This window comes from Ammodytes marinus (assembly GCF_949987685.1).
Source record: "Ammodytes marinus genome assembly, chromosome: 10".
Lineage (NCBI taxonomy): Eukaryota > Metazoa > Chordata > Actinopteri > Uranoscopiformes > Ammodytidae > Ammodytes > Ammodytes marinus.
In genome coordinates, this window is record NC_137214.1 from 9637533 (window position 1) to 9709621 (window position 72089).

General features: G+C 41.2%; 3 protein-coding genes across 5 annotated transcripts; 1 reads left to right on the forward strand and 2 right to left on the reverse strand.

Moving 5' to 3' along the window:
* Positions 1–16453: 16453 nt before the first annotated feature.
* cnot6a (CCR4-NOT transcription complex, subunit 6a) lies at positions 16454–32563 on the reverse strand. Its single transcript, XM_080035434.1, has 12 exons — positions 32498–32563; positions 31314–31435; positions 30523–30709; positions 30116–30201; positions 29914–30018; positions 29659–29727; positions 28702–28859; positions 27812–27966; positions 24524–24678; positions 24058–24291; positions 23015–23217; positions 16454–21293 (listed from the first exon to the last, which is right to left on the reverse strand). Exons 2-12 carry the CDS (start codon positions 31423–31425, stop codon positions 21078–21080), a joined length of 1680 nt encoding a protein of 559 aa, XP_079891560.1. The 5' UTR covers positions 31426–31435; positions 32498–32563; the 3' UTR covers positions 16454–21077.
* A 355-nt stretch (positions 32564–32918) lies between these two features.
* On the reverse strand, positions 32919–41323 carry simc1 (SUMO interacting motifs containing 1). 3 transcript variants are annotated; one of them, XM_080035190.1, is made up of 12 exons: positions 41144–41323; positions 40784–41039; positions 37792–39183; positions 37258–37505; positions 37100–37169; positions 36505–36653; positions 35834–35926; positions 35535–35666; positions 34755–34911; positions 34411–34495; positions 33526–33540; positions 32919–33384 (listed from the first exon to the last, which is right to left on the reverse strand). In XM_080035190.1, the coding sequence occupies exons 2-12, from the start codon at positions 40946–40948 to the stop codon at positions 33173–33175; spliced, it is 2718 nt and encodes a 905-aa protein (XP_079891316.1). In that variant the 5' UTR covers positions 40949–41039; positions 41144–41323; the 3' UTR covers positions 32919–33172. The 3 variants fall into 3 exon arrangements, with proteins under 3 accessions (XP_079891316.1, XP_079891318.1, XP_079891317.1); XM_080035192.1 differs by lacking the exon at positions 33526–33540; XM_080035191.1 differs by lacking the exon at positions 41144–41323 and having other exon boundaries at positions 40784–41051.
* A 15161-nt stretch (positions 41324–56484) lies between these two features.
* adra2db (adrenergic, alpha-2D-, receptor b) lies at positions 56485–57917 on the forward strand (the record flags this gene model as incomplete). The annotated part of the gene is made up of 1 exon (XM_080034965.1): positions 56485–57917. Exon 1 carries the CDS (start codon positions 56634–56636, stop codon positions 57915–57917), a length of 1284 nt encoding a protein of 427 aa, XP_079891091.1. The 5' UTR covers positions 56485–56633.
* Between the last annotated feature and the right edge of the window lie 14172 nt (positions 57918–72089).

Genomic DNA, 72089 nt, shown 5'->3' on the forward strand with positions numbered 1-72089 from the left:
GGTTCTGAGTCCCCAGACCCCCAATAAAGCAAAAAAAATGCACATTTCAGAGTGGCCTTTTATTGTGGACAGTCTAAGGCACACCTGTGCACTAATCATGATGTCAGATCAGCATCTTGATGTGGCACACCTGTGAGGTGGGATGGATTATCTCAGCAAAGCAGAAGTGCTCACTATCACACATTTAGACAGATTTGTGAACAATGTTTGAGAGAAATGGTAATATTGTGTATCTGGAATTAATTTTAGATCTTTAAGTCCATCTCATGAAAAATGGGAGCAAAAACAAAAGTGTTGCGTTTATATTTTTGTTGAGTGTACTTTACTTGGGAATTCAATCCACTACGGTTAAAGACAAAACATGTACTTTTGACTTAGCAAAGCTTTAAAGTCAGCTGTTGATTTTTTATTTTTGCTAAAATGCAATTTGGCTAGAGACGCTCTGTTCATCACATGAGGAAACCAATCAGGTGAATACCAAAATACATCACCCAGACACTCCTTCATTCAGATCAAACTCTGTTAATGGCGACAGCAGGAGATGAACCTGATGCTATAGAGATGGAGAACAATACGCCACCAAAACAGAGCGCCCATGGCCATATCTCTAGTCAATGTTCCAGATGTCAGACATGAGAAATGTTATTCCTTTGCCTATATTTAGCCAAAATGTACACCCTGCAATTTTGAATACTGTAGTGTATTTCGTTATGACACATTTTAAGATTACTGTAGTGTATTATGATACTATACATTTTATATTAAGGCCTATACTGTTACAGAGCAGGACAAAGACAATGCCTCATCTGGCAGGGGGCAAAGTCAGGGATGTCAGCTGCCTGAGTGAGGAAACCCTCAAGGCTGACCTGTAGATCATTCAAATTTCACACAAAGGTGACTGTCTTGTGAGTTAATCAAAGACAGTCTGGCTAAGAGTTAACAGTAGTTTATTGACCCTGATCATCATCATCATCATCAGCATTGTCTTAAAAGTTGCTGAATCAGACTTCTTGGCCAACGTGACATATCAACTCTAGGTGATGACTAAATTCAGGATGTCCTCTGGGGGCCAGAGGTTGCCCTCTGACCATTAGGGTGGAGCTAGTTAGGGTACACCAATTAGGTGTTAGGAGGAGCAGGGCGTACTGTCCTGAAGAACCAATCAGATCACTTAGAGTGGCGGTTAAAACCGGCCACAATTCTGGAAAAAGTCGGGTCTCAAACTAAGGAACTTTTCATAGCTTTTGGTTTTGTGTAGGTACCTATATTAGTTGTTTGGCTACAAACACTTTAAATTCTTATTGGCTTCGTTTTGACTGCAGGATGAGTTTTGTTGTAAATAAAAGAATTGTTCCTGTGACCTCCTCATCTGCATTCAACTGTGTCTTCTTCCATCAACTAACTACCAACGCCGGCTTTCTGAGTAAAGGACCAAGAAAATATACTGCAATACTTAAGTATCTTTAAAAGCCAATATTCTGGTTACTTTAACTTGAGTAAACAATGGACTTATATTTTCACTTGTAGTTTAGTAATATTTGTCCAGGAGTATCTATATGTTGACATAAGCACTGGAGGTGAATATATTTTCGACCACTGTTTTTGTCTCATCTTGTTCTCCCTCCCCTCTTCTGAGTCTCTCCATCAGTCGGGCGTGCTATACTGTATGTCCACACTGGCTCTCTCTCTCTTTCTTTTCTCTTTTTTTCCTGCATCGACAGTACAAGCCACATGAGAGAACCTGGAACACCGTATATGATGGGAGCAAAAAGGCCACACACATCATTCAGCCCTGGCTGGCATATATTTGTTCTCTTTGCCGTAGAGGAGGGCAACACTATTAGACTTGCTTAGAGCCATCCATCATCCTAACCCCGCACATCGCTACAGGCGTCTCTCTTTCAACTTTTTGGAGGTCAGAGCGAGCCATCTCAATGTTCCCTGGCATTTTCTGCTTCGCAACCGGAAGGGAAAAAAAAAGGGGTTGCCATTTCTTCGAGGAATAGGCACCGGGGGTCAAACTAATAGATGATGCTGCTTTCTGACAACAAACGCTCAGGAGTCACCGTGCGCGGGTTAAAGAGATAGTGGGTTTGATGAGTACAGGTAACCCCCCCCCTCCCCGATTGGTTTCATAACAGGAGGAGGTAGTTCAAAGGCCCCCACTGGCTTACACAACAGACATTTACCAACCCCTCCTGATGTCTGTCACTGTGTTATACAAGACTTGGCGCAGCACAGTGAGGAAAGTGTGAATTCTCTGAAGACCCTTGTTGCTTTCCACCAGCCAGCCAGGCTCTGCTGGGGCTCATTTGCAGGTGCGCTATCCCTCTTCTTTGCCATCTGCAAAATGGTCGGACATTCACACGGAAAGCTATGTTTAAGCTAAAAGAAGGTATTCAAAAAAGAGAGCAAAACACTGAACCACTCCAAACTGTTCATTACCAGATGGAAGCAAACATCTGACACATGGTGGGATTATAGTGGAAAAATTAAGAGGAACTTGAATCAGTTTTCCAAGGAAGTCAATACAGCCATAAAGTGTCCATGTGTTTGTCTCTGTGTGTGTGTCTGTGCTGGCTTTCAAAGAATGCCAAACATGCGCGTGCCGTCACACAGATGTTTCCAGCTGCGGCGGTACATTAGCCATGAACGCAACAAACATATGAAAGACAAAACCGGTTGATGGATGGGCTGACACTGTTGGATGATAAACAGAAGAAGGGGGAAGTCATAGTATACGGGTAGCGTTGTTCTGCCGCTCAAAACACAATGAGCCCCATGTCATGTGATCCCGGCCACGGGACACAGAGGCGCTTCTCCCAGAATTCTCAGAGGCTCAGCTGCATCATTATCTCTTCTCACCTCAGCTCTTCTCTTCCTTGCTTCTCTCACAATAGCTCCCACTCTCAGCAAATTGCTTGTAACTCCCTTCTTGACAAATTTGGTCTATTATGCCCAATCTGTTGCTTACCTTTCCCGCTACACCTACACCTAGAGCCTGGAGTGGAAGGGGGCAAAAAATAGCATTGTCATTTTTGACTGCCACGTCGGGATTCTTGTGGGCTCATACCTTTCATGCTAGATCTCCAGAGTGGAGCTTGGCTGTGTTTAAATGTACCAACACAGCATCATTGTAATTGGCATTGGCCAGGGGGTAGGAATGTGAGAAACGTATTTGGCAGCGTCTCTTGCCATCATTCCACACACACGCCTCATCACTTACACTACCGACAGTGGTATCCAGGTCAAATGCTCAGGGCTCGTCAACTCGCCCTGAAGCAGAAGTTGATGCCAGGCCGAAGACTCAATGAAGCATGATGGACAGAATGACAAGTGCTTTCATATGTTGATCATCTGGTTCTGTTTTTAGCAGTGCAGTATGTGAAGGGAGTTGGACAAACGCAACAGCCTAACACGTCTTTATATAGTGGGTGTCCGCTGGAAATGCACCTGTAGGATGACGAAGAAGTAATATAGAATAAGAAACTAACTACATTTTCACCTCATCACTTTTGTGGAAACATTTGAGGAAGTGGTGGATGATGCCATCTTTACTAACTAGAATTTAGTTGTAGTCGACTACATAAACTAATCATAAGCTGCATTCCACTATCAGGGATAAACATTTGGTCAGAACGCGGGCCCTGATTGGCCCGGTAATTTTTTGACCGGACTCCTCCCCACTAAGTTTGGAAAAAGGCCAGACTGATCTGCGGGAGAGAAATGATTGGGAAGCAAACAAAATCAGGCTGGTCTCACCAGGCAAATATTTATCAACTTTAAGTTGCTCGTTGCTGGGTGTGTTACTGTCTGCTAGCAGGGTGAGTATAATAAGTAATAGCACAAGTGATGTCATACGCAAATAGGCAGGCACTCGCATTTGGGATTTTACATAACGAGCCGAGTGACATGAGAAGTACTACATGATAAAGCAACAAAGCCTGCATAATGAAATCAAGAAAGGGAGGCAGCGAGCGGCCACAGAGGCAGCTGTCAGTGCCCTCCGCTCTCAGATGTTACTCTGGTCAATAGCGATCGATATTCAGAGACAAATGCCTTCCCACTACACAAACGCACAAACGCACGCACGCACACACACACACACACACACACACACACACACACACACACACACACACACACACACACACACACACACACACACACACACACACACACACACACACACACACACACACACACACACACACACACACACACACACACAGGCACTGAAATTCCCTGTGAAACTCGCCCAACTCATTTGTCTCTGTACTCCTGATTCATTGTCAAAGCTGTCATCAAACCATAGTCCCTATAGCTGCCTTACTAAGCAGCAGCATCAACAATTTCAGCCAGATTGTCAGATAAATCCGGAGACAATGATGTGTGTGAGTGTGTGTTTTTGCTGCAATAACAATCTGCTAATTGCAGTACAGAAATGCCAAAAGAATTCAGGCTAAATTATTGATAAGTGATTCTGAATGCAAAGAGATGAATTACTTATTGGTGAAAGGCTATGCTAAAATTAATTGAATGTACATAATACAGATTTCCCCACAGAGTACTTTTATTAATGTTTATTGAAGGTCGGCATATACAGTAGTTTAGTGCTTTTTTATTAGCTTTAATAGGCTGTATTCTATATATTTGTTTTGAAACGTCTTTTACTGGTAACACTTTACAATAAGGTACACAAAAAAGAGTAATTATTACCCTTCAAAAAAGAGTAGTTATATAGTAGTTCATACTGTAGAACTTGCTCAGACGTTTGCTTAACTAAAACTGAACTTCCGTCAAATAGTGCCGGTAGGTGGGAAACCCTTGTGTCTGTTTATTGGATGGTCCGTGCATCAGATTTGTACGGTGAGATGACACCCAAGCAAGTTCTGCCTACTGGTGAAGGTATTGGGACGCGATTGATGCTTGTAATTGAAAGTAGGACTATTTTATCAGAAATAAGTGCTCCTAAAGGCCAGGACACACTGGTCCGACTACCCGAAAATGGAGTCTGCCGTTTCAGGCAGCTCCAGTCTGCCCGTCGCGGCCAAAAAAGTGCCAAGAACACACCAAGCCGACTACTGACTTTCCGTACGCTCTGCGCTTGCGCGGGACGTTATGTCTCCATAACAGCAGCGGCGCTAATCTGTATTGTGGCCCAAAGAAATACGGAAGCTGGAAATGATGGCACAGCTCTCTAGACCATCAACATAGATAGAAATACGCATTTATATTTATGGACCATAAAGAGCACCATTATTAGTAGAGAGTGTCGAGTATGGTGTCAAGCAGTCAACAAGGGTTGATGCATGTGAGTACTCGCTGAACGAAACAAACAAACACATTAAAACGATGGCTATCTGTTGTAAGCTGTTTGTGCTACCCGCCTCACTTCCAGGCTTCACTGATTCGCTAGCCCTCCACCAATCAAATTGCTCCAACTGAAAGACTGCCCGCCGCCGATTGAACATGTTTAATCCCATGGTTTAATCGGCTCAAAAGAAGCCCGACGACATCTACGACGACCGACGTCACGGCACACACCAAACAGATTTGTGTCCCCGCCCCTTCCAGACTCTCCGAAGGTGATTATCGGGCCGGTGTGTCCTGGCCTTAAGTCAAGAATGAATCTGTGTCTCTCATATTGTTGTTGTATTTGTGATTAAATGTGTCATTGACATTTGATTGACGTTTACTTGTAAACTTGTGACCCAAAATAATTCCTACTGTGACCCTCCATCACAGATTATCCACATTAACAATTATTTTCTTTAGGCTGCACAATTATACAGCTCAACCCATTTAAAGCTGAAATGGAAATATTGCCTACCAACAGTGGCAGCTCATTTTCATATTTTCACATATTCTGCTGTCCTTCGCTTCGTTTGAATAAACAGTTGCAAACCAATGTGTTGAGTGTTGTGAGTTTGTGGACGTTCAGTCGAGATGAGATGTATGTCCTCAGCTCACACTAGACTGTTTTTCTCCTGTCAGTCCTGCCTGACCCATCCAGCACACTCTCAACCCAGCACGGAGTGTTTTGAAAACGTGTCAGCTGTGCTTCCAAAACTATTCCTATAACATCCGTACTCCACGTGTGGATGTGGATGTGGCCGTGAGTGTGAGTGTGTGTGTGACTGGATCTGGGCTCAATTATCTCTAATGTTTTAACTGGATGAGCTCTGCATATTCCTCTTTTACCAGAAATCTTAGTTGTTTACGCGTGTGTGACAGACAGGCGCAGACAGCAGTAGCTCTTTGAAATCTGTAATTTCAATATATGTACCTGTCAGTGGCTGCATTCTTTAAACCTTCTACACCACAAAAACATACCACTAAATGCCAGAAATACTCAGAATTGTTATTCGTTGAACCAAGACACTCAGACACAGAAGAAGAAAAAAATACAGAGAAAGGGCACTTCAAAGTTCAACATTGTTCATGATTAACAACAGCCAGCTAGCGAGGCATTGATATGTGGGTGCGCAGATAAGGACCTTGTGATGAATGTAGGTTTGCATCGGTGCTTAAGTTGGTTAGTATTTGGCAAGAGGTGTTCAGAGTCTGAACAAACGACACTCTGAACTTTTGAACCAGAAGCTTGGATTAACAACTGACCTGGGAGCAGCGGAATCTGGGAAACTATAATTAAGGTTGATTAAAGAACATTCCTGGGGTTTGTTTCTGCATGTTAAGTGAGCAGCAGTGTAGGTTGCAGGAGACGTGGGCCCCAATCAAATGGGCAATTTCATAGCTGGGAATGAAGTAAGTTCCTTCTTCATGAAAAAAGGCCACAATGTGCACCGCCAAAGGGACCACAAACACGAGAACGCTCGAGGGCACATTACACATGAAGACGTAGACACGTAAACAAAAAAATCCCTTATGGTGTCCCATAGCAAACTGTAAAAAGAGAGGAAAAGAGCTTTTACTGCCTTGGAAATCCAACCAGTCATTACTGCAATCATCCCTATGGCATCAACATTATAATTAGCTGTAACAGGCAACATTGTACCTATAAATACCAGAGACTAAACACAGTAAACAAAGGGACAACCGCAGCCAGCAACCTCTCACATTAGACTTCTTTTCCACAAGCTCTGACAGCAGCAGCATCAACAATAACTGTTGCAGCAACAGCATAACTCAAAGGATTATCACACTTTAACCTCACTCAAGGTATTTATAAGAGAAGCAGCTATGTCACTATGTTGAGGTCATCAGGATGCACCTATAAAGCACAGGTGTTACAGCCGGTGTTATATTCACAATTTACGGGCATACAGCAATGTCCTGCCTTTTCTGGTTCTTATTGTCCTCAGATCAATAGGGAGATATGAACAGTCTTTTTCTGACAAAGCTAAAATTTCATTTTTTAGGCTGTTTATGCCCACCTAATAGTTATTAGCATGGCTTTAATATGAAATATCTGGAAAATAGAAACTCAATAAGTCCACCTTCATCTTTGATTGCAGTGTGACCTTCAGCCATTGGCTGCACTTACAAAGGTCAGTACACCTTGTTAAAAGTTTAACAAATCCAAACTTTCTATAAACGAGACAAAAGCACAGGACTGTGTTTGGACATCACATAGATTACACAAGAACGGAAAAGTTGTTGCCTGGCAACCTCATGCTGATGACAAGACTCAAGGAGGCCATTGCGGCAGGCTAAGAAAGTGTCCGGAATATAACGTATGAGGTGACATTTAAAACCCTTACCCTCAACAAGAAAGCAATGTTTTCTAAATAAACTAAAACTATTCATTTTCAAAAGCAAAGAAAGACTGCTGTCATTTGGGATAGGCCAGAGCAGGTGCCGAAGAAGGATTGGGAGATAATCGATCGCAATGTGAAATTTTGGGTTGAACAATGATCTGAAAGTCAAATCAAACACCCAAAGAAAAACTGATTCCTGAAGAAGATAACAATCCTAAGAGACAATCTGCAGAGGCATGAAGGAGAATGATAAACCAGCACTCACCGAAATCTAACAATCTGAGGGGCATTAAGATTGCACCAAACAGAGTATCAATGCAGGGACAGGAAGCGATGGATGAAGGAAAGGGTGGACCTCACCAATAATAATTTTAAAAAATCCGTAAGCTTCAAGGCATCCATGAGACAACTTGCCATAACAACGGTGGGGCGACAAAAACACAACATGTGAAGTTAACTTATTTATCTGACACTCAAATAATCTCTTAAAATGATCAAAGAGAGAAGCGTCGACCTGGTGATGAACTCACAACACTATCATAGAGTTAAGTGGTGGACAGCAGAGGTGGTACCAGGTTCTACCGTCAATTGACAAAATATCAAGAAAGGGGGGTTGCCCATTTGAAAACCTGCAGAAGCCACACATTCACGGCCAGTTTGGAGGGAGGTGCCTTAAAGGAGGATGAGAAGGAGAGAGTGATGGCGCGGTGGCGAGTACCTGTAAAGGTAAGCCGGTTGCAATACACCTATTGTATTTTGCATATACTTTACTCAACTACAATCAATGCATCACAATTGTTGGAATAGGTCATTGTTCCGCCATTCAGGTGAAAGTACATATTTGCAAGACATAATGATACTGCTGCTGACGACTACCTATTGAATGCATCCTTAAAGCCACTACGAGTAAGATGGCACGTTGGCGTCCCCTTTGGACAAAAGCGGTAGTATTTTTACGACGCCCGCTGTCGCAAAGCTGTTTTCTAGCGCGTGCCAGGCGTGCGAGTGTGAACTGAGAAGGGCGCAATATAGTGCATGTCTGTGTGTTGAAAGTGTGAGGACTCTTTTCGGCTCCGTGAGAGTGGTTTTGACACTGCATCAACTAATGCCAGTCACTGCCACACACACCTGATTGCAATGAGTTGATGCAGCAGTGTCACCTAACTACTCTCTCTCTGAGCTGAAAGATGTGTCCTCACAGAAAGCGAATGAACGAGAGACGGCAGTTAGTATGGATCACGATGAGGTAATGTGTTTGTGTTGTTGATGTAAATAATGACTATTTCAGATAATGGTTATCTGATTATGGTGAACCAAAGCAAACTTTGTGTTAGTACCAACCGCTCATTCATTTAGGAGTAAACACTGCAGGCTAGTTTCGCTCTCGTGAAATTGTATACACGTTGCTTGGCAACGCCCTCGTCCCGCCCGTAGCCTATATCACTCTCCCTTTTAGCTTTTCTTCATTGCATTTTAATTTTGTTCTTTGATGGTTCAGCCCCGTTATCAGTCATTATGACGACAAATAACTGTCTCAAACAAGGCTCCCGCTCCCCTTCCCTCACCTGGAGGGATAGGCTTCTCAAATCACGTTGCTGCGCCACACTGAAATCTGCGACCAATATGGATATGTGACCATAGAGCATGCACGCGTGAACTGAAAATCGGACTGGGTGTGTGACCAGACCAAATGCAGTAATAAAAACTATATAAAAACGTCTTTCTTTGCACTGATGGTCTCGTTTGCTGTTAAAGGTAATTTATGATTATCAGAGGAAACATGAGGCTGTTTTTAAAGATAGTTAAATGTTACTCGTAGCCGCTTTAACTGATTTGAATTTGCTTTTGCTTTTTTCTTGCAACGCACATTTGCCTGAACCACACACACACACACACACACACACACACACACACACACACACACACACACACACACACACACACACACACACACACACACACACACACACACACACACACACACACACACACACACACACACACACACACACACACACACACGAGCTGTCATACTCTACACCAGTCTTTGCAGGAGCCTGTGACCCACAGATGCAAGTGTACAGGCCTCGAGTGACAGACGAATGCTCCCCAGCCTTGAGAACAATTAGCACTGCCAGCTCTGGAGATAGAGAGGGGGAGAGAGAAAGAAAGAGTGTTCTATGGAGGCAGCTCAGTGGAGAGAGACGAGGGGTCGCCACCCTGCTCCAACGCACTGTGTTCAGTCGCCAGATGCTCCACGCTATGAGACCATTTGACAAAGACATGGAGGGAAAGAGACAGTGACAAAGACTTGAGCTGAGTCCAATTCTCACCTCCAATTTCAGGATATCCGTGGAGAAGGCTTGGGCGTCTGTTCACCCCAGACAACAGGTATAGTCTGATCCTAATCTAAAAAGAGTCGGGGAAGCCACGGCACACCCCCCAGCTGAATAGAATTGTCTCTGATCAGCAGACATACACACATAGAGCCTCTCGCCAGCCTCAAACTGTATATTCACAAAAAATACCCATAATATCGTACAAAGTTGCCAAAACAATTTGAAGAATTTTCCATGACCAATTTTATAATTATGTATATAAACATATGATTTTATAAACAATCCATCAAAGCAAATAAAAGCAAGCAGATCATTGTATGTTTGACCTCTCACACTTCAAATAAACTGAGGAAGTACGGCACATTACATTGTTTGGAGAAAAATCAGGGCAAGTTTTTTTTTTTTTTCTTTTTTTTTTTTAAACATGCTGTGAATTCCTGGCATGACTTCACAAGCACGCAGACTTGTTTTTTTCTGTGCCCTTTGTGGATAATATATGTTGGTTGTGGTATGGGTGCTGCTGGGGGAAATTACTGTTCATGTGTGCATTTGCAGGCAGGTGTGTATCCTGCCTCTCAATTAGGTCTGTTATACCCCATCTGTCATCAAGCCAGCCTAGTTAGATTTGTATGACCTTTCAAGAAGATTTGCCGTAACATGTATTCTTCCATAGTTCTTACAACTACTGCTAATAAAAGCAGTAAGAGCCGTTTTATCTCGCAATTGAATCAAACAGGTCTCAGATGTGAGCACAGGTGGGTCCATCTGCCAGACATTATCTCTTTGACGCACCTCCAACAATTAGCACTGTAGCATTGTGCAGGCGGCAGGGTCTTTGGCTGGAAGCTGCCCTACACTGATGGTTGGCTCCTTTAATACTGGAACATCTCAAGATGGCATAGACATCACCTTGCTGCCTAAATGGACCCAACTTAAATAGCGCTTTTCCCTGTTTTTTCACAGACCCAAAGCATTTTACATTATTTTGTACACATGCACCCAATAACATTCATACACGGATAGCAGCAGCTACCACAAAGGGTGCAAGTTAACCATCGGAAGCTATTGAGGGTTCACTGTCTTGCCCAGGGACACTTCGACATGTGGCGGGGAGACGGGGGATCGAACCACCGACCCTGCAACCTAGTGGATGACCAACCTAACCACATCGCCACAGCTACCTAGGATTCTTTCCTTCACTAAGCCTTCCCCTTTCTTCAGAGCCAAGCCAGAAAAGCCCTTCTTCTACCTCTTTTGCCAGGTCTTTTTTGAGAGCCTTTCTAACCTAAAAGCCTGTGATCACCAGATACTTCAGGAACCACTGGCTTGGCTAACCAGCCTACTGCATATCCCCTTCACCCTGATTGTGAGCACACTGCTGCTGGCTCTATCTACTCTTTCTTCTTCTCTCTCCATTCCCTGTTGACATGGAACAGCCAATTCTTCCATAATGACTGTCTTAGTAGAGGTGGACCACAGCACGATATCTGCCCGTAAGCAGGCTGTGGTGATCTTCTTGTGGGAAACTTCAAATGGCATTCGAGGTCAGGAGGGACAGTTCCCCTGTGCAGCAGCTCTGAGCCTCACCCAATGTACCGTACCAGCGCTGAGTCAATGTTGCCTTGTTGCACCCAGCAAAGATTTGCTGCATGCTGGAGGTCTGTGTATTGCAACGTCCGGCAGGTTTCCTCTGAGCAGTACCAGGTGTAGGTACCAGGGACTGGGAGAGGTATCGTATGTGGCCCTGATTAAAAAAAAAAAAAAAATGTGTTGCCATGCTTGGGGCATTCTCCACATAGCCCCGCTGTTACGGCCATGTTGATCAGGTTGCCCATCACCCTTGAGTTGGCTCTCAGCTCCCCAAGAGATCAGATGAGACTTTCCTATTCTTCTGTGTGGCTTTGGACCACAGCTTGGGTTGTGTTCTACATCCCAAACCGGCCCTGGCTAGCTGCAGTAATACAGCAATCTCCTGGTGTTTTCAGATGATCGATGGCCCTGTCTACCGTCTGAATCACATTCCACCGGGTCCAAACTTGGGCGTTGGTATATGGATAGACAGGTCAGGTGAGTCTCAGCCTCAGCTCAAACACAATCACAAGATCAAACACAGAAATCATCATTAGTTGTAAACACTTTTTTGTTATTAAATTCATTGCACTGATTGCATTGGTTTTGTAGCATTGGGGAGCAAAATTATTCCCTTCAGGTAATAACTTCAATCTTTTGAACTACTTTTGAAAACCCATATATACTGACAAGTCTTTTCATATATCCATCCTTTGCCTTATTGCTTTTATTTAGTGTAGTCTATTTTTTCCTGTTTTCATTTTTTTTTAATACAAATGACATTGTTTTTACTTTTCTGTGTTTCTTTTTTCACTGATAGTTTATCTGTGGAGCCCCTTGTTAGTGTATGTTTTAAAACGTGCTATATAAATAAAGCCTTATTTACTTACTTGAATCAGTAACGGATTAGCAATGTAATGTACACCAAAGCCAGTCTGCAGGAAACATGTTGAAGTTTAGAGTCCGTCTGCCTCGTGCAGACATTTTATGGTGTTTCTTTATGACCTATGACATAAACAGCACACGAGATCTTAAAATATGGCGCTCGCTCCAAATCATAACAGTAAAACTCAGATATGGGAAACAGCCACCGTATGAGTCAAAATATAAGAACTGGAAAAGGGAACTGGACCGAACATTAAAGGAAATAAATCCAGTCAGGTTCACTTCTTCAGAACAGTGAGTGAGTTTAACTTCTTTGCATTCCTGAAAACAGGTGACTTCAGTTAATACATCACATCTGGCCAGGATGTCACCTGGCCACCCTGCTCTTTAGGGAAAAAGCTTGAACACACACACACACACACACACACACACACACACACACACACACACACACACACACACACACACACACACACACACACACACACACACACACACACACACACACACACACACACACACACACACACAAACATCAGACAGGAAAGTAGTGAAACTTTCAGTGGAATCCACTAATGTTTTATCATAAGTCCGGTCTCGTCTGCAGTCTGGCCTCTACAGGAAGATGAGTTGAGTCAGGTTGAGTTGAGCCCGTGTCCAGTCCAGTTCATTTCAGGTTTGTATTAATGAATGTCCTCAGTTCATTCTTACAGCTAAGGTATTACCCAGAGAGAAACACATGTACAAATGTATCACTCTGTCACACATTTAACTCACTATCCTAAGGTTGATGTTCTTATTGAATTCCAGCCCAGTGAAGGAGAATACTTTGAACTAATGATTTGAGCTGAGTTTAGTTAACTCACATTTTTAAGGCAGCAGGAAAAGCTAGGTTTGTTTAAAGTTGAACTAGTTTACAATATTTTGCAGTGCACATTTTCTAGCCAAAGCTGCTGCCGGCCAATACACATAACTCTCTGGTGTCACCTTACTGTCTAATAGGAAGAAACTACACCCCTTGGTTTAACTAGAGTAATAAAACACACACACACACACACACACACACACACACACACACACACACACACAATGTGGTTGGTTTAGGCATGCGGTGATTTACAGACCAGAACATTCTCAGGTGTCATTCACCTCACAGTAAAAGCTATTGCCACTCATTTGGGTTAAATCCGCTGTAAATTGTTCCACTCTCCTCCCTCACTGTTTGGGTTCACAGTTAAGGTCAGGATCGTTCTGATGTCCTCAGAAAATTCTCAGGAAATTTTAGGTTTGGCAGCTGGCCAGGCCTGCTGTGCTGGCTGTGTCTGGGCTGGCTGGTCTAGCCTCGGTCAGACACACACACACACGCACGCACGCACGCACGCACGCACGCACGCACGCACGCACGCACGCACGCACGCACACACGCACACACGCACACACACACACACACACACACACACACACACACACACACACACACACACACAGCTATATTTCATGTGCTCATTTTGGGAGCTTAACAACTTCCAATCCACAACCATGGAACCCAAAAGAAGTATTTTGAGAGCGCATTTGGAGGAGTTGGCTGAACATCACACAGGCAACTGGCATAGTAGTCATGCAAACACACACACACTCTTAGACACACTCGTGGGAATTCTGAGGGAAAAACATATTTTTTTAAAGGATGATTGAGTGAGGGAAGAATACAGTAGGATATGCGGAAGGAAGAAAACAAGCAGGAACAAGAGAGAAGAGATAGAGAGAATCAACATCTGCAAATGACTTTACAGGGTTAGCAATCATGCTGCCACGTAAACACAAGACAGATAGCCTGCACACATGGGTGAAGTCAAGAGGAATCTACTTCTTCTTTGACACCTTTTCTCTCTCTATGCGAACAACAAACTCCCCTTGTTCTCTGTAATATGTGCTTGCACACTTAAACGCACATTTTGCACAGCTGTTCTTGCGAGAAAATTCCATTTTAAACAAAAAATGGTTCATGGCCTTAAGAGAGGGGAGGGGGGGGGGGGGTGGAATTGCCTTTTGGATAGCCTCTTATATTCTCTTCCAACTTCCTAACTTCGGTTTTAGAGAGATAAGATGAATTACGGCAGCATGTGTAGATAGCCCCAGGTTTCCATATGAGCACAATCAGGGTAAAATCTAATTTACTGTCACGGCACATTTGAGGGTAATAACAGGAAGTGTTGTGGCTCTTTGCACGTAACTCCTTTTTCAATAATAGGCTTTATTGACTATACATGTGTGTGTGTGCGGAAAAAACTGAATGCAGGTCTATGATCAGTATTGTTTTGCTTTTTTGCAGAAATTTGCATTATTTTATAATCATTTGTTCTCGTCTTTCCCGTGGGCATCTGTTAAAGGTTTGCCTCCACTTCCCTCAGGTTTCTTCTACAACCACTTTTCCATGTGTTGCTCACATCCGAGAAGGCTGCTAAAAACCCCAGCAAGTCTTTAAACTGGTAGTCATTTCAGGGACACAGCTGCAGCACTTTAAGTGTGGAAGTAGGCCTTACACTGTTTTCGGCAAAGAAATCATTTCACAAGTCAACGCAGTCAAAAACAACCAATAGACTTCAGTGCTTGCCATATTGATTACAGGCTAGAAGTGTAGCATTCCTACCGGCACTATGTATCATTTCATGGCAGGGTGAGCATGATGAAGAGAGGCGAGCTGACACAGTGTTGAACCCTCAGTCAAGGCAGGCTTCACTGACTGTCTATCTACAACACAACTTCTAACTAATCTAATTCTGATCAGATCATCCATAGGCACTACAAAAAATAGTAATAACTATATAGCCAGTTTCCACACTGCATATGCATACACCAACTCCCCTGTAAGCATATGCATCTGTAATAGGTATATTAACAATAAAATACATCATGTATTATTGACAAAGTGTTACACAATGTTTTATCCTCTATCTTCAGTTGGCAAGTATAATTATACTCGCACCTTGTTCTAAATAGAGTTTCACGCTCAGTTTTCCTGATTTCACACTTTTCCTTTCCTCTCCAAATTCACTCCAGCTGATGTTATGCGGCATCCTTGATTTCCTTCAGACCTGGCATCGCAACTTTCAATAGAAGGCTACATTTTTTTTGTATTTCCAGAAGTGATCCTCTGGCTCCACCTTGTGTCCACAAATCATAACACACATCAAACTAAAAAAATAACTGTCAACCTCCCTCAGCTACTGTAGGCTTTAAATGTTAATGTAAAGCTTTATTGATCCCCAATGGGAAATTCTCTTTTCATTTGCTATCCTGAAGGAAAAATCAAAAGGTCAGACACGGCTACAAAACATCGCCCCTGGTTCTGATAATGGTTACCAGGGAGAGTGAGTAGCTTATACTTGCTGACACCAAGGCTTCAACCCCTCTAACCCACTACGCTGTGTCACACACACGCAGTTCTGGGGAACCAACCGTCCACTGTATATTCAAATTGTCTAGTTAAGCTGCTGCAGAATCAAGTTGGGACTGCAAGCTTGTTAACTCCAGGGTCTCGCGATCCAGCCTCCACCAGCTGTGGCACAGTCGCATCTGCAACATCAACCACAAGACAATGCTCTATAGTTTTAGTTTGGAAAGCACTAGTGTAAAATGTGTCAAATCAGTCTGCTTGCTTTCTTTCACTGCATCGAGAATTGCTGACTCCACCTTTAAAACACTGAAACAGCACCAGCTATGCTGTTGTAAATGAAATCAAAGAAAGCCTGTAAAGAGTGTCACAAAGGCAAGAAAAAAAAACAAGGAAGTAGAAGGAGACAATGCAAAGAGAACAGATATAGAAGGTATTTTCAATATCCATTGCAAAGTAATAAGAAGGTGACACAGCTTGAAACAGATAATATAGAATTTATTTTCAACCAGAAGTAGGAAAATACATAGTAAGGTGTAAAGGAAACAAGCAGAACCTGTAGTCAAACTGAAAAAAAAAGAAAGATAGAAACTAGTCCACAGCAAATCGAGGGGACGGCTATAAGGGGTACGACAGAAAGCATTGTTTACCATTCAGTTTTTTTTTAAAGTTATGTGTGGATTTGAAAACAGCTGCCTTGATTTTCTCATCTGTGTTATATGGACATTCTACAACATTGTGCAAGTGTTTTGTCATTTACTTATTTTTATTTTTTTGCTGGTATTCCATGAATGGTAAACAATAGTTGGTCCAGTGCATAAACACAGTGACACAGATCAATATATGTACTCGGCTGACTACAGAAAAGACAATCCTGATCATTGAACAACTACCACTAGGATCGGCAGGGAGAAGGACATGAGCAAATATACAAGATGGATGATAAAAAGGAGGAGGGAAGGGGGGTGGGGGGAGGCGTTCAGCAAAATAAACAGTATCCACTCTTTAGACTAAGAGTTCAATAGCAAAAAGGAAAACGACCACAGTTTGAAAGACGCAATAGCTACATGTTTAAAATGTATATATTAAAAACCCATTCTAAATGTGTCTGAATGTTTCTGAATATTATTGCCAAGTTTTTTGGAAAATTAGGATAGATTTCAAATGTGTTGAGAAAACCAAACGAGAACAACAACTATGAGCGTGTTCATGTGATTCAAGGAAAAGGACAAAAGTACCAATTGCTTTCCTTACAGCCCTAACACTTCATGAAGACTAGGATTCGGATAAGAAAAGAAATTTAAAAAAAACAATTGTGACTGGTTGCTGAAAAAAACTTGCTTTAAAGCTTAACTAACTACAAGCAGCTTTGGTGTGCACCATTATAAAAAGAGATGCAGCCTGGGGGGGGAAAAAAATCACTCTACTCCTAACAATCTTAATATGAAACACAATGTAACAGTGGAAAGCACAAAGCCAACAATGTGATCACTCGCCGAAGCTTCCACAGCGACATAACTCAGCTCTGTGATTTGTTAGATTTTCAATCAGAAGCCAGTTTGTGGTTTAACAAGAGAGTGATTAAGAGGACAGGGGAGATTCAAATCAGTGAATATCAATAGTAATTAATAGCTAGTATGACATCGTTACCACTGTGATGCACAAGAACAGAGTGAGATGGACTAGTAAATAGACTCAAAATCATCATCACAGGACCAGTCTAGCGACCAGCGGCAGGTCAATAGCTTAGTCACAAACACATTTTACACCAGTCAGAACAGTGTTCTCTAGTACTGATCTGCATCCACTAATAAGACAGCTCTGCTGCCCTAACCTATGGGCACTAGCACTCTCCAGCTAGTGCCATGCAACACCCAATATAAAGCTGAAATGTAAAAAAAGAAAAAAAAAATAGGAAAGGAAGGGGGAAAAACAGAATTTCCCTGATTCTGAATTTGCTGAAAAGTTTTACGGATACCAAGGATGCAGGTACTTTTCCTCTGTTATGCGCTCTGGGTCCTTCATTCTAACAGGCATTGCCACTATTCAACCCATCATGACAATGTCTCAGCGTGATCCCTACAGAGGATTTGGTTTGTGATTGGAATAAAGAGTATATGGGGGGAAAATATATATTGAGTAAAATTAGAAACAATGCAGCAAACATAACGCCGTCGTAGAATTTCATGATTTACACAACAACACAATTCAATATCTTTTTAGAAAGGAAACATGAGATACATCTTTTATTCACACTTTACAAAAAAAAGCTAGCCTTTAAATCTACTACAATACTAATGCCATTCAGGAAAAAATAAATCAAACTGGACACATTGGTTTCCAATGGAAAACAAAAGTTTAAAAAATAACAAACATGTAGGGTGAAATATATGGGACAAGAGATCTTGATCTGAGGATTTTAACTTATACTTCCTATTTACTTGCTTCCCTCTTGCTTTAAAAATGTCATTTCAACATATACATTACATTAAAGTGATGAGATCTGTATGCGCTAATATGATGGACACAGGGAGTGAGGGGGAAACTGCATCTGAATCATCCGTTGTGACTGTGGAAAAGCGCTGTTGAAGTAATCCCTCCACAGATTTCACTTGTTTGGTATTTGACTAATTTGATTCATAGTTTAGAGAAATAGCTGAGCTCACCGCACCGTGCACCCCCTTACCCATTTCCTCCAAATCAGAGCGGGCAGAGTGGGACTTCCGCCTTTTCCAATACAGAGGTAAGGGGGTCCACATGTGGTACAACAGCTGCAGTGACTAGGGTAGGTGAACTTTACAAAGTGGTTGAGGAAAGGGAGTTTATAAGACACAGCTAGAGTAATATTAGTTGGATCGGGGAATTGTGAGGTTGGGCGGTTGAGGGCAGTGGGGTATAGGGGTGATGGGACAGGCTTAAGGAGATTTAAAATTCATGGCCAGGGAATAGGCTTAGGGTTAAATATTTTTTGGGGAAGACTGGGGCATGGAGCTGTGCTAAAGGTACAAAGAGGGAGCAATACAATCCATGGGTTTCATCAAGATAAGACATCCTACTCGTGTTCCTTACAAAGAGGACAGAGGGGTCGGTGGAGAAAGCATACCTGATTACTATAGCGCTCGATGAATAGGAAGGATATACACATCATCATAACATTGTCACAGCTCGTAAAAAAAAGAAAATCAACATTAACAAAAACAATAAAAGGACATAAAATCTTCACACATGTCTCAACAGTATTTAAAAATAAAAGGAGAAAAGGTTGTTCGGGCGTTCGTTCAAAATATGCAAATAGTGCAAGACAGTGACAACTGCTACAGTGAGGCACGATGTTTTTGTTGTACGTGTGGGATTAAGATGGGTTGTATCAGTCACGCGCCACTAGTGGGAGAGCGTGTGTGTGTGTGGGGGGGAGGTGGGGCAGGGCTGCGACTACTTTTTGTCTGAACTGATTGCAGCAGTGTGGTTCAATGGCTTTGTTAATGGGCGAGAAGCAACATGCAGTTTACTCGGTGTGTCTATTTACAATTGCAGCAATATGCCGACAAATCAAATCAACAGCAGAGAAGGGGGGTGGGGGGGATAAAACAATACTGATACATTAATGACAGTCAATATAGGGAGTGCAAAGTAGTGACAGCGAACGCCCCGAACAACCTCTTCTTACGTCTTTTGTACAAGCTGGTAATATCAATTCATCTTAACATTAACTGGATAAAAATTTAGCCATAGTTTACAATACAATCTTTTTTTTTTCAAATCTGATCATAATTTACCCTTAGTACAAAAAACGCCAGAAAACAGGTCTTTTGTGGTTCATATACAATCATGTAAAGACTGAGTCTAGATTTATATTCTGTACAAACACTTGAGAAAAAACCCACTGCTTTTTGTGTATGGAATTTATGGCTGGGGAAAGTCACTACTGGCCTCATAGACAGTGCTACAGATCTGCCTGCAAATCACCTGTGTTGTGTGTGTGTGTGTGTGTGTGTGTGTGTGTGTGTGTGTGTGTGTGTGTGTGTGTGTAAGCTTGCATGTGTGGAGTTGGATGGCAACTCCAGATAGTGAGAGGAATGCTGGTTTTTACGCCTGTGTATCAGCCATTACTCGCTCTCTCTGATTAAAAGCAATCGAGACAGAGAAAAAGATTTTTGAAAAGCCCCCTCATCGCTTTGCCCATCAGCCTAAATCCCTCGACCATTGACCAAAAAAAAAAAAAAAAAACAGTGGAACATTGAGCTCCTAAGCACAAGACTAGCCTAACAAATATACAAGCTGGGGGGTGAAACAGTCTGCAAACAGGATGGTAGCTGCTCCGAGTTTCTCAACATAGCCTTCCTTTGCAAACTAACTCTACATGTTCGGCAAAGTGGAGCTCTTGGACGTCTGGTTCAGGAGGCATCTGTGGGTTTGGTAGCTAATGCAGCGGGCCGGGGGGTCAGAGGTGTAGACTATCTTGTAGCACCATGAGAGGCCATGAGCACACAATAGGCCTCAGCACCACCGGGTGACAGCAACTCTTATGAGCTGCACTACACCCTGCTCTAACCCAGATGACATTGCCCTAGACAAACCAAAATTCTAGAAAGACTGAAGAAGCAGGCTGCCCAGAGTTACATAGGGGAAAACAAGCACGAGCCGATGGAGGTCTGAGATTGACACGTCTGCTGTCTTTGCTGGTTTTCAGATTTATACAGGACAGACAGACAGGCAGACCCATTAGCTATGGAGCTTCTCAGGTGAATGTCGCCTCCCCCCTTGGCCACTTGTAAGTTTCCCCTAGGTCTCAAACCAAACCTGTGCCCCATGTGTCAAATCTGGATGAGCTACCATCCCCTCTAGTTTCAACGACAGAAGCAAAAGTGTGCGGGTGGGTGGGTTGAGGAAAGGGAGTCCAAAACACAAAATATGATACACAAACAGGGCTGAATCGAGCAGTTAAAAAAAGAACAAAAAAGAAAAACCGAGAAAGAAAAAAAGAAAAATATAGAATATCTATAACATTTTTTACGAAATCCCTGTCGGCCAGACCTCACTGTACGATTATTTTACAGGTTGTGGTTTGTTTGTTTTTTTGTCTTCCTCCTTGGAGGGAAGAGCTGGTAGTGGGAGGAGGGGTTGGTAAAGGGAGAGGCCCCCTGGTGGTGGCGGTGTGGCAGGGACTCACTACCTGCGTGCAGGCAGGTGGAGCCCGTTGACCTGGGGGGGAGAGTTGGGCAGGAGCAGCTCCAGCTGGGCGAACAGGGAGAAGTGGTCGGAGGGGATATGGGGGTGTGGGCAGCCGCTGACATTGTTCTCTACCAGCCAGTGGTGGTCCAGGGGGCCCAAGATACCCAACACGTTCAGGTTAGGCTTGGAGTAGAAAATGTAGTCGATGACACCCTGAGGAGAGAAGGAGAGGGGAGTCAGCTCAATGGAAATAATGGCAGCAACAGATTAAAACATACTTGGGAGGGTTTCTCCCAGTGTATTCACTGCAATGCCAAGATTCTTTGATTTCTTTTTTCTATTCTGGACGCCCATGGCTGCGAAAAGCATAAAGTATGTTTGGGTCCAACTTAACGCGGACTTGTCCGGTCATGCCCACTGGGCATAGGTCTTGCATAGGTCTAGGCAAGTTTGTTTTTGAACGTGCTGAAGGCTGTACAACACAGGGTTTTTCCTGCATTCAAAACATTTTGGCGCCCGCCAAAGGAATTTTAGCGCCCCCCAAAGGAAAATCCTCAGCGCCAAAGTGTTTTTTTTTTTTTTATATATAGATAAATAAATAAAAATCTACTTAAAACGGCTCCAAATGTGTTTCCATTTCCGCGCCATTCCAGTCATATTACTTGCAATCTCAGTTGTAAAAAAAGAAATCAGGTCGGGGACAATCGTTATTAAACTATCATTGTTCCGCTCGCCGGGGCATGCAGGCTTATAAATGCAGCAAACCCTTTCAGCCGTGACCTCCGCTCGGCCCCTCCCTCACCTGATAGTTTCGCTAACGGCTAGTCCAGAGAGTAGCTACGAGGGAGATGTTGCGCATTGCTGGGTGTTTTGAAAAACTTCTAGATGACGAGAATAAAAGGTAAAACTAATTGTGTTGTCTGAAAACACTTCAGACTCACAACAAACTAAAATAATGTGCAAGATTTGTCACGCGCGGACACGCGAGTAACATGACATACGCGACCGAGAGACAGAGAGAGAGAGAAAGAAGTGATATACGACCTGATCTGCACCTTTAAACATCCCGACCAATTTGTTTATTCACTTTAAGTCGAGTCATAGTGGTCTATGACCAAGCAATCAATGAATAAAAACACAGGAAGTTTAAAGCTCCTTAACTCCTGCCACCACAACTGTCAACACTACAATGCAACTGCCTATCCAGCCAGCTCCATGACATAAATAAATCATGCCCTTACATTTAATGCTAGCAAAAGACGTGCCCTATCAACACCATTTACAACTGGTTATTTTTATTTTGACATATTTTTATTAAATTATTAAAAATATGTTTCACTTATTTAGCCTATTTCTATTCTCCCTGTTTTCAGTTCAATTAGGCCTTTGTTTAAAGTCCAAAGTCATGGTGTTTTTAGAAAAAAACCTTGTTAAAAGTAAAATAAATGCATAATGTTCTTAAATCAATGATTAACTGTCTTTAATAATCGTGATAACACAATGTGATTACTCAAAATAATCATGATTATGATTTTTTCATAATTGAGCAGCCCTACCTTCTTCCATGGTTTAGATCAATTAGAAACAATTAAAGTATTAAACAGTTAGGCCTAGTGATTATTAGTATTTTGACTTCATATCTACAGGTTGTTTATTGTGATTTCATAAGTGTCAGTGAGCTCCATGGTAACGCAGTGATTGACAGGCTGACTGAAATGCTCTTGAGCTGGACAGAAACTCCCCTCTCCCAACCCAACACCCCTCTTAAAATACACAAACCGTTTGCCTTTACTGTCGCGACCCCAAAAAAAGTCGGTCGCGTACTGACCCCCCAAAGGCCCATTCTGAGCCAGCTGATAATTGTTCCTCTGTGTACAAGTACAAGCAAGAGAATGAACTACAAACACAAGTACAAGTGCAGTCAGTGAGGTCACCTTGAAGTCGAAGGTGTAGTTGGTGTAAGGCATCATGCCGTTCTCGTAGGTGCTCTTGAGCTTGAAGCCGTGGGTGATCCTGCCATTTCCAGGGCTGGTCTTGCCGTTGCAGTTGAATTTGGTCAGACTGTCGCTGTAACGAAGCTCCTTGAAGTCCTTGTGGGTGCAGTCAACTCCCCCAGAATTCAGGTACTCCACTACGCCTGAACACAGCACAGAGAGGACAAGTTGGCTTTATCAGAATCAAGACAAGTGGCACTTCAAAGTCCTAGCACAACAAAGTCTGTGCCCACTATTACCATAGGTACACCTAAAAGGCATTCTTAAAAAAAGGGAGAAATGTTGCGCAGTATAGGAAATTTTTTGTGTTTGGTTTATCAAATCAGACACCTAGAACCTAGTACAACGACACGTAAAAGGGAACCAGGGTCTCAGAAATAAAACTCAGGATAATAGATTGAATATTCAGTTCAAGCCAATCAACCCGTAGATGGATAGAAAGATATACGCACATACCTTGCATGAATCTAATCATACTGTGGAATATACAATAACAAGATTTTGGGATTAAATTATATGCCCAGGAAAGTTTAGTAAAATAAGATGGCTTATTCAAATGCTATCAAACCTGCATGAATATTACTCCTGCAACTAATGATTAGTTACATTGTCCAGTAATCTGCAGATTATTTACTCCACAAACTCATTGTTTGGGCTTTAAACTGTGAGAAGTCTCCAAAGCCCAAGGGAACAGCAATATACCAATTTCATCATAAAACGTGTCTTTCATTTTCAAATGCGACAAGTTGGATACAGTGTGTTTTGGGAATTTAGAACAATTTCCAATTTATTATCGACAGCACATGTATACATACTAAAGGAGTAATATATACAAGCAGAAAAGATTATGGTTCGGTATCTGCTGAAGTGCACCTCCGCACAATGTTAGGAGATACTGGGAAGCAACAACCTTAACAGCAATTGAAGTATCTTCAATACGTGTACAATTATTTGATACAAACTGTCTAGCCTTGTTGGCTTACCAGAGTCGGGCAGGGAGTTGAGGTCAGCGCAGAGTACCAGTGGAATGGCGTTGGTCTCCCCAGAGACAGAGGACAACTTGAGGCTGCGCGTGGCCTTGTCCACTATGTTCTTCACCTCCGACAGGAACATCATAGTCTGCACCAGCTTGACGTCAGAATACTCCGGGTCCCAGTGCATGTGGGCGTTGGCTATCAGGAGCAGCTGCTTCTCCATGCCATGGAGGGACTTCCCAGCTGGTTAGCAGGGACAAGTGACACAGAGAGGAATCGAGACTCATTCAACACATGGCAATAGAACAGATATTTATGCACAATGGAAATCTGTCACGCTACAAAATCTCTTGTGGCTTTAGCTTATCAGTGAGTTTCAGACAGGCATGCACACAGTATTAGCAGGACTGGCCAATATTTTAAATATGACACAGAAGATTTAGAGATTGAAATCCCAATGATTTTGTATACTCACAGGATGCCTCCATCATCTCTTTGCGGACCTCTAGCAGTACAGCTACCCCGATGTTGTCCTTGGTCATCACCCTGTTCAGCATGGCCTCAGAGCCCTCCGAGTTAGCCATGGCCAGCTGGTTGAACTCCACTGTGTGCTTCTGCACTGCACTGAACCTGGAGACAGTCACACAGAGAACAGAGGGCTCAACAAAAGTGATGGACTTGCGGTAGTGGGAGAAAAAAAATTAACAAGGAAACCAATTATGAATATTCATGTAAATAAATATATTCCCCCACTTAATAGTTATACAACCAGAAATATTCTTCCAAAACAGTGAGATAGCTCCCCAGTTTTGGTCACATTGATTAACAGATTTATGTTGTTAAAACCTTTCAATATCAGAGTCAATAAGACATTCTGCAATGCAATAAATCAAAGGCCAACACAGGGAGTAAGTAGAGGTTTATCCTACTTGCCCCCTAAACTTGGCATCACTTTCTTCACCACTATAACATTAATGACATTGCGTTGTACAATAAAATGCTATACAAATAAATATTATCAGAAAAGATTTGAAAAAAGAAAAGAAAAGAAAAAAGCTAGAATTGAATGAGTGAACCTGGCTTTTTAATGCATCAGCAAAAGTCATGCGAGCTGCTGCGTCAGGCTTTAGTTGTTTAATGTTATATAAAAAAAAGTTACATTACTCTAATTTCATCAACACTTAAAACTCTCTGCCTCAGACCAATACTATGTTAAGCCACTTGAAACATTTATCATAATTCAATATCACTTATCAAAAGAATAGAAAACTGAACTCCTCTGTTTTAAAATAAAACAAAGAATTAAAATGAATGCAGCAGAACAGGAGACAGCAGCTTATTTGATTCTACACATCCTTCCTTCGGTGTCTACATAACACAAATTGACACAACTGCAGACATTTCAGCAAGACATTTGGGTGCATTATCCTAGAAGCAGCCGGTGTAGCCTCCAGCCATTGGCATCAAGAAAAGATGAGGCCCGTTAAGCCCACTCATTTCTAACTCACCACCCCCAGTTCTTATTTTTTTACTCCCTTTCCCTCAAACCTGTAGTTTTAGACTCAAACTAAAGTGACACCTCTAGAGAGGAAATTCATGTTGCCGTCACACGGTTCCGACATTTATTTTTAAAGATAAAACAAAAGCCACCTTTTTACCTTCCAGTCCAATCTGTGATTTCTACAAATTTCTGTTGAAAACATCCAAATGTTTTACTGTGGTCTGATGAGTGCAGGATTTGGAAAGGAACCATGTAAAATGATAAAAGCACAAAACCCCACGACCCCCATCATATTCTACAAAAAACATGAGGTTTCTTAAATTGACTTTCAAACCGTAAAAAGATTGAACAAATTGATTTAAATCAATAGGGATGCAACAATTCAGTTAGCTCACGGTTCAAAATAAATAAATAAATAAATATGTATTTAAAAAAAAACCACAAAAGACACTGCATTTATCAATTCCTCTGCAGTGGGCGCTTGTATTTCTTCAGTACAGGGGATACGTTTGGAGAACTGCGCTCTTCATCTCCCAATCCAACATCAGACTATTACAGTGACGTAACTCAGGAATTACTTTAGTGCTGAGAAATCTGAGAGATGGAACAGTGCAACACAGATTAAGCCTTTTCATTAGGTGACAAAAGCCGGCATCTCTAACTACAGAAAAAGCTACACACGGGCTAACAGAACTTGTTATTTTGTGGTTGCTTGATGAAAGGAACCAGCAAGACAAAACTGTTTAACCAACGCAGTGCTCTCATATTGATAGTGTTACCTATGTGTAGGCTACATGTGTGCAGCACTGCTTGCAGACATTTTTTTGTTAATTGTTTTCATTTACTCGTCATTGTATTCAACACAAACACTATTTTTATTCTTACGATGTTGAAGTATAAAATCTGACTCCAGTGTTGTAGTTACCCCAACTTGCGTATAGTGATTAGATATTTGCTGTTGTGTTCAAGTGTTCCTCTGAAGCTCAGATAAAGATAGAAATACAATGAATCGAAACCAAGCCCCAACCACAGCGAGTTCTACCAGCATCCAATGCAGAAGTGACAAATTGCAGTTCACCGAGTGGCCACTAAGGGCAGTTTCAAAACAGAGCATTTACTCATAGACTCCCATGTAAAATATGCTGTTTTATACAGCATTATTAAACCAATTTATGGCCTGGTAGAAAAATATATTTGAGTCTGTATGTTTAAGTCATATCTCTACGACAACACTAAGAGGGGTGATTTTTTTCTCTCTAGCAGGCTAGTTCTTATTCTATTGGAAGTTAAAAAGGTATGAATAATTGCTACATCCACTTTATATACAATCTATGAACGAAACTAGTTACACAAAATGTCCTTGCAAAAAAACATAAATTCCACAATTCACAGGTGCTTATTCAACCATGGATGGCGAACAGAACAAGTTCATGTAAATATCTGGTGCATCCCTATAAATGAAATATATTCGCTATGTCTTCACCAAGCCTAATCGAAAGGTCCGCAATAACCATTAATATTCTGTCTAAAAATTAACCTCTTGTCCTGTTTTTTGTATTCAAAAAGGTTAAAAGTACAGATAATAGGGGGCTTCACACAAACACTTAACCAAGATGAGTACAATAAATGGCATCACTTTCTGAAGGCTACTATAAAAACCTCATACACCATCTCATTTGCGAGGTAATCAAACTGGTAAGAAAGTTCAGCCGTTGTAGCTTCACACAGCTGACACACCTAACAACAAAAACAAAATACCATCATCAAACCACAAAACAAAAGCTAGAGTCTCCCAGTATTACAGGTTGGACCTGGAGTGAAAGGATAACAATATAATACGTCATTTCTTTGTCAGAATTATTGCATCTGTTTAAAAGGAGGGCAAATGTCACAAGCTTAGCCTTCAAGTATAATTGCACACCAACCAAGCTGTATTAATCGCTCATATTAATAGCAATCCATTTGGGAAAGGTTACCTCATGTGATAACTATATTGGATATAATAATGAGTTATTATTTGGATACCCAGTAGAATGTAAACTGCTCTCTCCTTTGCATCGTTCTGTTTTAATAATTAGAATTGTTCATTAATTGAAAAAGGTAAAGGGATCGGACCGCAGTCATTTCAAAACTTTTGTTGTGGTTATGACTGTCCTAAAGCTACAAGCCATGGATTGATGCAAAATAAATCTCAAAATGTAGGTCATGAGGCTGTTCAACAAGATATTCAGACCAAATGACATTAAAATAGAAGGTACATACTTTTCCGTCTTGAAGAAAACTGCACACCCGTCCACGTGTTTTCGGTCCGACTCCGACATAGTCCTGGCTCGTGACTTTGCACTAAAGAACCCGTCGTATCCGTGCTCTTTCAGCTCAGGCAAGAAGAAATTGTAGTACTGCTCTGTCTCAACTTCCTGTAATCAACAAAATACACACGTCAGCATGGGTAGCAGGAAAGAATGACAGCCATTTAAGTACAACAAACATACCCTTCCCACTAGAATAAAGCTGGAAATAAACATGGGGGTGGGGGGTATATATATATATATATATAAAATTAATGAAAAGGTGGTGATAAAGTACCAACAAGAAAATACCAGCAAACAAGGCAAATGCTGGGGAATATTTCTGTATTGCTGAATACAAAGAAGCACCTGTCTGCTTAAAAATAAAATAAAAAAAACTTTATAGCTTTTTAAAGAGCAAAACATTAACCATAACTGTTGTGATATGAACACGGCTGCCTATTTACTTTGACATTTTTTTTAACTATATTTGAACTGAATTACTCAAATATTGTAAATGCCTTGTTGTAAAGAGCAACAAAAACATGTGAACATGTCCTTTGTTTTTAGATAAACAAAGTAATCAAATTATGAAATAGTATAACGATCATTAATAAACAAAACATTCTGACCTATTCCAGGAAAATGAGAAAAAGACCACAAATCAGTGGTTCGCTGAACATAGTCCTTCACAAAGGGATCATTTATTGCTCAACGTTTTTATGAGTGTTGCTTTTATTGTGTCGACTATGTGTGCCACTTAAAAAAAACGCCACCACCATCTTGTTGGCTCAGTATTGACATAGAAAATAACGGTAACCTCCAGTGAAACCCTAAACGCATGCTTTGACGTCCTTCTCTCACCTGCAAACTGATGACGTCTGCATTGCAGCCCAGTATCTCCTGAATGATGAATTTCTTCCTGTACTCCCAGTTAAGAGCCCAAGAGGGGCAGTAGCCATATAGCTGCCGCGTGGCATATTTATCACACAGCACGTTGTAGCACATCACAGAGAACAGTGCTGGGGGGAGAAACAGACAAAAGGGCATATCTTAGCTTTGTTTGACTGATACTTTTAAAAAGGTGGCATAAGAACATTGCCCAACGTGTTTAACAACTATCCTTTAGATAACCAAAATAATCTGTATGTGTGATGTATTAGTTTTCCTGTCTTTTTATCATCACCATTTATATAATAAAAGCAGACAGTGTAAATGTATACTACTGGCAACAAATCCAAATACATCTGCCACATTCGAAAGAATTGTGTTTTTATTGTTTCCAACCAAATTACCTAAAAAAAAGGCACAATTTGATGTAAAGAGCAATCGTGGAATCATCTAAAGTATTAAAGAACATTGGACATAAAAGTCAGTCAGAACACAGTTACATTCACAACAACAGTTGCAATCAATAAGTAAAATGTTAACTCATGTGAAAACCCTGGAATGCTGTGTATATTTGCTGGAGATCTGTTTGTTTGGCAATAATGTTGAATTTGTTGGTTTTGCTCAGGTTCAACCACAGGAAGTGTGCATATGCTACATAGCAAGTGCATATTGTGTTTTTGGGTTAAACTTAATTTAAGTTCTTTCCGCACAAAATCAAGTTCTTTCCACACAAAATCAAATGTGTATCCTATCTTGAATCGTATCATTTTGTTTGTCATTTCAGCATGTTCATATTTCCCAACAAAAACAGATCAATGTGTGGCTGACAGTCAATTTATATAAATACATTGCAGATCAATATTTACCAAACAGATGTGCGTTCCAAAGAATATTGCGTAGTGTGTGCATCTTTTTTATATATGTTCTTACCTGAGGGCCGTGTCCGGTCCGGTTCTTGCAATGAGATCCATGACCGAGCAGGTGGTTGCTCTGTTGGCACTGAACAGAGAGAAATAAAAAGCTTGCATGACTTTAACTGTGTTATGCGCACATAAGCTTTTGGGTTTGCTACGTTCCCATGTAAACATAAACTGGTGAACCTAGCTTTTGAGTTAATAAAAAACAACTGAAACTCCTGTTTGAGTCTGAAAACTGCCATATAGGACTTAGGGGGGGGAGACTCACTGCGCTTGATAGCCCCGGCCAGATTGTCTAACAAGTAGTTGAGGAGTCTCCGCGTGCCATCAGGTTCCTGGTAGAGGCTCATAATTTCTTGTGCAAGTGGGTTTCCTGATGAAGGAAAAGCAACGCGAGCTGAATCATCGCTAACAGAATAATGGGATTTCAAGGCTGGAATGGCTACAAAAACCATTGATAAGCCACTCACCTTTCAACCCCAGTGTTTGTAACTGAAACAGTTTCCCCAATTCAAATGGCAGAACCCGCAACTGGTTGTTATTTAAAAGCAGTTCCCTGTGGAGGATATGGGGGAATTTGATCATTAGAAATGAGCCTTACTGATAAACAACCATCTTGATTACCTTTCAAAAACATTATTTACTAAATTACTGTCATCAAAAATGTGTACAGCATCTTTGCCAACTTTAAACTGATTGTAAATGTGGACTTGAAAAATACAAGAAACCAAAAAAATGGTAGATATCCAATACAGCACCAATGTGTAGCATGTGTAAGTGACAAAAAAAAAATCAAGACCACTAACACTGTGACAGCTACTCCTTTACACTGTACCAAAATAAGGGGTAATTAATTATACAGCCTGAAATCACTCACCTGAGAGACACCATGTTACCAAGCTCTGACGGCAGGCTCCTGATCTTATTGGATGACAGATCAAGGTACACCAGGTTGTGTAGTTTGGCAATGTCTGGCGGGATGCGTGACAATACGTTGTCACTGAGGTGCAGGGCAGTGAGATGGGTGAGACCCCACAGGGCTGTGCTGAGACTCCTTACGCGGCCTGCAGTGACAGTAATACCAAAGGAAATACACACTGAAGATTTACATTCCAGTATCCTGCTTCATTGTGGGTTAACTGATATCACAATCAGACCATCTTGCAGTCACCCATCTTAAAACTGTGTTGCATTTTTGGTGAATTAACAGTTTAGTCAATTAACAGAAATCTAACTGGAAAGGGGTTTGATAATGGATAAAACTGCAATTCATTTTTGAAGGAGAAATGCCCAACACTCACTGGTTCCAGCTTTTTTTCCGGTTAAAAATGTAGATGTACATGTTAAAATGAAACAAGAAATTAAATTTTCCCTGTGGGTTCTGGATTATTTAACAGAATGTTCTGACATTGTAAAGCGTCAGGTGGTCCAACTAAGAAAATAATTAACGGATTAATTGATAATAAAAATATCCATTAGCTGCAGCCTTATATGGGACCATCATGTACAGAGCTACAGTGGTGGATTCAGTGAAGATTCAATAATCACCTGTGCCCAAACAAATGTGACATGAAAGGAAGACAGTTCTCTAAGCTTCATCAAAGCATCACAACGTGTGTGAACAGTAGAAATCGATATAACTACTGGATGACCTCCATCAATACTCACCGCTGATTTCTAGCTCAGCCCAGTATGACTTCTTCCCGTTTGTTGCTTCCTCGGTCGACATTATTGTATACATCCGCCTGGGATCCGGCGGATCATATTTTTCCTTGGGCATTCCTATAAAACTAGAGAGATACATTTATAATTAAATGTCAATCATGAAAAGAATAAACGCCTCCCTATTGCCTCAAATGTTAATCAATTTGATGAATTAGGTGAACTAGGAATCTGAATTAGGGTGAGATTATGCATATTTTCTTCAATGGATAAGATACCTCATGTACACGTGTTGGCAACATATACCAAATGTAATAAGTATTAGTCATAAAGAGCGAGTATTGATCAATATATGGGCAAATTAATACGTTTATATCGATCGGTCATAGTGCAATACAATTATCATTTAAACGGATTCATGTGATTTAATTTAAGTAACAACATTTAACATTAATATCAGCAACGTGGTGAAATACTTTTCATGCTTAACTTGGCAAAATAGGCTGTTTACAACTGTGTGAAGCTTCAATTGGTAAAAGGGTTGGGAATTAAATGTTTAAAATTGGTAAAAGATAGCTAAGGTTGGCCGATTTTTCCTTCTCAACGACGCTAGCTGATTAGCCTAGCTTAACCTAAATAGGTAGCTATGAAACAATACATAACAAACGCAAAAAAGGCTAACGCTAGCACGCGTGCTAACTATCAAGAAGGAAAACGGACATACAATTATAGACACAAAGAAACTGACTGACTATAATGCCCTGCTCAAAGGGGTTAGCAACAAATATGTGAATTAGTATTAAAATGAACAGTACAATTGTTGTTTACATAATAGCAAAGCACTGACTTACGCATTAACACTAGGCCAAGAAACAGTGAATTAGTTAGCTGCTACTAGGAAGCCTCCAGTAACAGGAAACACTTTGGTTTATATAAACAGTGAGGAAACGAGCTCACAAAGCTACATTATGCTGGGTTTGCAGTTTGCAGGCAAATGCGAGCTATTTAGCTTAGCGTGAATTAGCCTGCTAGCTAAAGGCTAACATATCCCAATTATTCGAAGCTGACCGACTTCCTATTCAAATAAGTCCTTTGTCGGAAGATGACCGCTGTGTGTTTAACACCCTAACACAATTGCGTAGAAACGAGTGAAAATAGTTCAGGTCCGAAAGAAAGCATTCCATTTTTACCTGCAAGAGCATACCAAATCTCGAGGACGAGTGCGTGTTCTCTTTTGTTTTCTAGCTACTTCTCGCCCGTTTCCGCTGCTGTATCATGGCGACTGTGAGGATTTTTTTCTCTGCCGATAAGGGCGCTTGATCCTATTGGTCAGCGCGTAGACGGTCCAACCAGCTGTTGAGCCACCGTTAATAGTGATAATGGACAATGCTATGGATGTACAGGAATACTTTGGTAGATTTGCTTATTTACAAATAATGCGTAGTTAACAAAATTACAAATTGAATAGTTTACCAAAGTAATGATGTATTGGTTGTTTCTACTGTGTGGAGATAAAAGGAAGATTATGACAAATTGATAGGCTACTGTCTTTGCTGGCTAAAAGACAAATATCATTAGGCCATATGTTCAATTCATAACTAGAACCCAACACCAAGGTAACAACCTTTATTTAAAAAAATACAGCACTTACAAGTACAAGTCAACTCAAACAAAATTATAAATATTAAATTATAAAACGGGTGGCTTAAATCCAGAGGAGGACAACTCTAAATAAAACCAAACGTAAAATAATGCATGTGTACAGACAATGTGTATAAACGGGCTATCCAACCATCTCAAAAGAGCTTTTTAACTAACTTAGCTTAACGTCCGGCAAAAGCTATTGCTTAATTAACACATTGCGGTCAACACTGACAGACATCTAGCAGGTAATCCTGTAGATAAGTGAGGGACTCTTCCACATGAAGAGGTAAGGCTTGGCCCATGTCAGCGTGGGATCTGGAAAGGAAGGCCTCCACAGCTTCACGAACGGCAGGCTTAGATACCATATCGTCCTGCCTGTAGACCAAGGCACCAACTCCACATTTTTGTTCAGTCACTGTGCTGCACAGATAGCCTGGGTAAATCAGATGAAAGAAGTTAGGAGTAAACCAAAGAGGGCTTGGTAGAGTCAAGTTACGTCAATTAACGTACAAATTAAGGGATATATCTTCAGTTTTTATGATTTATCATGTATCAAAGCATTAATAACACCTACCCTTTACAGGATTGCCTAGGAGAGAAAATATCAATTTAAATCAGTGTTTAAATGCAAACAACTATCACAAATATATTTTCAGTTTAATTACATGAATACAAAAACTGAATAGGCCTATAAGTAATATGAGAAACAAAAAACAGAAATATGAAAGAAATATTTTAGTTCACAACTATTATGTTTTGTATTTAACAAATAAAATTAGAACAGAAGTAAAATACATTCACAATAGTCACTAGAGAAGGACCCAAGACAACTTTTTGCAGGCTGGAAGACATATTGGTGAATAGAAAGGGAAAGGAAAATAAATTGAAACAGGTTATCAGTATAGTCAAGTGCACGGTTTTATTGGCATCTTTTTGTATGGTGTATGCTGAAGTTTTTTACTCTGGTTTAAAGCAGAGTAAAAACCTTCAGCTGCACCATCTTTTTTCATTTTCTGCTGTACAAAAAGATGCCAATAAAACAGTTCAGTACAATCCACACATAGTATCGCACCACATATTGCACATTCACTGAGTCCGAGGTTTCCCACAGGCTCCAGGCACTGTCTGCTTCCTGGCAGCAGAAGAAGGCCGATCATGTTGTTTAAAAATATGTTTTTATTTAATAAAACATTTAAATGGTAATATGTCTATGACTTTCATTTCGCCATACTTAAACCGTTTTATAAAAGCAATAGCTCACGACAGGAGCGTGGAATGTGCTCATTTTAAATGAGAATATGTGGGGGTTTTTTTGCATTCAGAGACCAACTCCTATCATCACTACCGAAGATCATGTTTTCTTTAGTTTTAAAGAATTTATATTTTGAGCCATTTCATGACTATTGATGTAAAGATAACTATAGATAAATATATCACTGATTATTTATGAACATTTCACCTTTCATAGCTTTGTTGTAGCTGAGCAACAACATCCAGAGGAGATGGACCAACTCCTCCCACCTATGCCACCTTTCAGTACCATCCTGGAAAATACAGTCATGAGTCAGTCAATTTACTGTGGCTTTAAAAAAATTCATCAAAGATATGTCCTTGGAAAGCCATCCTAAGTTATTATCATTTCTTGACTAGGAAATGCACACAAACAAAACGCAGTCTTTAACTTTTAATGATCAATATTGTTCCTATAAATGTATCAATACATTACATATTATATTATGTTTACACTGCTACCTCTGTGAAGTGCAAAGGTTGGTCGGTAAGGTAATAATCTAAACAAAATACCGTAGGATCTGGTGCCAGAGTGCAGTTCTTCAGAAAGTGGAGCAGAAGACTGAGGGACATGGGCAGAGAGATTTTCAGCGGACATGCATAGTCCAACAGATGTTCTAACAGCTTACATCGCAGCAGCTCACTCTGCAGGCTCCCCAGCAGCAACATCCTGGAGTGTCAGAAACACATAAGTCAATGACAGCTTAAACACTGTGGAAAAGATGAAGATGGTCCCGCTGGAATAGTTATGAGATTTTTTTCGTGTAATTCTGAATTACTTAAAATACATTAAAAAAAAAATTATACCGTTTGCATTTAAACAATATAATTCAAATGAGCACAATAGGAAAGGATTATTACATGAAAAAAAATCTATTTCAATAGCCTTTGTTTAAAAGATACATTACCTAAATTCCTCTCTCTAATATAAAAGCATTAACTCATCTAAAATGTAAATATGGCAATTTACATTTTTTTGTTCCAATATGATGAGAAACTAAGGTGAATTTATTTTTCTAAAGCTAGGTTTCCCAGGACTCCATTTAAAAATGTATTGATCTTTTTGAGAATTTATGATATTATATTTTTACAGAATATAGCAATTAAATAATCAATTATAAAACCAACTTCAAAAGTTCTATGATTACTTGTGTGGCAAAACTTCCTCTGGGGAAAGAAGGGTTGTATATAAAAGAAAATAGGTTCTCCCTTTTACACATCTACTTTTCTTTAACGGTGAACACAAAGCCTGCTTCTCTAGCCTCCTTCATTGGTCTCATCTCTCCTCCTCACCTGTGTGCTCGCAGGGGGGTGTTGCCGATGAGCATATGGAAGAGCTCCTGGGACAGTTTGGCAGAGTTTAAAGCTGGAGAACGATCCACCTCCAGAGCCAAAAACAGCATTCTCTGGAAGATGGACACCATTCTGAAAAGGTACAAAAGAAATGTGGGTGAAAGACAGGCAAAGACACCAACATAAGAATACATTCATGCATGTCAACCTGAGCAACGAGTTACATTCCTTGGTTGGTAACTTCGGCTCATTAAAAACGTTGTTTTCTAAATGTCCCAATGTTTTTCTTTGTAATTCACCTTATCTGTTCATCTCTCTCTCGGGCTGCCCTCGTGCTATCTCCTTGCTCTGTTGATTTCATAATGGCAGAAAACAGCCACTTGATAATATCCCTGGAAAACAAAGATCAAAAATGTACCTTTCACAAATGAAAAATATAAATTGAAAATATATTATTATTTGTGATGTATAATTGTATATTTCATAATGTGGTCTTTTTTTCAGAAAACGTGTGTACATTGGTGAGGGGTGAGGGTTGTTTTAATCATCCAGTTTCAGTACATCTAATCCTCGTTATCTGAAATAACTGGTCGCATTACTCTGACTATGCTGGGTTTACTCTTGATTTCTCAATGTAGCCATGCATTTTGTTTTACCTGAAAAAGGGTTTGGCCAAAAACAGGTGGAGTTTTTGGCAAACATCCAATAACACGTTAGATCAACATAACAGGGCAGTGTATTAATGGAAAATATGTCATTGCTAAAACACATGGGGAACTTGTCAGTGCAGAGGCAAAAAAGCAAAGTAATTACATTACTGTACAAAGTCAGTGCTGGGATACCTTGAACTAAACATGCTCTGAAGCAGGTCAGGTGTGCAGTAAAAGGCATACAGGTATTTATTATTTTGTCTCTCCCATTTTAGACCAAACATTGCTTTACGATATGGACCCCCGTTAACCGAACTCACCTTACGCAAGGGAACTGCTGATCACATGACAGCGTTGCCTTGGCGATGGAGTGGTGGACGGCCGAGGTAGAACGTTTGGCCTTGAAGTCATCCTCCAAAGTCTGCACCACGTACTCCAGGAGCATGCGCAAAACCTCACACCGATGTCTCTTTGTAGGGTCCCACGGAGGTGATATGGACACAGAAAGAGACATGTAAGTTTACTTAAATCACAGAAAAAATATGTTCGAATGGAACGTCTGCATAGCAAAAACAAAAATCTAATTATTTATCAATAATGCAGCAATACTTTTGGAGATGACCTCTCGTGCTTTCAGATGAAAATGAAAAGTTTTTAAGAAGTGCAATGTGAATATAAAACAAGATTTGGCAGTTACCTCCCTCAGCCACAGCAGATCAATGAGCAAAAATTGCATCACATACTCCAACTGTACTTTAGCCCCTGATACAAGACCAGAACATTTAACAACATTTGATCTATTTCACAATATAAAAACCAAAATCCCTTTCGATATGGCCTTGTTCAACCACGCTGATATTGATATAACACCCTGCTTTACTGTGTATTCACTCGTTATGCTGCCTGAAGTAGTACCTGATTGGCCATGACTGAGGTCAGCAACTCCCAGTCCCACGCAACTGTTGTGTTATCGGCCATTTGGTGTCTGTAAAGGAAAAGATTGGGATACATTGAAAAAAGGAAAGGCTACAAATAATATACTTCACTATTAACTGCTAAATGGTTCCCCTCACCTCTGCGTTCTCATCAGCAGATTGTAGGCCTGCACACACAGGTGATAAGGACACTTTAGGTCGAGCAGAATGCCTTGCAGAAGGTGGAAGGTGATATCTCTGGGAGGATAGTAACCAGGCTGTAGCAGGTCAGACAAGAGCTGCAGAGTGCCTTCTGGGTAGTTCTCATCTATGGTACTGTAAACCAGGCTCAGGCTCTGACGACACAGCACCTCTGGATCTCCAAACTCGTCATCTTCTTCGTTGATCTAAAAAACATTCACCATACAAAGAAATGATGTACATGCAACCTACCATATACTCTCTTGTAATGGGCTTATCAGAGAGACAGACATACACAGCCAGTGAAGTCAGCAATTCTGGAGAACGCTTGTTGTCAAATCACTTTTTGTCAAACAACCAGCATCTAAAACAGACAGTTTTGGATTGTGAAGAGATATTCACTCATTTTGACAAAGAAAAAGTGATTTTGAAATCAAGCACTGTCCAGAAACGCTGACTCCACCTTTAAGCCTTTGGATAAGTGTCTCTCACCAGGACTTGAGGTGGTCCAGACATTAGTTTCCCGAGTTGAACTGGGCACACATACATGTCCTCTCTACTGGCCTCCCTGAAGTCCATATCAAATCTGTTGTCCGCGTTCACTGTCTCGCCGTCACTCCCCTCTTGCCAAACAAAAGACATCGGACTGTCAATTCCCTGATCACCTGCATATGTCCCCGTCCCACATCTGTCCCCCGGGTCATCCGTTTTAGACAATGACAAAGCAGGTTCAGGGCTGCTTGAGGCCTCATCAGCCCCTACCTCCTCCGATTGCCGATTGGAAGTATTTTCAACTAGTGTGTGTTCAGAGGTCTGGGTTGGGTCTGGTTGGTTATTAGATGTGGGACTTGTATGGGGCCGAGTGTCGAGGTCTGACGGCTCAGAAGGGTTCAGTCCGGCAGAGGGAGAGTGGGATGAGGACGAGTGATCAGAGGGAATGCCTTCTCTAGAGTCCGCTGTGTCTAATTTCAGTTGTTCCAGGTCGGAGCAGAGGACTTTTCCTTGTGAGGAATCCAGTGCCTTATCTTGAGATGAAGAAGGTGGTGTCGGACAAGGGGTGAGCACGGATATGGGAGAGTCATCATCCGCCTTTTCCTCACATGCGGTGTCCTCCTTTGGCATTGCAACAGTGCTACCTGTCCCTGAAAAGGGGGAGTCAGCTGGGGTCTCCGTGTGAAGACCATTTGACCTCAAATTCCTAATGCGTTTTGGTGCTTCACTCTTGCGCTCTGGTTTCCTGAAGTGCAGAGACATTTGCGTACAGTCTTTGGTCACGTGGACGGAACAATTAGACGTCTTCAGTTTTGTGGCATGCGTTTCGAGGAAAGGCAGCCGTCTTAATTCTACAATTGATGTGCAATGATGTGCTTTATCGGTTGGCTTTTGGTGTTGTGTCTCAGAATCCAAACGTCTGTGCTTTGACTTTTGGTTACCACAGTCCTGCTGGGGTTCCGAAACAGTTTGGTCAGTGGAAGGGCGTTTCTGAATGGTATCGTCTAGTTTGGTTGCAGTTTGATTTTTATTTACACTTTCGTCTTTTATCAGACTGTCATCTTGTGGCAAATTCTCTGTTCCATTTATCGAACAGTTGTCTAATGGCAAATTATCTGTTCCATTTATCGAACAGTCGTCTAATGGCAAATTCTCTGTTTCGTTAATCAGACAGTCGTTTAGTGGCAAACTATCTGTTTTGTTAATCAGACAGTTGTTTAGTGGCAAACTATCTGTTCCATTTATCAGACAGTCTTCTAGTGGCAAACTATCTGTTCCATTTTCTACGTTGATTTCAGTCAAGTCTACCACTTCAAAGGTATTGGAGTTTTTTCTATTGCCCAACTTCAGGTCTGGAAGGGACCATTTTTGATCTGTGAGGTCAATATAACGCTGGAAATAGGAAAAAATAAAGAGGAAAAAAAGTCAATAAATGCTGTGGTTTCATACATAGTTACAGAGAAATGGCAAACATGAAAGCCATGTATTTGATGCAGGTTAAATTAGTGACATCTAGGCTATAGCTCCCTCATGATAGCATACTTTATGAGAGTGCTGTAGTCACAATAACTAAAAATCCTATTTACAGTAGCCTACATAAGGTAGATTATGTAGGCCTATGTTTGTAAGCCTATCCCTGATCAACTTTAAGCTGAAACACCACAAGTTTGGTTTTAGGGTAGAGCCAAGTGAAACATTTTAGGCCTATAATAGCCTATGTCAGTGCTTCTCAAATGGTGGGGCGCCGTGAGTTGTCAGGGGGGGGCGCGGGCTACCTTGATTTCCAACTGACAAAAAAAATATATATATATATTTTTTTTTAAGTGCTAGCAAGCGCATGTGTGCTTGTGTATGGTCATATCCGCGCGAAAGGCCGCGATTTGCAGTAAATAAATGTCCACATGTGTCTCCAAGTGTCTCATAGGCTATTTAAAAAGAAATCAAGCAAGTAGACTATGATAACATTAATGAATTATAGGTTATCGCATCACATAAGGCATATTGGCCTATAATAATAAAAAAAAAAAACACCATAACTATGTTTACAGTTAAAACATTTTTTTAATGAAATGCAAACCTCAGTGAATCATTTGCTCTTGTTTCTCTGTCCTGAGATTCACACAGACTGAGCAGTCTTGTTTAAATGTTACAAATTGAGCTAATAAACTGCACTTTGAATGTTTTTGCTGCAGAAGTTATATCAGCTAATTTTTGTTATCTAATTTGATAATAAGGTGATTGTATGCAGAATGCTCGTGCCAGAAACTCATACAGTGGTTTTGTACAGATAAATAAATAAATATTAGCAGGTTCTCAATAGCATTTCAATTTATGGGGGGCGCGAAAAAAATTCTGTCCCCTAGGGGGGGGGGACAGAAAATAATTGAGAACCACTGGCCTATGTGTATTCAGTTGTAAACAGTCCGAGATGTTATCTCTTTTAGATCTATATTGTATAAGGCCATGGTGGACAATGATGAAAACCAACCGGCAGGACTGATTTATCAAACCTCCACATTGTCTAATGATGTTTGCATAGCCTACCTGAGTAGCCTATGCTACCTTTAATTAGCTTATTAAGGAATCTGATTGGATTTTCCAAATAGATTAGGACTAGATAAATGACTCCTTAATAACTTTAATTTACCCACTCTGAATTGGTGCTAATGTAGGCTAAAGCCAATACCTTAGGCTACACTGTTCAACAACTATTTCCGTTGGGAAAAAAATTACACCTGTTCTATCCGATACCCTCCTCACCTTGACACCACGCAGAAAGATTGGTAGGCTAGGATATAGTTTGTTTTCGAAGTTTACTTGACGACACAAGGGAAGAGTTGAATGTAGGCTATATGCCTACTCTCGTATGTGTGTTTTTTCTCGGTTATTTTTCTCGTGTTTTGTTCGTTTTCTCTCTGATATAAGTTTATGTTTCCCCACTTTCTAGCTGACGTTGTACGTCAACGGCAGAGCGGTTGGTTCGTTAGCTTACCGTTGGCGATGGGACGTTGACGCTTACGGCATTTACGTCAACTCGCACAGACGAAAGCGGCAGAGCGTTATTTCTGGTCATCGCGTTACTGTAGGAGCCGACTATCTCCACGTCGGAGTCCTCGTTGTTGTCACTGTCCGAGCTGAGGGATATCACATCAGCCATTTCTCCTGCTTCGTTAAAACGAGAAACAAACTTCAGCAGCCAGTGTTAGGTCTTCAGCCAAAGCAAAGCCATGATAGCCACCGCCACATTCCTACAGAAAGAAGATTAAGTAGCGTTAAGTATAAAGTAGTAGCCTACTTAATCCACCATGTGTTGTAGAAAACACAAGAACGCTGCTCAGTAGAGGCATGTCACCTAGGACTTGTGGCATTTCCTTGTTAAACTCGCCAACTCCATTCGCCTGATTGATAGTAACTTCATAATAAACGGGACATGGCGACTTGATTGACCAGCTTCAAAGAATTCTAGGCCTACTGCCCGAAAATAATAAAGTCTAATGACCTTTACGGTTCTCCGGTTGATTAAACTATCTAGTCTGATTTGAAACATCTGAAGTTTGACACTTCCTGTTTTTGGTTGTTGTCATGTTTCTTCTTTAGTAGAATGACAAGCCGCCATAGGCTACAGCTGGCCAATATCTCCACCTACTGTACTGGAGTGTGATGGCTCCATCTGCAGTCATTTCCACTTTTCAAAGTTATGAGGAACAGTTTATCATGACAAGCCAAAATAAAACGTGAAAGACAAGACATTTTTATTTAATAAAAAATCTGAAAAAATTTAGCCTAGACTTTACAACAAAATGGAGGAGGAAAAAACAGCTAGATTGTAGCAAATAGGAACATTGTGTTCATATAGGCTAACTATTGAGCCTACTGGATGACCATATTAAGTCGCTGAAATGCAGATGCTTTTCTCATGCCATAGACTAGTAAACGCACAAAAACAAACATTGAATATCTCTATATTGAGTTTTGTGACAGTGCAGTTTCAGACACCACCACTGGAGTGCACTCATGATGTGAAAATGATTTTTATTTTTATTTTGGTCAAATAAGATATGCACGGAAAGGTATGCAGCAATCAAACATATATGTACTGTATTATTCAAAGAAAATTCCATAACATTGATCTGTGACCAGCAATATGTAAGTCCTATCTTAAGATCAGATAGCCTTTCTTTTTATATGGTCACATTCACCTTCCAAACTTTTTGCACTTGGCATGTATTTTCTAATGTTTCTCATTTGCAAAGGGACCACTGCCACTGTTATAATATGAAGTGAGAAACATTATTCTGACAGACTTTGCTGCCCTAATGCCAACTCTGTGTCCTTATAGGCTACTCCTCCGATCCCTGGGGATGCATCTCAGATCCTCTGTTGACATGGAAAACTGACAACAAAACAAATAAAAAAAATCTGTGTCATACAAACCCTTGTGTTGTAAAGATCTAAATACAGTGGTAGGCTGCAAGAAGCAGATACAATGCATTCCTGTCCTTGTAAGATATTCACAGACAAAAGGTTTCAATATTTTTGTCATGCACCTGCCACCATTAAACGCTTCTCCCTTTGGATGAGGAGCTTTGGTTGAGTTCCCTGGAAAGCTGAAGTTGTGATACGCACGTTGCTTAAGCTGTTAAGAGAACGTGCACACTGAACTGTTGTCAGCTTACAGTACTTGTTTGTATTGTCATAATTTAATTTAAGCACAATTTGAATTCTGTTTGTTTTTGCAAATGCATATGTTGTGGACAGGAGATATATTCCAGGAAAAGAGGTAATTGTATTCAGTCCCCAGAGCTCGTTTTTCAAAGAAATACTCATTTTTAGACTACACTGTCATGTAATTTGGTGAAAGGAGCTATTAACCTCGAATGCCTCCAACCATTATACCCTGCTGTGAGCACTATGCAGCCAGGATGAGTCATCCTAACCATACCTACACAGTACACAATCTCCCGACACCTACAGAGCAATGGGAAGACTTTATCATGGTGGTTATGGAGAGAAAGAAATAATGTGTGTCTATGTATGCGTGTTTAAGTGGGAGAGCAGTGCACCAGTGTATTTCTGTGTTTACCTTTGGTACTCAGAATGTCATAATGCAATCAATTGACATAGACGTTGTACAAATACTATAATACTTCGCTATACATTTCTGAAAGTATATAGCAAGTCATTACATTGATATTGACGTCACACAGTTCATGAAATGTTATGTGTGCAGTTCATTAGTTCCGAGAACACAAATATTGTCACAACCTCAAAAGTAATTCAGCTGGAAAAGGTGGTCCAAGTTCAATTAGACAGAGAGAGAGAGAGAGAGAGAGAGAGAGAGAGAGAGAGAGTGTTCTGGAGATGTTTGAAATCCCAGGTGAACATCCAAACAGTCGCCAGCCCATACATGGACACAGATTAAGGATAAAATACTTTATCAGCAACAGAGCATGTTTCTTTCCTGTTTTTTAAAGGTGAACCAAAGCATGCCTGCACTCATTAGTATATACTTGTATTGGGAACGAGCGATGTCTGATATGAGGCCAGCTGGCTCTACAGAGATATGTCTGAGGAGATCTGTGAATAGCATTGGACTGAAAATAGGAGAAAAAAAATGTGCAAGTCTCTCTTTTCAAACCAGACTGTGAAATCAAAATTCATAATCTGGAATTCAACTGACCAACTAAATGATGTTATAGATGCCTACTGTTTGACCACTGCTACCTGTTTATAATAAGCTGCTTTTTCTGAACAACCTTGATGTGAAATAAAAATTAAAATGTAAAAAAAAAAATGTATTTGTTGGGTTGTACAGTGTGTGGGACTATTCTGACATAAGGCATAAATCAGACTTCATGATATTGGTTTTCTATATAAAAATGTCTTGCTGTAGAAAATATGTACATTTTGTGGAAAAAAAGATAAAATGACATTGGCATCTTTGCCATGTAGGCCTACTGCACTATCTGCAAAAGAAAGACAGTTAACTAGACAGATAATGTAATCTTGCTTGTGATACAGCTGCAGCTATAGCCTTTGCTAAAACCAAAGCATACTGCAGTCATTGATTTTCCCCCATCTGAAATGAAACATATTGATTTTGATGAAGTGAATCTTTTTTTCTTCTCCAATTTGTTATCCCAAATAAGGTACCAGCAACATACATTCTGTCAAGAAACAAAATACTCTTGCTAGCAGTTGCCAACTTTTAAAGAGCTGGCATGTATTTTTGTTTTTTACTATTATGTGAAAAACATATAATGTGGTGGTTATTGTACATTTAAAACACATCATTAAATGTATTAAATTATGAATAAAGGTATTACAGTGAAAATCAATATATGATTACTTTGACTCTGAAAACACAAAGACACTTGAATAACCTATGGACTGCTAGTACTAATCAATCTAAAGGTTTTTCTGGGCAAACTGTTACAATGGATGAGAATGAACACATTGTATGTGTAGATGTTGCAGCTTCTCATCTTTTAGATGATCCAAAAGCAGAGTATGATATGCACTTTCTAGGTATTTTGGGGGTTCTACGGGAGTGATTTTCAAGGTAAAACAATAAGGCTAAAAAGACATAAAAGCACTGTAACCATTTATTTATAATCCAACAGGACAACTTTAAACCCTTTTTCTCTCAAACGCACTGCCTCTGTAGCTAGACTAGTGCACTCTTCCTTTGTAGTGCAGTATTTCTTGGCTAGTTGCAGGAAGTTAGTACAGCACATACCTCCCAGAATTGAATTGTTTTTACACTTGTTTTTGTATGGATTGAATAAATGTATATTATAGAAGTATACTGTCTAAATTAGTGAGCTTGCTGGCAGAGTGTGTTACTTTGGATGGAGCCAGACTAGCTGTTCGTCGCTGTTTCCAGTCTTGGTGCCAAGCAATGCGTAATATCGCTTGGCGTTATGCTCTGACAGGCTGATATGAGAGCGATGTGTCTTAATCTTACTTTCCACAAGGAAGCAAATAAGTCCATACACCATTCCTTTAACTGTGCTACTTTCTAATACAACATTTTTCAAGAGAGATATCCTTATGTTGTCTGTGCATTATTTTTAGTTTTTCTCTACTATCTTCCGACAACAGTGAAGGACCGACCCATGAGACACAGCTTCAGTTTGACAACGTCCACCCATTGCAGCTTGCTTTGTGTTTGTTAAAGCGGCAACGAGTAACTTTTAAATATCTTTTAAACAGCCTCATGTTTCCTCTCATAATCATAAATTACCTTTAACAGCAAACAAGTCCATCAGTGCAAAGAAAGACGTTTTTATATAGTTTTTATTACTGCATTTGATCTGGTCGTACACCCAGTCCGATTTTCGGTTCACGCGTGCATGCTCTATGGTCACATATCCGCATTGGTCGCAGATTTCAGTGTGGCGCAGGAACGCGATTTGAGAAGCCTATGGCTCCAGGTGAGGGAAGGGGATAGGGAGACCAGATCCCAATTCACCAGATGTGGGACAAAGACTACGTTTGTGCGGGACAAAGTGCCGTTTTCTTTAGCAAAATAAACTCGTGTCACCACCGGTAATGCCAGAGACACGGCTTTCTATATTAAAAAACACTATCTTTAGATCAGCGCGCAGCAGTTAAGTTAGCTACTGTTAAACAAATAGAGTTAAGGCTGCGGCTTCACATTAAAAGCATTTCACTGGCTTCACATAACCATTTCACTTGACAAACGTGAGTTGGCTTTTATTTTGAAGTAACAGAAAGGAAATGCCGAAGCAGGCAGCACCTTCACAGAGCCACTGAGCCCAGCAGCCCCCCGACAGTGCGATACACACACACAGAGACAAACGGAGAGACGCACACTCACAGACTGCTGTCTCCACACAGCTATCGGATATATAGGCTACCAGATTATAAAACACGCATTTAAAAAGGGGGGCTCACTTTCAATAACAATGCGGGACAACGTCTCAATTTGCGGGACGTGTGAAAAGTAATGGAAATGCGATCTGGTCACCCTAGAAGGGGAGCGGGAGCCTTGTTTGAGACAGTTATTTGTCGTCATAATTGATAACGGGGCTGAACCATCAAAGCAAAAAAAGAAAATGCAATGAAGAAAAGCAAAAAAGGGAGAGTGATAGGCGGGTGGGAGGGCGTTGCCAAGCAACGTATAGGCCTACACAATTTCACGGAGTGAACCTAGACTGCAGTGTGTACTCCTAAATGAATGAGCGGTAGCCTACTAAAGACTCGTTCAGCTCCGTGAGAGGTGACAATGCATCAACTCATTGCAATCAGGAGTGTTTAGCACTTACTGGCATTAGTAGATGCTGTGTCACCACCACTCTCACCGAGCCGAAATGAGTCCACACACGGACACGCACCATATTGCTTCCTGATTATTTGAATCTTGCAGCCCTGCACGAGCAAGCAAACAGCTTCACGACAGCTGGCGTCGTAATAATACTACCGCTTTTGTTCAAAGGTGTCGCCAACGTGCCGACTTACTCGTAGTGCCTTTAAGTACACTGCACATATGCTGCCAATCAGCAAAATTCCATGGGGAGGCAACAATTTAATCTTAAAATAGAAGTATTCTTCACTTATAACACAAAAGAAAACTACATTTTATTTTTTTTCCTTTTTCTTTTCCTGTCAGCAGAGCTTCTCACAGGATATGAAAGCCCACTGGGACACTCACCTGAGACAGGCAGCAAAGCATGCTGGGAACAGTACATTACTCATCATGAGTGTTGTAATGGAAACATCATAAGCCATTTAGTTTATTTTTAGTTGTCATAGTTTTGAAAAGAAGTCTTATCTTAAAGTTCCAGACATTTTTACAGGACATAATCAGGGAATGAACTGAATTCATGCGTTGACTTGAGGCATGAAACTTACTATATATCAGAGAAGATAAACCATTTAAGTCTAAAGTTTTTTTTGGAGGGGACACAAGGTCAAAAACACTTACCCGACAGCCTAACAACATGCCTGAGCAGCAATAAAACAATCCGTCTGGAAGTATTTGCAGGAGGTCAAATAAGATAGCGCAGTGAGGAGCTGACTGTGCATTAGAGATGACTGTGTTTATCCCTGCCTGTCCACGCCACACCGTCTAGGCTCTCTGTGACACTGATAGAGGAGTTAGCCAACACTCTCCGCTGCGGCAGGTCAGAGGTCACATCTGCTGTCTTATCGATATATAGCAGGAAATTCATAATTATTATCATAAAAAAATCGAATGTCTTCTGTGGGGGAAAAACTTCTGTCTCGATTGTTTGGAGTGTGCAGTCAACATCACTGATCATTTCAGACAGACTGCTTGACAAACCTTTGTGTTACTCATCAAAGAGCTATATATAACCATGTTCTCTCATCACAGTGACAGTAGTCTTTAAGGGAGGAATAATGTTAGAACATTTTTACCCAAGTAAAAGTACTTTCAGGTTGACAGATGAATAGAGTGAAAGTAAACATGTGTTCCACAAAAGAATGGCCGAAGGTATTGCATTTTTAGTTTAATAATGATGCATCAAGTTGTCAGCAGCATTTTACAAGTGATTACAAGTGATTTTTGGGGGTCGGGCCCTTTCCAAAGAGTTGTAGAATAAATCTCTATGGTCATGAGATATTCATAGATATCTGAAATGTCACAAGGGCCCCAAATAAATATTGCTTTTTGGCAAGTGGTCATAAACCAAATAGGTTGAGCACCATTGGCTTATTTTTAACAAGTACCATACAGTGCACACGTTCATGTAAATAGATATACGCATGAGCTAACCCCCTTTAACCTGCTGTTCTATTCAAGATGCAAATTTCATATTTACACAAGATGAGAATGCCAATGTTGTTATTGGGCACGTTTTTGCCTGGGTGGCAGTCATTTTTGGACACTGATGCGGATGAGTGGTGTGTTCCTGCGGTCTTGTTCGACTATGGAGAATGGAACATGGGCACTAGAGCCACAGATTCGTTGCCACCAAGCAGCATGGCAAGCCTATGCCCAGTATCCCAAAAAAAACTCCAGATGGTCAGGGCAAAGCGGCCTGTCTAGTGGAAATAGGACGTGACGACAGGAGAGAGAGAGAGAGAGAGAGAGAGAGAGAGAGAGAGAGAGAGAGAGAGAGAGAGAGAGAGAGAGAGAGAGAGACAGAGAGAGAGAGAGAGAGTGAGTGAAAGAGAGAGAGCGAGATAGAGAGAGAGAGAGAGAGAGAGAGCAAGAGAGAAAGAGTCAGAGAGAGGGAGCGTCAGGTAGAGGAAGATGGAGAGGTGAAGTGAAAACAACAGCTCAGAGGACCAATGGATGCCAGCTGTCACCCCCAGAACAGGAAAGAGAGACAGCATGTGATGGACGTCTGACAAAGGTAAGCAGGAAGGGATAAAAAATATGTTTTTCTTAAGGCTAGACACCGCAGGCATCATTTCTCAAGCACTGGTCAATTTTAAGATTGTTGTCTATTTTGCTCCCATAACATGTCTTCTTTCAGACTAAATAAAAGTTCCAAAATGTGCATTTTTGGTGTTTATTTTACTAAAGCATATCTCTTTGTGTCTTATGTTATTTCTCCTTTACAACCATTATCTCAACATAAGTTTTTTTCAATACTCTGAAGTCTGAAGCAAAAATCTCAATTTCTCAACTCAAGTTAACTTTTCTAAATTGTTCTTAGCACTATTCCAGAGTTTATCACGGAAGGATTTTTTCACATGTTATTAATTGTCTGATTGACTGCATTAAGCATTTGTTCTTAACAACATGAGGATAATGCATTTTTAAGAACTGTATATTATAGTATTTTTTGTATTAATAAAATGTAAAATATTAAATAAAGATTTTATTTATTTTATTTTATTCAAAATCTAGATTTGAGGTTTTTAAAGAAATGCAAATTGCAAAAGTTGCACGGTGATATCTTTAAGTTAAAAGTGTTAACCTAATCAGCAGTGTCTTGCCTTTACGTAAAGTATTTAAAAAGCACCTCCTAACTTTTCCGTTCAGCCCGCCACATTCATGTCATGCACACATCCTGCTTCACATTGCCATCATATTCAAGACAGTGTCAGTTACCTGTTATTTTGTGTGTGTTTTTTTAGGCTATGGAACAGCAGAGTGCTCCTAACAAGGTCCATTTGACTGGCAGAGTGTGCCAGGTCCACAGACAGACGGGGCTGATGGTGGACCAAGGCCAGGTGACTCACTCTGTAATCTGTGACCCCAGAGGCCGATCGCTGACACAACAGAATCCTTCCATGGACAGCTAATGTTATTAAAAAATGTACTGGACGCTACGTCAGAAGTCCAAAAATATATTTCGGCATCCGCCATTTTGTAAGCACCTGCTTTAACAAGGTGCACCATGTGCGATTTCTAAGATAGCGCATTCTGCTTCAGTGCTTCACAAGGATGCACAGTCATATTGGTTTCTTATAGTTCCTCTAATAAAACAAGTCTAAGTCTAACGCGAGGGCAAAAATAAAGCCTCAAAGCATATATGGTTTTTATAGCCGAAGATTGATTCAATGTCCTTGAAGATTTTGAGTTACAATTTCTGTGATAGTGGAAGCCTTGGTTATAATACAAATCATAAAGTTATCAAATACCACTGATGAATACTGAGACAGTTAATATAAAACGGACCTTTAACCCTGGATCTTCTCTTTACAGTTTTTCTCAGTCGCTTTGGTGCTTTTCTCACATCACTATTAACATTTGCACAGCAGTTAGTGCATTTCTCAAAACAATTAGTGCAAACTGCAAAACCTAGTGGATAACCTGCAAAAGTACGTCACTTGCTGAATGGATAGTCTATTCCTCAAAAGCAAGTATTCAGGTCAATGAAACTGCCAGTGTCATCAAAATGAGAAGTCTTGACACCATTGTTTATGAACAAGATAGTCAAATGACTTTGTCATGTTTTCATTATGACAGTTTATTCTCTCAGTGTTTTCTAATGCAAACAAAAGGTCAGAACTCGGTGACACTACCTGAAAATGCTCAAGACAGCACTATACACTACTTGTACAGCCATTTGAAAACTACAGTAAAGTTACACATTGCTGTAGTTAGGGGAGTAAGTGAGTACAAGACACTGAATACTTATGTTTCACATTTTTACTATATATGCTCTTTGCAATTATACAGCATTGTGCAAAAGAAAAATACACTTCAGTCACTTATTTAGAACAAACGTAAAAAAACACCCTTTTGGTAGAGCTGTGCACAAATGTGAACAATATAACAGGACATACTGTAACTGAACATATAGGTAAATCATTCTGGCACATCCAGACGTTCCTGTCTGTCTGGGCACATATTTTCAACTACATCACAACGGATATTATCCCTTGCAATGCAGCGAGGAAAGTATCTATGATAAAGAAAAGGTATAAAATTTGCTTGACAGAATTTGATAACTAGTTCAACAATTGTGTATGTAATGACTCAAGCAATGAAATGAAGACTATTAGTTTTATTGGGAACGACTATTCAGCATCCATAAGTATAGTTCATTTTGACTGACATGACATAAGCAAATGACAATGTTATAAAACAGCAGAGAATTGTATGAAAGCAACTGATACATGTCCAAAAGCATTTGCAATTTGCTCAGAGGAAGGAGAAATTGCTACTATGATGTGCTCAAATGACTAAATGTTGCGGAGGTTGAACTAATAGTTATGAGAATTTTCATTCTGATCTGAGCACCAAAGCAACTGAGAAAAACTGTAAAAGGCCAATCATGCCCTTCATGTACTGGAAGCCCTCTGTGTTCTGCATTATACATTACAGTCTGTCGTGTGGCTTTTATCTGTGACCATTAGGATAACGTGTATGGAAACTGATTTTCAACTAATAGGGGATGGGGGGGGGATTTAAAATAAAGATAAAAATACTAGAAATGGTATTTTCTTTTTTTCTTCTCTCCAGTTTTTTGTGCAGAATCTCAGAGAGTGGGACTGTGCGCCAAGACAAATGCTCATGGTTCATAAACAGAGATTCTTTCTGTGATAATCAAAAGGAACAATTGCACTCTGCAGGCTGACGCAAAAATAACAGCGGATGAGGCCAAAGTCACAATCCGAAACGAATGCTCTAATGAGCACTTGGCCAGGGGACAGCATGTGGAGGGATACCTTGCATACTAACAGTTCACTTCCAAGAGCCAGATGCCTGCAAAGCACTGGGAGTAAAGTGGTAAACTGTGGCGATTAAGATTTAACAAGGCTTGTTTCGAGGCAAATTGCTGCATTTTCACAGCAGATCCTTGAAGTCATCTAGTGCGCTGATGTGAAGATAAGGGAAGTCTATAACCATACTAGAAGCTGTGTGAGGATAGATAGATAGATAGATAGATAGATAGATAGATAGATAGATAGATAGATAGATAGATAGATAGATAGATAGATAGATAGATAGATAGATAGATAGATAGATAGATAGATAGATAGATAGATAGATAGAAAGAAAGAAAGAAAGAAAGAAAGAAAGAAAGAAAGAAAGAAAGAAAGAAAGAAAGAAAGAAAGAAAGAAAGAAAGAAAGAAAGAAAGAAAGAAAGACGGATAGGTAGATTGCAATATGGCAGGTGGTGCCAAAGACTGCAATGCCATTCCAAAAAGAAAGAAATCACACACCGCTAAAATGGCTATTGCGTTTGAATCTGTAATAAGTCTGATACAATGTAATGTTAAAATGCTCTAGTAAGAAATGCCATTTCTGTAAGTTTTTAAATGTTTCAATAAGTCATATTACATGTTTGATGTAGTTTTCCAACAATGGTAGACTTTGGTCTAAGTCCCAGCAGTCAAAAGTGTCTTATTGCCAATGGTGATCCCCTCATCTGTCTTCAAGACGGCAGGTGAAATTTGCACTTACATTTGTGACTAAATTACTGACAAAAGTGCATACTTGATTTTGGAAACAACATGGCCTTTTCTGTGCCCCATCGTCGGGCCTAACTGCACATTTTCTCATGTGCAAATTATCATTACACCGCGATTTGATTTAATTCTCTGTGTAACTAGACCCCATCTATGAATGAATTAATTAATGAAATCACATCAGTTTAGTATTCACGACCTTTGCTCCCTCGGAGCAACTCTGATTACTCATCTGTTATAGTTTATGACAATGACTGAATTTTTAATGTGTCCGGTGAGTCATTGTTGACTTCTTAGCCCGTAAGTTCATTTTGAAGTTCTGTTGGCAACAACTTGCTGAAGGCACTCACACATTACTGCCACTTTCTCTTGGTTCTAGGCTGTGGGCACAAGTTCGAAGTTAACCAAATCACACCATGAACATGAGCCACTCTAAACTGGCTACAAATGTGTTCTTTCCCATAAAATGAGATGGAGGATCTAATTCACTGAAGTGTTTTTTATGTTGTTGTTGCAGGAAGCCTGTTCTCTCTGGGTCTTTGAAGTGACTTTTAAAAGCAATGTGTACACTGCCATTGCAGGCCTTTATCAAAGATGAAGCCCTTTAAATCTCATTCCAATTCGGGGCTCAGCTGATGAAACAGATTGATCAGTTCTAGCTCCAACACACTCAAGGGCATTTTCATGATCCATGGAAAATTGTGAAAGAAAGCATGACGTCATGGCTGCTCAATTGTTTTAAGGTGATTAAAAAAGAATCAGCACCTACTAAAAGGCATCCAATTTAAATTACTGGTGTTTTGTTTATTTCCCTTTGTGACTTAACAACCTCAACATCTAAAAAAAGACATCCCAAACTTCAGCAGAAATCTCTTAAAATGTGAGGTTAAACTGCTATTAGAGAGTGTGCTGAAGTGTGTGTGCCCTTCCATGCTTCATTAATCCGATCACACTTGTAAATTCCAGTGCAGATTTGTCCAAAGCTGTGGAAAAAAACAGAGGGAAATTTTGTCGTTAGGAACAAAACGAAGGTTGGCAGAGATGTATTTATCCAGACCTGCCAGGCAAGCCTTCTGCAATGAAGAAGGGAGATGTGGAAAGATGTGTAATCGCTGAAAAAAACAACGTGTGAATCACAGTGTGGCTGTGACATACACACACACACACACACACACACACACACACACACACACACACACACACACACACACACACACACACACACACACACACACACACACACACAACAACAGAGTCCTCTCCCACTCCTGTGCACGATATCTCTTACAACTATACACTTCAGCACGAGCCGAGGATCTTATAACACACACACACGAATAATTATGCATGGGCATTACTTAAGTCATCCTACAGGATCCTGCTTGTATTTCTGCAAGCGTGAAATCCCCTGAAGAAAATGTGTACCACAGCAAATCACCTGCAACCTGAGATGAGGTTTTTTCACACATCACCTCAGACCATTTATTCCTGGAACGTTACATAACACGCGGCCCACAACCCGGGCCAAACAGCCTCCTTGGAGGAAAACAAGAAGGTAAGAGGATTGAGGCAGAGAGAGAGTTAGAAAAACACAGCCATCAGTCACTCCACTTCTTTTCTTTGTGTATCTTAACCGTGTACGGCCAATAGACAGTGTTATCAGCGCAACCATGTCAGCACCAGCATACCATCTCTACCTGTGATGAGAATCAGTATCATCTCTTTTTGGACTCCTACAAGGCTGCACATACACACTTTTGGTTTGAGGTGTATCTAAGAAGCATTCACAAGTATGTGAGAAAAAGTGTGCGGCGCTTATAATAAGCGTGCTGACTTGGCAGTGAAAGGGTGTTTAGCAAGTGCATTAATAACCACTGCCACAAGCCAATGAGTGATTTGTGGGAGCGGTAATTATCACTAAATCCACATCACTCCAAACATTACCTGCTGGCTGAGGGACAAGTTGTCAAGTCGCGGTGCATATCTCATGATTGATGAGCTGACGAGATTAAAGTCATTTGGGAGACTTGGCATATGTATGTGTGGCTGCTCCCCACGCTTCTGTGACTCAGGGAGAGAGCTTCGAACATAATTCAAATGAGACAGTAAACGAATGTGGCATCTGCGTCATAGAGAGGTCATGTGTGTCACAAAGAGGCCAAACTTTTAATGAGCTGGATAGCAAATTAGTTTAGCCTATTCAATGGTGGTTATTACCCTGAACTGAAACATTCCGCTCATAGGATAAGTGATGATACGAGATTTGATTTGTGTATCTTTTCTTTATTTTGTAATGATCTGTTATGCACACAAAGGCAGGTACCTGGCATAAGACTTTATTTATGGATATCCACCCCTCTTTAGGTGTGGCGACTGCATCATAACAGGAAGCTGGACCCGAAGTGACAGGATGCTGGGTGGGTATTGTTGTTCTTCTTGGAAAAGAAAGTCCTGAAGGCTGGAAAGAACTGTTCATAATTCATTTTCACATCGAGTTTTTCCTGAGATTGCATAACGTCAGTGATATAGTGATAATGTCAAAATGATTTTAAAAGCTGCTTATGTGTACACACATACTATAGTGCATAATGAAGAGTAGAGTGGGATACATATATGGATATTTGCTTATGTCTATGCCTTTGCATGTACATTATATATACTGTATATACATTTGTTGTGCGTGTGTGTGTGTGTGTGTGTGTGTTTGTGTGTGTGTGTGTGACAGAGAGAGTTGTGCATAACCTCGTAATACAAGGTAGACTGAAAAGTTTGCAAAGTGACATTCAGCTTCAAGAGATATTTAGCAAAGTGCGTTATGTAACTCAAATTTGGGATTAGAGAAGACAAGACTATTGTGGATGCGGTTCTGTTATTTCTATATTTTTTTAAAGTCCTACGTAGATATAAAAACCAGCACTGACGGGACAAAAGGATTCCTTGAAACTGTGTTGTTATTGCTTTTTCCTTGAAATGTGTGTAATTGTCTTTTCCATCAAATTATTGCACAAGGCATATATAATTTCCCTCTGGGGATGGATTAAGTATCTATTTCGTTATCCAACAAGACAAGCCCATCGTGGTAATTCTAATGGTATGCAAGTTCTTGGATCCCCTCAAAGGTTCCACAGTCAGACACAACAAAACTCAACTTTTCTGCTCTTAAAGAGTAGAGCGTGTTTGTTTTGAATGACGCTGGTTACTGAAGTCATTGTTTTTTACTGTTTTTATGCAGCAGGGAAACCCCTAAGGAAATGTCTAGATATCACTGATAGAACGTGACAGCCAACCTTTAGATGGTACTTTGTATATAAGTTTTTTTTATGCTCACCCTAGGTAGTAGGATCATAACAAGAGAAATAAGCAAGGGAACAGAGGGGTAAAAAGCGAGATAGGGCGGCTGAATCCTCCCCCACACCCTCCTCCAAAATCTAGTCTGTGTATCTCGTCCCTGCAGCCACTAAAAGATGCTCTTGCTGAGCCTCCAGACGCCTCACTTTCAAGGATGAACACACACACAATCACCGGCATTAACGTTAGCATCCGTCAAACGGCTTTAGCTGGACCGCAAATCCTGTTCTGACATGCTTCCATCAGATGCTATTTACTTTCACAAATAGACTTTTTTCGTAATCCAAAATTAGTCAACTGCATCTGGTGAGCACAGATACAGTCTGCTCATCAGCTTAGCAGCAATTTTATCTCATTGTTTTTATTTCACAATGCCTACTGACAGGCCGCGGTGGGTAGGCACGTTTTTGTGTGTGTGTGTGTGTGTGTGTGTGTGTGTGTGTGTGTGTGTGTGTGTGTGTGAGAGAGAGAGTGTGTGTGTCTTCTTGTACCACCCCTGACTGGTAAATGTCCCCTGGCTATATGACTGCGACAGACATGTTACATAACTACACCTTCAGAGCAAAGAGATGCAAGCCTCTGAGCAACAGGTATTATGGTCTGATCCCTGTATCCCTGTAACAATCCAGATTATGGTGTATTAATAATGGAAGAGTTTGAGGGGGGGGCTTTAAAAAGGATAGGCCTCCATCAGAAATGTTTGATAATGAATGATGTAGCACTAAATTCCACACATTACATCAATCAATGTCAAAGTCAATCACTGTTGCATGAAAGCCTTAATGGGTGTCCCCGCAGGGCTGGTTAAGTTAAAAAAAAACTCCCGCTGTGCTGCTACTCCCTCAGTGACTCTTGATGGCCATGTCACAAGTGCTGCCAGTCCCATGAAAACGTTTTTAAATCACTACAATAGAAACTTACAGTGAATTTTGTTCTGCAATAACAGGACCCATTGGGTTTTTTTCCCCACTCTTTGCACACAGAGACATGTTATGCTGAGAAAAGTTGAATAAATATAAAATAGTCTAAACAGCAAAGTGAGAATGAAATAAAACACAACACGATCCAGAAGTGCCTGAAGACAAACACTTCCATTTTCAAAGCAATCTCAACTCCAACTGCCCAAACAGTACTCTCTCTCTCTCTCTCTCTCTCTCTCTCTCTCTCTCCCTCTCTTTTCCTCTGTTATTTAAGTTTAGCGATGGGCTGGTCCTCGGAATGATGTCACCTTGCTCCTGTATGGGCATTCATTCCACCAGCAGTGAGCATGTCCCGCGCGTCTCCAGAGCGACGCGGTTCTCCAAAACCTAAACGCAGCATTACGCGTGTGACAACAGTGGAGGAGAGACTTCACTCATGGAGCCTTCCAGTTGAGTTGTGATATATGTGCTTCGTTTGCCCGTCGGGACTATTTGGGGGAGCCGCGATGAAGGGTTTGATATTGGATGAGACCCATTTGCACAGATACTGTTTCTTATGTGGACTACACCATTGTTTGCGCTGACAAGGAGCGTTACGCACAATGTGTTAGTGGAGGGGCAGGCAGCACGGCGCACCCAGTCTACGCTGTTTTGGGAAGGAAAGGGGGGTGCAAAACAACAAACATGATACGAAAGGACCAACTGGAGCCAGAATGGATTTAACCCAGCTCAAACTGTTGGTGGAAAACGTTTCCAAGGATGAGAACACCACGGACGCACCGCCGCTCGCCTTTCCACACACGCAGGCGGCCACTGCGCTCATCATCGTGGTGGTTACCGTGATCTGTTCGGTGACCATTGTCGGGAACGTATTGGTGATTGTGGCAGTGCTCACCAGCCGAGCTCTCCGCGCGCCACAGAACCTTTTCTTGGTCTCTCTGGCATCGGCAGATATCCTGGTGGCCACTCTGGTCATCCCCTTCTCCCTCGTCAACGAGGTGATGGGCTACTGGTACTTTGGAACTACTTGGTGCGCCTTCTATCTGGCACTGGACGTATTGTTCTGCACTTCATCCATCGTGCACCTGTGCGCCATCAGCCTGGACCGCTACTGGTCGGTGACCAAAGCGGTCAGCTACAACCTGAAGCGCACGCCCAAGCGCATCAAGTCCATGATCGCCATAGTGTGGGTAATATCTGCTATCATCTCTTTCCCGCCTCTCCTCATGACCAAACACGACGAACGGGAGTGTCTGCTCAACGACGAGACCTGGTACATTCTCTCCTCCTGCCTGGTGTCCTTCTTCGCCCCGGGTCTCATCATGATCCTGGTTTACTGTAAGATCTATAAAGTGGCCAAGCAGCGCTCCTCCACCGTCTTCGTTGCCAAGAACGGCCTGGAGCGGCAGCCCTCTCAGTCCGAGACCTGTTTCGTGAGGAAGGACCGTTTCGAGATGGAGAGTCCCAGTAGCCAGAGCTCCGGCAGCGAGCGGAAGAGACAAGGGGAGCTGGATGACATTGACCTGGAGGAGAGCTGCTGCGCGTCGGACACCAAACCCCGCAATCACCGCTTCGCCAAGCGGAGAAAGGTGGAAGGCTCGAACTGCTGCCCTCCCCAAAACTGCCGTCTGTCCTGGGCCTCAGCGCGCGCGTTGCAGTGCTACCCGGAGCAGAAGAACCCATCGGCTGCTGCGCGACAGCACCAGGCCGCGGCCAACAAGACCAAAGTGGCCCAACTGCGCGAGAAACGTTTCACCTTCGTGCTGGCGGTGGTGATGGGGGTGTTCGTGCTCTGCTGGTTCCCCTTTTTCTTCACTTACAGCCTGCATGCCATCTGCAGAGACAGCTGCTACATCCCCGGCACACTTTTCAACGTTTTCTTTTGGATTGGCTACTGCAACAGTTCCGTCAATCCCATAATATACACTATTTTCAACAGGGATTTCAGGAAAGCCTTCAAAAAAATCATATGCAGAACTTCTTCTAAACGCACATAAACACAGAAAAGGCTCCCTGGGACTAATCTGTTTGGCCTCTCTCAAGTTCCAGCAGTGCTGGGAAGGATTTACATTATAAAAACTCATTGAGTGTTTTCCCTCCCCCAAAATCAATTTAATGTTATTACTATTGTGTTGAGAAAAAAAAACATTAATTGTTGTGTGCAAAGTCTATGAATAAAGTGTAAAGTTGAGCAAAAGACAAAAGACAGTTTAGTGCTTTGGTGTTGCAAACTTGATAGTCTCTAACATGGTCAGTTATATGATCATTGTGTGCCACTTGAGATATGAAAAGTTGTAATATATAGGTCACTGTATAATAGATCCTGCAAACCTGCAGCTCTGAACAAGAAATCCCTCCATTGGATCATGCTTATGTGCTGCAGAGAGCTTGAGGAAAGAGCTATAGCCTACTTCAGAGGAAAAAATGAAAGAACTTAATGAAGCCAGATTCCAGTGCTGGCCGCCGGTTCAGTGGGGTTTTTGTCCTGAGATAAAGAGAAGATTAATCTCCATCATCTATTAGATATGAGCAGAGGGGGGGGGGGGAAGCTGGGGGGGGAAGTGTTGCCTGCCTTTGTGTGTCTCGTGGAAAAAATTGAAATTAAACCCTAAAGACTGAATTATTTAAACACTGCTCATCATCGAATTATAGAATGTGGCATGGTTGAAAATCTGGCATTAAAGTGTTACCAAGGTCATTTAGATGCACACGTTTATCATTGCTTTGCTGCGTTTAAAGTCGCTCTTAGACAATTCTTATCAGTGTTCAGTGAACCCCTAAATTCATGCAAAAGTCTAATCTCACAGCCCCAACACACCATTACATCACGTCGCAGCAGAACAATGGCAGATCATCATTTCAGTTCAGTGCCTCGGTATTTTGTTGGCAAAAATCTAAGCCATGTGGGATTGCGATTTCACTATACAACCTGATTTCAGTATTATGGGACTGAGATCCCTGTTTGGGTTTACACTGTCCAGAAAATGTTCCTTTATTGGGTTGTAAAATTTGAAAACTAAGTTATTCTATTGCGAAAACAATATAAAGTGGCAAGGTGAAAAACATAAACTCTTGTAGATTTCACTGGCTTGCCACAGGAAAATGCCACGCAAAGGATGCCCACACATTTGACACATAGAACAACATAAACTGTCCTGCTCCCTCCTCTAACCACTCTCACAAAATAACATCTCACAGATATTGCAGGTAGAGCTGGTTCCCAAATCCCAGCTGCATGCGTCAAATCTCCATGGTCCAATAAGAGAGCTTAATATCTACTGTACAAGCTAAGCCTCGGGCTGTAATCCTCTGCTTTATAAAGCTGTAAATATCATAGCAAAAAGTCCTACACATTATGACATCAACTACCCACATATACTGTACTTCCCACCTATCACATTTTTTCTTGTAAATAATTCCCAGCAGGAACAAGTCGTCAAGGTTATCGGCGGAAAACAAATATTTAAAGTAATGTACGGTGAAGACATTGCTACAACTTCAATTAAATGCTGTGGTTAGACTCAAGGGGATATTTGAACTGAAACGTTTTCCATATAGCCCCAAACTGTGGTCAGTTCGTGATGCATCTGGGCCATAAAGTCTATGAGAAATGACCAATAAGCGATGTATCTCGTGCAAGAAGGCTTGTGCCTTTCTGGGAAAACTTTTCAAAGTTTAGTGAGAAGAAGACTGACAAGGTCTTCATAGGGCCATTGTCTGCATGGGGGTTGCTGGGGGGGGGGGGGTAAATACACTATTTCCGTCCTCTAAAGGAATGTCCTCAAAGCACTCCTATGGTTAACTGGCCCCTTTCCAAGGATAACAATCCTGTTTCAGGGTGGTTGTCCATAAAAATATCTATTTTTAAAAAGTTTGATGAAGTGCTTTTGTGTGTGTGTGTGTGTGTGTGTGTGTGTGTGTGTGTGTGTGTGTGTGTGTAAAGTTTTCTTATATACATAGGTGTCGTTAAAATAACGCCCAAAGGACGTTGCACATGTCCTGTTTGTTCCTTGACGTGCGACACCATTTTATCGGTGAACAGAATTGGAGAGTCGGAGATGGAGTGGGCTGGCGCGAGGAAGGAAGGTAAACTTTCTCTCGACGGAATTCACAAACTCAGGAAACAAATGAAATGTCTTGGCACTGGGCACGCTCGCTTGAGGCGGTAAAATTAGCTTTGCACCTTCGTCTTCGTCTCGGAGACTCAGCAGAACAGATGTGATGTTAATTGGGACGTGTGGGATGTTTCGTAGTGTTAACTTACATGTGTAACTTAATTTCTCTGGGGAGCCATGTCTCTTAATGCCTTTTGCATTAATCATGGAGGAAATATGTACATGAACGCTCGTTTGTAATTCTCCTCCTGATGGTATAGTCTCATTACGATCCGACAAGACATGCAACTCCCCTGTTGAATCTTGCTTCCAAATTCAATTACCTATTCTAATCAACTTCTCCGCTGTAGTGCGAGAATGGAGGACAATGCTCTTTGTCCGCTGTAGTGTTTTGTGTTACTTTAAATTCAAGTGTATACGAAGAGACCTGGCATTGGCATACTATCTCCGCTTTCACTTCAGGAAGGCTTTCACGCAAGACTGGACACCAGACCCTTCACAGTCCCTCCTCTATTCATGAGATAAACACTTTTTAGGCAAGGCAAGGCAAGGCAAGGCAAGTTTATTTATATAGCACAATTCAGACACAAGGCCAATTCTTGCCCCTGTAAAGTGCTTTACAGGGGCAAGATTATAATACATAAAACACATTATAAAACATTTAAACGCGAATAAAAGAAGCAAATAAAATAAAAATTGCAGGTTAAAATGGAGACACATTATAAAACATTTAAAAGCTAATAAAAGAAGCAAATAAAAATAAAAATTGCAGGTTAAAATGGAAACAAAAAAGTCTTCAGACTCGATTTAAAAGAACTGAGAGTTGTAGCAGACCTCAAGTTTTCTGGGAGTTTGTTCCAGATTTTTGGTGCATAATAACTAAAAGCTGCTTCTCCTTGTTTAGTCCTAACTCTAGGGACTGTAAGTAGACCTGTCCCAGACGACCTAAGGGCTCTGGACGGTTCATAACGTATCAGCATATCAGTAATGTATTTTGGCCCTAAACCATTTAGTGCTTTATAAACCAACATCAGTATTTTGAAATCAATTCTTTGAGTGACAGGAAGCCAGTGTAAAGACCTCAGAGCTGGGGTAATGTGATCCACTTTTTTGGTCCTAGTGAGGACTCGAGCAGCAGTGTTCTGAATTAGCTGAAGCTGTCTGATAGATTTTTTTGGAAGGCCAGCAAGGACACTGTTACAGTAGTCAAGTCTACTAAAGATAAATGCATGGATAAGTTTTTCTAAATCTTGCTGAGACATAAGCCCTTTAATTCTTGATATGTTCTTTAGGTGGTAGTAGGCTGATTTATTAATTGATTTAATGTGTTTCTTGAAATTCAAGTCAGAGTCTACGATTACACCACGATTTCTGGCTTGGGGTGTGGTTTCTAACATAACGGATGTAAGCTGTGCGCTGACTTTTAATTGTTCATCTTTGGCACCAAAGACAATTACTTCAGTTTTGTCGTTGTTTAATTGAAGGAAATTTTGGCACATCCAATCATTGATTTGTTCAATGCACTTACTCAGTGCCTGTATCGGACTGTATTCTCCTGGTGATATGGTTATGTAAATTTGTGTGTCGTCTGCATAATTATGGTAGCATAATTTGTTCTTATTCATAATCTGAGCTAGTGGGAGCATGTAGATGTTAAACAGAAGAGGCCCAAGAATGGAACCTTGGGGGACTCCGCATTCAATATTTGTCCGCTCAGATGTGAAATTGCCTATTGACACATAGTAGTCTCTATCCTTTAAGTAGGATTCAAACCAGCTTAGTACAGTTCCAGAAAGTCCAACCCAATTTACTAGTCGATCTAATAATATGCTGTGGTCAACTGTGTCAAAAGCGGCACTGAGATCCAGTAAAACTAAGACAGAACTTTTTTACTAATTGCATTTTTTATTCCAAGACCAAATTAGTGTTTTTCTGCGTAGTTTTTTTTTCTAGGTGCTTCCATTTTCCTGAGCCCTTTCATATATCCCCGACTGTAAACAAAGTTGGATGCTAGCCCGGGATGAGAAGCAGAGCTGTGACGACCCCAGCAACCTCGCCAATCCTCTTCCTACAGGCCTAATGAGAGCACCAGACACACTGGACACAGCCAAAATTCATTTCCTGGTGCGGGACGCTGAATGGGAAAAGCTTTATTCTGGACTTCTTATTTTTTTTTTAAAGGAGAGGGACAGTGGAAGGGTAGAGCCAGCTGCCGATGTTGTTAAAGGTCAGCAGTGTGGGCAAGGCTATTTCCAGGCATTAATAGTCAAAAGGAGATTCGGTCATGAATGTTCAAGAAAAAAAGGAGTCAGAGAGAGAGAGAGAGAGAGAGAGAGAGAGAGAGAACGATTTCGAGAGCAATTGTTTGTTGTGCTCTGCCACATTATCTTGTTTGTCAGACCACAATGCGGCGTCTGCAGGTAATGGCTTTTCTCTTTTCAATTGTCGCTAAAAAGATAAGGCTCGTAGAGGAGCAAGGCCAAAACTTGCGTTAATCCCGGGGAAGCTGCGAATCTGGACAAGAAGAGCCAGTTTGTCATTAAGTGTAAATCAGCGGCTGTCATATGACAAAGCGACGGCCGTCTCTGGGGCCAATCGAATATATTGCCGTGTTTAACACAAACTGGAGGTGTCAAAGGCCAGCAGAAACATGCAGTGCTAAACTGAAAGATGGTTGTCAGATTACCTGTGTGTGTGTGTGTGTGTGTGTGTGTGTGTGTGTGTGTGTGTGTGTGTGTGTGTGTGTGTGTGTGTTTATGTCCCTGCATAAAAACATGTGTATCTTCCTTTGCCATGCGGCGCAGCAGATGGCCTCACGGAGTGGGTGTCCTATAATCCGAAAAATAAACTGCAACTTCAATGGAAAAGTAAGGTGACATTCAATATTTTCCTTGATATTCTCCTCGATATTCTCCTTGAAAACCCCATGAAAAGATCAAATCCAACAAGTGACCCCACTAACGAGTATTCTCCATCTATCCAAAGCCTAATAAATCTTACTCATCTGTGCCATTAGATCTCCACTGTTGTCATTAAAATCACATCAATGAGTCACTCTCTTGCACTGGGTGACATGTCCCCTCATAACGATGAACATGGGCACTGTAGTTTAGGTTGCGTCAGGCCCACGCACATTACATCATACTGCTGCTGTATTTTTTTTAAGGGGTTTACAACATCACGTATTATGGGTCGTATTAGTGTGTCTAGAGACTCCTACAGTATGAGACGGAAAACAACCCTCTCTATTTCTCTCCATGTCCATCTTTCTGGTCCGATGGATCTCCCCTTATGACGTCATAGCCAAGCCCCTTCATTACTACCTCCACCTGTGATACGCACATCCCATATGCCCCTGAATCTAACTGGCAGTTATATTCAAACCGACAGTTAGAATCATGGCTAATCAGAACAGACTGGGCTTTTTGGAAGGCAGGGTTTATAGAGACAGGCTCTAAAATGGAGCGTTTCAGACGGAGGCTGAACAAAGGAGATTCAGCAATGGCGCTGTGAGAAATAATACGTTTTTTTTGGACACTACACCATGAAACCAGTGTCTAGGATCAACCCAAATAACAATTTTTTACCTGAAAATGAGCATATACAGAATAACGCCTGCTTACCTTTTTAAAGTATTTAGCAAGTAAAGTAAAACATAAGTCATTAATCTCCCAAGAAGGTTTATCCAAGTTCTCTTGGTTGGGTTGAAAGTTTAGATCATGCTTAGAGGTTACAACACTTACGAACAAAAGTGTGCATTCCCCTCTTTAACTTGAGAAGAAAAAAAACCTGCAAAGTGATTAATCATTACTGCTGTGCTTTATAGTGATTAATAGTGTGTATAGATGTAATGTTCTCTCTTGTTCTGTTGGTTGCCTTGTTTGTTTGCTATTCTTCATTAGCTACACAATGGTTGTGAAAGTAAAGGGTAGTTATTCAAAGAGAAATATGAATACACAGTGTGCCTCTGTCTCTGTTTCAATATTGTTTATTTACAATTGCTTAATGAGTACTTTCTATTTACAAAATATCCCCCACAACAGCGCTTTCAAATGATTCACCAATGCATTCATCTTCCACATACAGGTTTATTGCAGTAGGCTACAGATGGACATATTTAAGTAGGACAATGAGGCTTCTGTTCATCCAATAACATTAGCTGTTATTTGTTTTACACGTCAGTTGCGTTCATCCCCACGCACTGCTTTCTCAGCATTCGGTGTGGGAGAATAACTATTCTATTTGTTTCTAACTGGCATTCACTAGGCAATATTTTATTCCAAACAAGACATCCATGCTGCTATTTCGTTATCCAGTGGAAATATTGCGTACTGGATATACTATCTCTCAATATCTGGTATAAAAGGTGCTACAGTATTCTTGGTACACCCGACCTGAGTGCTTCCCTGTGTTCCTGTATTGAACTAGATTGATGGGATGATGCCATATTCCCCGCTGCACCATATTGCATCTCTCTCTCTCTCCACCTTTGTTTTCTTTTTTCTCCTGATCATTTGTAACATACAAGCACCAGCTGCACTCTAGGCTCTGTGTTTGTCCATTTTAACACATTACTGGCCAAGCAGCCACACCATTAGAAGGACACCTATGACCTGTCATATTACAGAAACTGACCTCTAAATACAGGAAATGGATTGATCCTTCCATTAGGCAAGGGCAGGTCAATAGGGCACAGGGGCCATGGAAAAATACAATATGAAAGTATGTATGTGAGGGATAATGTATATCTAACGGATCAAACCCCTAAAGACCAACAAGGTTAACAAGAGCCAGAAGCGAATATATACAATATAGATATACAGTATATAGGAAATGCATACAATTAAGCTGACTACGTACATGAAAGCTTTGTTGAAAACTTTTTGTTATGCTGAAGACTAGATTGCTTTTAAGTGTTCATACTGCTTGCAATATTATGGAGACCAGAAGAGCTCTAGTGCGGGCACCTGCTGCGGCAATAATTGTAAGTGTCCAACCATGCCAAATAACTTTTTAATGTTAGGAGCCAAGGGAGGATGCATATTAGAACATAATGAGAGAAACTTTAAGGAGTTTGACTTGCATTTAAACTCAGTGTTCGTATTTATTTTCTCGGCCTGGAGACCGTCCCAGTAGTAGGGGGGTGGGTGTTGATGCTGAGGGTGTAATGAAAAGGTCCCCATGCTTGTTGTTGCCTTGGGGCTTCAAGTTGGTGAGTGCACCCAGTGGAGGGACACAGGCAGAGACTGCCACACTTCACACTAGGAGGTATTTAAATCATGCATACTTGGGAGTTTTACTCATCATGAATCTTGCATTCAGTTCAGAAATGTACACTGAATAGGTACCATGCTTTCACAACACAGCATACTCAAACTTCGCTCATGGCCATTGTAAGAATTATTCAGCATGCAGTATTCAATATGATGCCGAGCAAAGAATACAACTGTACAAGATGTATGGAGAGATTTGCCTCAGTATGATCTGTCACAAGCATTCAATCTTAATGTTAAAAAAACGTATTTTGTTGTCAAGCATTTCAAATATATAAACCCTTTCCAAAACCTGTGTTTGTGTGTGTGTGTGTGTGTGTGTGTGTGTGTGTGTGTGTGTGTGTGTGTGTGTGTGTGTGTATCACTGCCTTGTTGCCACCAGCGAGGAACAGTTGATTGCATTGCTACAGCGCTCTGACTCATCTAATCCTACAACAGATAGGACTGTTAAGCTACTGTAAGAAGACGATAACATGCTATACTCCTGCTTCTAAAAGTCGGATCAAATTATTACTTATATACTTGTGGGTAGGTGGAACCAATTTTGTCCCCTGCAAATATGTGGGGCTTAAATGTGAAAATGAAAATACTGTAAGCTTTTTTAGTATTAAGATAAGCTCTGGTAGAGTGTACACTAATTGTCCAGCACCAAACATGCACGGTTAGTGATAAGATGAACATGGTGGAGCAAACATAACCTGAACAGCTAGTTATTTCTCCCAGGAGCCGGTAAGGAGCAAACCAGAGATAAAGAGAGATGTGTTGATAGACAAGTGGTTGTTTAGACTGGTTGATGCAGAAGCGGGGAAAATCAATAGTAGAGTGCTCAGATGTTTAGCTTAGGTAGAAGTGCCATTACTACCATGTAAAAATATACAGTCAAATAAAAAGTTAAAATGGAATGGAATTGACAATGAAAATGAAAAAGTGACAGAAAGTGGAAATACTCAAGTAAAATACAAGTGATGCGCTAAATGAGACAGTGTAGTACAGTATTTTAATATTTTTTCTTGGGTACTCTTCCCCACTGATAGTAGAACCGATATGAATAGGAGTGATGTAAATCCAGCATAATCATAAAGTTATAAAAGCCCACAGATAGTTCTAAAAACTCTAATAATGGGGGCGCCTTTAGCTCAGTCGGTAAGGCGTCCCCCTCCCGGGCCGGGCCCAGCAGCAGACCCGGGTTTGATTCCCGCCCCCGCGGTCGTTCTCTGCATGTCACTCCCCTCTCTGCCCCATTTCACCTCTGTCTCTCTGCACTATCAATACAGCATAAAAATGCCCAAAAAATATCTTAAGAAAAAAATAAAAAAACTCTAATAATGACAAATGATCCTGAATTAATAGCAGCATACACTACAATCAGGCTTGTTTTAGATAACCAATCATGTTCAGTCATGTTGACAGACACTTGTTTGTTATTGTTTTGTTTTTTCCCACCGCCATCTGCTTTTCTTTACAGAATTCTAAATTGAAACCGAAGACTTCAAAATGAAAAAAGTATCACTTCTCCAATGGGTGTGGGAAGCGCCAGCTGTCAGGACAGGAAGTGGAGGGAGATGTGGGAAGGGTTTCCCCGGCCCTGACCTCGGCAGCCTCAGTCATCCTGGGTGGAACGCCACTCTAAGGAGGACAGACACTCACTCCACCAGACTCACACCGCCAGCAGACATGTTAGTGTTATGTTATGACAGTTGGGTTTGAGGCGCTCATTTCTCATTAAGTGTGTTGACAAGCCAGTCTGATACCGAGGTTGTGTGCTATTTGAATCAGGCTTCTTTCTGATTGCGTGATTGCGGAACAATTAGTCAACCCACCACCACCACTCCCTTAGGGGCTGTAGAAGTCACTGGGGTCACACACACTCACTCACACACAACCATCATACTGCCATGGCTGTGTTGTTCTCACAGGCCTCCGTAACCTGCCCGCGAACCAGCCAAACTCAGGAAAGGCTAGAGTCATTTTGTTTTCCATGTCCAACAACGTCCCCCTTTTTTTTATCTCATCCCCCTGACTCTAAACTATTTTAGAAGCCACAGCTAGGGCCTTGCGGTCAGCGCTCCCAAGCACCAGCAGAGGAGCTGGAGTTTTATCAAATGGTCGCTATAGTACAGACAGACAGCCTGGTTGAAATCTAGGAATCCTAAGGACAGCAGGAAGTTATAAATCAAAGAACTGGGATGATTGAAGATGTTGGCTGAGGAGAGAACAGCTGTGCACTAGACATACGTAATGGAGATTGTGACAATCCCCACTGTGGCATCAGAATATAAGCAGGACTATTGAAACATTAGCTGACGACACCCTAAGGAAATGCACTGACGTCCCGTGGAGAGAACAACACAAACCAGGCCAAACAAGGGGACTGTTTATTTTCATCACCTTTGACCGCCCCCCCCCCCCCCCCCCCATTTACTGTATATATTGGCCTATGTCTCTCTTTTTTGTTTATGCCTCTTTTCCACTAGCGTCCTTACAGAATAATAATTTTTTTTTGTTTGTTTTTTTTCTTCTGACAGATTTTCATTCCAGGACCGTTGTGCTGTGCTGCGTTTTCAGGGTCAGTGGTCTATCCTCTCAGGCTTTGCCTCGTCAATAATATTTCCTTAAGGGCAATATTTTACATTTACAGCACCAATATTCGGAGAGGTAGCCGAGCTTTCAACTTCAAAAGAATAATTCCTGTATTAATCATACTATTTCTCTCAAGAGGCCCGGTCCATACCAAGTTAATATACAGTATGGAGGTAATACCTTCAAACAGGCTGTAGAATAGAAGATTAATCATCTTGGACTTGGCGAGCTCTCCGAGAGGAAATCTATCTGCAGCCTGAATTATACACTGCTTTAGTAATTTGAAGTAGTTCATTTTTTTTAGCTGATAGATATAATGGTTTTTGGGGGTTATGCAAATAATTCCAAGATAAACCGCAGCTCATTAATTGGCTTCAGGAAATGTAGGGAGGAATAAGGAGGAAGAAGGCTTTTTTCAGGTGTTGGCTATAAGAAAGAGTCTTGGTGACAAAGTATCAAATAGTTTAATCTGTCTTCAGAGTTTGGTGTGACAGCCACATCAGTCTTTCGGACAGAGAAGAGAAATGCAGGAGGAGGAAGGAACTGTTGAAAGCTGGCTGGCGATTTGTATTGATCATGTTTTGTGATTTTTTTTTCCTAGTGCAAAAAAGTAGAAAAACAACAAAAAGAAAAAAACAAGGAAAAGAAAAAAATCTTCTAATCTCTGCACAGAGTCACGCCTTAACCCCTTTCATTAAACGGTGACCTCGGTATTTGCAATGTTCTGCTCGACTTCTTTTTAATCAAGTCGTTTTTTCTTCAAGGTTATTAAAACGTTTTATGAGGAAAAAGACATCCCGTTCTGCTCTCAGGAACACATTTCTGAAAGGCTGAGCTCTGAACCCCACAGAGCTCAGCCTTTCAGAAATATCAGTCACATGATCCATTAGGTCACAATGACCATGACATGTTTAGAGAGAGGGAAATTACAGAATCATTTCAGCGTGGACATTTGAATAAGAGCGTGTTAAAAACAGGAGAAAATAAATCTGCTGTAAAGGTAAATGAAAGGCCCACAATAGTAGTCTGACGTCTGAAGATTCCATTTTAAATTGGATAATTTCTGTAAGAAATTAAATAAACCAGGGCTGTATATATTTAAAACTGTCAAGGTAAATGTGATGTTCATGTGATGTTTCTTGGCGTTAAGATACTGGCCCCTGCATCCTATGTGTCCTCCAATTTGAAAGGAAAAGTAAAGGCTGCATTTGACCAGGGTGAAATGGGACAGTCCCTTATGTTCCAGTAGCCCCTAAATGGTCACAACAGGTTGCGTTCCGAATCGCATACTATTTCTTTTTTCTATTCTACATACCACATCCGTCGGTAAAAAGAATCTAGTTAGGATGCAGTAGACATACTGTTGGGACATACTTTACTCTCTTATTTCATCATAACATTGCGCCTAGATCTTGCCTCTTGCTTTCATATCCGTCGCATCCCTGTTTGCTTTCATATGGAGGTTTCGTCGATGTGACGTCACTTCACGTGCACACTGGATTGTGGGTCAGAATCGCCCAAATAGGATGCAGTTTTCAACACTAACAATCTTGGCCGCATGAAGTAGGACATCCGGGTACTTCTAACCATCCTAAATCTGGCCACAAGAATCAGGACATCCTACATCTTTTTTCTACATACTATATAGTAGAAAGTATGCGATTTGGAACGCAAGCACAGTATACGTCCACTCACCATCTGTTGATATTGTGAGACGGCCATGTGTCACCTGTCCACTAGATGTCATCACCAAGTATTCCTGCTCCTGCCCCTTCACCTGTCTGCCCAGCTGCACTTCATTGTCTTTTTGGCCTTTTAGTGCATAGACAGCTGATCTTTGTTGTTTGACAGATAGGCCTTTTTCCACTGCAGGCATTTTGTTTGACACGTCCCGATGGGCAAAACCCGTTTAGTTTTCAGGTCCTGGAGTTGTGCGTGCCGGCTCAATGTCACACTGTCATGGCTCACGGAGACACTTGAATAGAAAGAGAGCTATTAGTTATGCTATGAGTAACACCTGTGCTTTCTCAATAATTACAAGTCAACATGTCAGATGGACCACAATCAAATGCACAAAGTACATATTTTTCCTTGGGAAAACTTACCCTGCATGGGTAAATACAGGTTTATGTTTTATCTTTGAAGCAAACAATGACATAGTACATCTTAGGAATGAAACAAGTTCTCTGGCAAGGTCAATGAGTGTCATCTTCTATAAGATCATTGTAGCGTCGCTGTCCTGTGAGACCCACGTACGTATCTCTAAGTTCACTTATGTTGAGCTCAGAAAAACAGCTCTGTTTTGTTTTGTTTTGTTTTGTTTTGCTTTGCGACGATGCTGGCTAATTTTTTAATCGTTTATTTAGTTTAAGAAGTAGAAGCACTTTATTAACCCATACGGGTTGGCACAACACAAAAAAACCTGCAATTTATATGAAAAATTCACATTAAAAATCACCAAATCTTGAGACATGGTTTTCACTTGACAGAAAGTGAAAACCATTTGGGTGGGCTGGGACGTCGGGCCCGCATGAGTCGGGCGCGGCTGCTGGTGGACCTCTGGTACTCCGTGCCGACCGCGTTACGTGTGCGTAAGCTTCGACAGTGTCGCTCTAGCGAGGGATTGGGGCTGGGTAGCCACTGGGGTTTGGGTGGGCTGGGACGTGTCGGTCCTCCCCGCGGCAGGGTACCCAGCTACGTCAGGCTCTGTGAGACTCCCCATCTTCAGCCACTGCTCATTCGACATTCGACCTCAGACCAGACGAGAAAACCCGCTGAATTCAAGCATATTACTAAGCGGAGGAAAAGAAACTAACCAGGATTCCCTCAGTAGCGGCGAGCAAAGAGGGAAGAGCCCAGCAACGAATCCCCGTCCGACAGGCGGACGTGGGAAATGTGGTGTACGGAAGACCGCTTGTCCGGTGCCGCTCGGTGGCCTTACCAAGCACTTTCCATGCTACTCGACTGACTCTGAGTTCTGTGCGGAACCAGCCGTCCGAACGGACCCTCCCTGCCTGCTGTTCCCTCACACCAGCACAGATTCACCATCCATCAGGATAGTACCAGCATCTGAGAATGGATCATCAACGCGGAAGATGTTGCAGTGGTTAAGGACGCCACCTGGAGACGTGGGATGTAATCCCGACGCTGGAAACCTTAGTTTTCCCTGGTGAAACGAGACGGTGTGGATCCGGCCCCCCCTCTGGCAGCATCTGAAGTCCTCCTGCATCCACACTATTTGTGCTTTACTTTATTACTACCATGTAACCCCACAGTAGCCATCTGGTCAATGATCAAATTCCTTCGTGATTTTCTCCACTTATGACATCTATTTGCAGCATGTCCGTCCTGGGAGAGGGATCCCTTACTTTGTCGACTCTCCCTGAGATTTCTTCAAATAATTATTTTAATCCCGGTAAAGGGTTTTTTACTGGAAGTTTTTTCTCAGCCGAGCTAAGGGTGTAAGGGCAGGGTGTCATATTGTATCATATTGTATGGAATGTAAAGCCCACTGAGGCAAATGTCTATTTGTGATATTGGGCTATACAAATAAAACTGATTTGATTTGATTTTGATTTGAGAAAGGACCAGCAAAATGTCTGGCCCTTCAGTGTCCCTCCAGTGACAGCCTGCATGGCACAGACTGTGAACCACCCAGAGGAAAAGAAAATTCAAAAAGAGATTTAAAAAAATGTTTCGTGTACTTCTCCTAGACAAATCTGAGATCTTCGTGACAGCCAACTGAGACTGAGGTGTATTTCTCCTGTCTCTCTCTACGTCTCAATTTAGTCTCCGTTTAAGTTTCAGAAGAGATTTCATACTCCCGTACTAAACTCAGACAGAGCAAATGAAGACCTCTCCACAAGCACTTATTGAATTCTCAGACTTAGATAAATGTTTTGGTTGTTTTTAATGATCCGGTTAACTTGTTGACTTTCTTTTCCAAAGGAGAAGCAAAAGGAGCCATTAAAAACACTGAATTGAGAATAACAAGTATTAATCCCTCTGATTTGTCTGTCTCAATTATTTCTCCTCGTGAATTTTAGGAGAAAATTATGAGAAACATTTCAAACAAAATAGGATCTAAAAAAAGAGGCTGAGATGAGAATTTCAAATGTGTCTCCCGAGCTGTAGAAGCACAAGCCCTGAGCAGTACATTTTTCCTCTGGGCAGCCTCAGAGCCTTTTAACCATGCCATGCC

What these genes read in the sequence shown, in the direction of transcription:
- cnot6a (XM_080035434.1), bottom strand. Translation starts at nt 31,425, where the DNA reads ATGCCCAAGGAAAAATATGATCCGCCGGATCCCAGGCGGATGTATACA. An exon ending in GGCTGAGCTAGAAATCAGCG is followed by an intron (nt 30,710 to 31,313) that starts GTGAGTATTGAT and finishes CTGTCACTGCAG; the next exon opens with GCCGCGTAAGGAGTCTCAGC. An exon ending in GGACCGGACACGGCCCTCAG is followed by an intron (nt 28,860 to 29,658) that starts GTAAGAACATAT and finishes TTCTCCCCCCAG; the next exon opens with CACTGTTCTCTGTGATGTGC.
- simc1 (XM_080035190.1), bottom strand. Translation starts at nt 40,948, where the DNA reads ATGGCTGATGTGATATCCCTCAGCTCGGACAGTGACAACAACGAGGAC. An exon ending in CCTCAGTCATGGCCAATCAG is followed by an intron (nt 36,654 to 37,099) that starts GTACTACTTCAG and finishes GACCCTACAAAG; the next exon opens with AGACATCGGTGTGAGGTTTT. An exon ending in CAGCAGTTCCCTTGCGTAAG is followed by an intron (nt 35,927 to 36,504) that starts GTGAGTTCGGTT and finishes TTTGTTTTCCAG; the next exon opens with GGATATTATCAAGTGGCTGT.